This window comes from Perissodus microlepis, chromosome 14 (assembly GCF_051167445.1).
Source record: "Perissodus microlepis isolate ML-2025 ecotype Zambia chromosome 14, ASM5116744v1, whole genome shotgun sequence".
Taxonomy (NCBI): domain Eukaryota; kingdom Metazoa; phylum Chordata; class Actinopteri; order Cichliformes; family Cichlidae; genus Perissodus; species Perissodus microlepis.
The window spans coordinates 33,927,730-33,999,818 of record NC_140474.1 but is presented as its reverse complement, the minus strand read 5'-3'; the positions used below and the strand labels follow the sequence as shown (position 1 = coordinate 33,999,818).

Genomic DNA, 72,089 nt, shown 5'->3' with positions numbered 1-72,089 from the left:
TCATATGACAATGACAAAACTGCATGTCCTTTACCTCTCTCTTTCTTGTGCTTGCTAATACAAGGAAATTCATTTCAATTATTAATGTGAAATAAATCAAAAATGTGCTCTTTAAAAGCAACTTTAAATGACAAACTATTCAACTGAAAATTCACAATCCAATCACATGTGGAGCACCTCACACATTAAAGCCATACAGTTTGATTGTGTTTGGGTCTTTTAAATGGTTATGAATAGTGCAGTGTAGTTTTTACTGTAGAATCAAGAGCAAAATCTCTTCTACAGTGATGAAACTATATCTCCTAGACCAGAGGTGTCAAAACTATTTTACATCAAGGGTCACATACAGCCCACTTTGATCTTAAGTAGCCGGACCAGTGAAACTGTCTTTCTGTCAGTGTAAAGAAGTTAAATCTTTAACTGTTTTTCTACATAATCAAGAAAAAACAGCTGTGACATAGAAAGAAATCTGTCAGCATGAGTCTTTGGACTTTAACGGTACAAAATAAATGAAACCCACACAGATATTTCTATAGTAGAAAGTGAAAATCAGAAACTATTTTGTCATTTAATTGTTTATTGCTTAATTACTTTGCATAGTATGAATGGCCTCCCTATCTTCTTTTTTCAACCTGGACAACTTTTATTACTTTCCCTCATCCCCTAGACCTTTAAGGGGAATGTAACACGTGATTGTTCGCATGGTGTACCTATCAAAATAAAGCCCAACCCCTGTCTGCATGAATTCTCAGCAGGGCTGAAGATTCAGCTCCCACATACAGACCACATCAATAACTGACATATGAAATTAATTTGCTAGCCAGAAAGAATTGTATTGTGGGCCTGATATAGTCCGCTGGCCTGTTTTAAAACCCCTGTCCTAGACTATTAGTCGTTGCTGTTTGAAGATTATCCTGTCTGGATTCATCCTATTCAAACTTGAACACTCATTTCCTGATCACCTCCTGGGTTACTTCTTGGAGGGAGGTAAATTGTTCTCAAACATCTTTAGAATTTTCCGGACTCCCTTCTCAACTCTGCGGAAATGTAGCCTCTTCCAGAGGCTCTGCTGCTGTTGACGCCCCCACTCCAGATCCTCGAGAAAGACCTGCAAAAAAGAACAAAGGGCCACTGGTTTTACTGACACACACCTGACAATCAATCTTTTTTGTGCATTTCACCTCATCAATTTTAAGTTGGGTGTTTGTACATGTAAAATGACTCAAATTTAATTCTGCAAATCTAATTCATATCTTAAGGTCACTAATCCAATGATCCCTGTTCTCTGACAACATGAGTGAGGTGTCTCACTAGGAAAAAATGCTGTCTCAATGCCATCTTCAGAAGCATATATGTCATAACACTAACAAAAACTTTCTGGCAGTCAGGATGGTTTCCTATAAAAACACAAACAAACAAACAAAACATCTAAACCTGGATCTCTAATATTTCAAATTCCTACATTCCTACATTATAAATGCAACAGGAGTGCCAGATTAACAGTACTGGTAAGTGAGTTAAAGACAGACCTTGGTCATCATATCACAGCTCATGTCTGCCAGACACATATTCAGGTGCTAATGCTCAGGAGGGAAAACAGAGGGGAATAAAATGCCCTTAAAGCCAAGGGGTAGAAATGTGTGTCACCAACTGGATGTCATGATCCTGGGTCTTTGACCCACTGTCTTGTGTTTTCAAGGTTGTTTTTTTAATGAAATATTTTCTGTTTGAATCTTGGCTTGCTTGCTGTTTCTTCCCCAGAACGGTGATTCTGTTTATTTAGACATTGCGTTTTCTTGAGTCTTGAGACTAAAGAAGTCACTTGGGTGAGTGGGAAAATGTTTCTTCCTTTGAAAAGACAATATCTACATGAATTAACTTGGGGTTTATGGATGGCAAGTATCATAACACTTGTTTATTAACTTCTGTCTATCACAGCTAAACTGAGGTGAGTTGAGGATATCCTGAACTGTTGTTTTTGATACTGTTAGCTGGTGTAAGCAAAACTGGAATCTAACAGACTTGTTCAGACTTAAACACTATCCAAATAAACCCTTGTATGATGTGAATAAGTAAGCATGTTTACGTGGGTTTTCATGTTTCAGAGACTCCAGTTTAGAAGGTAGGCTTGAGGTAATAATGAAAATATATGCATACAAATGTGGAATTGCTACATATAAACTTAAAACATAAAGCAAAGAATTTGTATTTGGTTACTTGTTTGTTATAATAATGCTTATTGGCAATATATCATATACCGTTGGTGTCAAACTCATTTTAGTTGTGGGTAACATACAGCCCACTTTGATCTTAAGCAGCCGGACCAGTAAATTCTCCATTCTGTCAGTGTAAAGAAGTTACATATTTAACTGTTATTCTACATGATAAAGAAAAAGCTGCTGTAAAAAACAAAGAAAGCTGTCAGCACGACTCGTTGGACTTAAATTGTAAGAAATAAATGTGTAGAATGACAGAAAAACTTGTGGTAGCTCATTTCCCAGACTCTCCAGTTTTTGTGTTTGTTTGTTTTGGGTTTTTTTGTTTTTTTTTCATAAACTGTAGCTGTAACCCTTCCCCAGAAATGTCTGTAATAGAAAATTTTTTATTAGAAATATAGCATTTTGTATATTTATTATAAGTGTTTGCATTTTGGCATAATTTGTGAAAGGTTACATTTCTTCATTATTAAATAGCATAAATAACCCTGTAAACACCTTTAGTAAATTCAACAGTAAATATATATAAGAGAAAATATATATTACTGTAATTATTCCTACAGTAAATTCGTTTTACAGTAGTAAACTGACCTAGGTGAAACTGACCAATGGCTATAGAGATTTCTTTCAAATCTCTATAGCCATTGTGTAGTTGACAGCTGTTGGGATTTATTTTTATCTTAACGCTAATATCTCATAAAGTGCTCAAAAGTAAATTGCAGTAATACTGTAAATGGATAATACAGGAAAAGTGCAGTACAAGAAATTACAGTAAAAATACAGTAGTACTGTAAAGGAAATTACGGTACTACTATAAATGCACAATACAGTAAGGTTACTGTGATTTGTATTTACAGTAAGTTACTGCCAGCTAGTTGTTGTAGATTTTACAGCAACCTTTGTACAGTTTAGGCTTTCTTATCAGATGATGGGAAACTGGTCTCGAAGCATGCTAAGAGGTACAGCTCTGCAGAAAGTGCAATTTCATTGTGGTGGAACCAAGACAGTAAAAGTAAAAGGGAATTACAATGTTTTTTCAAATGTGCAGTATAGTTTTCATCTTCTTTTGCTGCTTATTCAGTGAATTTTGGTCGGCGAGTGATAAATCTTGCAGTTTTAGAATCTGTCAGCACTCAACCACATGTCCTTGGCCGTCAGGTGAACACAGACAAACGCGAGTACATCCTTTTGCAGAATCTGTTTGCCTGCTTTTTAATTGTTCGCTGTTTTACCCGTTTTGTGGTTTTTGAAATGGTTTTGTGAGCTTTTAGCTGAGATTCTGACATTTCTGTGGATATCACACGTCTTTATTTAAACAATAAATCTGGCGGTACATCCCATTAAACCTGATGTTCTCCCTCTCCCCTCTGGTACCAGGACCATTGGGGTTCAACAGGTTAACTGTTTAATGCTAAATTACTGTTGCACAGCGGTATTTATTGCTTAATTAAAAGCAGTAAAACTTATGAAAATACAATAAAAGTCCAAATGTAAACAATTTAAAAAATATAAATGGGCATACATTTAGGTCTGTGACACTCAGACACTGAGCCATGGCTCTGCAGACATTTCTGCATCTCTGCCATTCAAAGATACTTTGTAAAATTTATTTTATGCAAAATTTAATAATCAACTATAAATTGAGTCTTTCTCAAGAAAGCAATTTTGTATTCAGTGTTTTCATAAAAGCCTTATTTTTATGGATGTGCTACTACTAGGAAGAATGCACATGAGGTTTAAGGCCTGGACAAGTTTGAAACCTTTTGTCCTCCTCTACGGTGTCCCCGAGAGGCTTAAGAAAACACCAGCAATAAGAAAAATGCTGCAAAAGCACACAAAACACAACAGAAATGGGAAAAAAGAAAACAGAAATAGGAAAAACGACAACGGAAATGGGGGAAAAAAAACCGATTTCCACAAGCACGAAGGAAGTGTTTCTGGGGAGACAATAACCCAATGTTTTTGTGTTGTTTTTGGATTGGATAGTTGAGTTGAGTGCCAAGGGGGTACACGCTGGGCTATGGTGGACTCAGGTTGTATGCAGACCCTGGTCCACCAAAACGTGGTTCAGCCTGGAGCATTGTTGGAAGCAGAACTACATGTGTAGTTGGTGCCTTTAAAAATATTATGTGGTGCTAGTAGAAATTTAAATAAAAAGCAAAACATCGGCTGCTGTTAGCTTCTGCCTTACACAACCCATAAATGTGGAATGGATTGGCCTAGATTTAATAAAGTGGTGGGACGATGTTTGCGGGTATGCTCAAAACACATTCAGACATGTGGTTTCGGTTATGCTTAGTGGTGATGTGAGGTTGTCCAGCAATGCTGCCGGAGAGGGGGAACCTGCGAGGCCTTTTCAGGAAGCCCACCAGTTCCCGTGATTAATTCCATCGGTCTCTTCTTCCCCTGGAGGCTGAAGTCCACTGACAAAGAAGCACTGACACTGTGGCGTTCAGTGCTTCTTTGTATGCTCCTGTGTGTTGGGGGTGCGTTCTGACATACAAAAACAACAAACAACTGGACAAGCAGGTGAAAAACACCAGCTGGCTGGTTTCTCATGTCTTGTTTATAAACACTTAAACACAAGTATCTTAAAAATGCTGAGCTTAACCTATTATTTAAAAAAAAAAAACAGGCTTTTAAAAACCCACACAGTACGAATCATTTTTTTAAATGACATGTTTTATGTACATTTTTACATTTACGTTGTACTGTATGTACATACCTTTAGTTGCTGTATGACACGCTGCTGATCCCAGGATGAGGCGTTCTCTCGTATAACACTGAGAATGGGGCACCAGTTCTCAGAGAGGTCTGTCCCTTCAGTGACAGAAGCCAGGACCTTGACCCGTTGGCCACTGTGGCTACGGGGAACACCTCGGGCATACAGGGACTGCTTCGCCACTTTACTGAGAGGGTTCAAATATAAACTGCACAAAGACATGGACAAAAAAAATTCTGTAGGGCTTGCATGAAAGACTGCATGTTTTTAGTGTGTCTCTGAGGCCTTTTGCATTTCACCATATGTAGTCCATTTTAAAATGTTCTTGGTCTCACTCACAGGAGTAATAAATTGATAAATTCTATCAATTATCTGATGACACAATATCAGGATTCCCAAAAGGTTGATTCTGTTCATCTGGACGTAGCATTTTCAGTGGGAGAAATGTTTTGTCACTCATCCAAATGACTCCTTCTGTCTGAAGAACACAAAATGTTTCTCCCACTGAAAACGCTACGTCCAGATGAACAGAATCAACCTATTGGGATTTACTTACCTGGACTTACAACTTACATTACGCAAGCATCAAAACAATATCAGGGTTTATAATTCAATATATGCCAAACTGTAAGTAAGGTGCTTTTTTCATGTTACGAAAATTGTCAGTGTTCTATGAAAAAAAAATAATAATAATAAATAAATATTTATAATGCAAAAAGGACAGTGGAATCAGAATTTATTTATAATGTAGTCTATGCAATATAACATTATAGCACAACTAAACCTCAAAGAAATGTTGAGCTTTGGATATAGTGAGAAGTTTCTTACTGTACAGTCTGAATGCTGGGATGTTCTCTACAGGCATCTACCAGAAGTAGAGCTGCGTCGTCTCCAATATTGTTATAGGCCACGTTGAGCTCCTCGAGTCTTCCGTGTTGTTGGAGCCTCTTAGCCAGATCCAGGACACCCTCATCCCCCAGTCCAGTGTGCATCAGGGACAAGTTTGTCAGGGACTGATTCTCTGGCAGGGCTTCCACCAGGATTTGGACTCCAGACTCCAGAAGAGGGTTGTCACACAATCTGAAGAACACAATGGAATAATATGGCATTTCTGGTTTGGTCTAGGACTAAGAATAAACTCCATGTGCAAATGAAGGTGTTAACCAGGGCTTCGTAGCAAAAATATAGGCTAAGGACTGTAACTCTGGTCAGTATCTAATTGATGATCAGAAAAAAGTAATAATAAATAAACCACAATCCAATGGCCAGGTCATTAGGATTTAAAACTGAAAGTAACAATAAATGAATGTGAATAAAATAGCACAATCAATTCTCTAGAAGCAATCGTACAGGTAGAACAGTATGTGACTTTCCTCTGATTTAGATGACTTTGCTTAATGTTGAGTCAAACACTGTTGTTAAAAGAAGAGGGGATGCTACACAGTGATAAACCTTTCCCATATATAATTAATGTGGAAGAAAGACATTTAGCAAACTGAAAATTATGTCAATTGAGATGTTAGTTTGCTCTTTTAAACCATTATGTCATAAAAAAGAGAAAAAAAGAACAACATGTTCAGAGTAAATTTGATTAATAACCATTGACATGTCAAACATAAGTCCAAAGATATAATATCCAAAGATATAAAATTTCATAGACTGACAAATTTGACTCTTTTTGGAAGGTGAAGTTCAACTTTAGTATTACACTGTAGAGCACCCTTAAACTGTGGATCAAGGTCCAGCTTGTATGCCATTATATTGTTTTGAAGAAGAAAAAAAGAAGAAATCAAAACAAAAAGAAAATGAACACGGTGCTTGTCATTATCAAAACATTTCCCAGCAAATGGCCATTAACACATCAAACAACTCAGAAAGATTACACTTAAACCCGTGGTGAGTCACAGGTTTAAGTGTAATCTTACAGGTGAGTCTCTTTACGGTCTTCAGACTTCCCTTAGACAACAAGGGAAAACATGGATTCACTAAATTTATGACTCTGTTATTTAGCTTAGCTGAGCTGAATTCTTAATTCTGTCTGTTATTTTGACTGTCTCCCAGTTTCAGGCTGGTAGCTTTTAGTTCGTCTACGAGACTCCATGTCTGTTTGGGTTTTCCCAACATTTTCTTCATGTTCCTGGTAGCTTTTAGTTTTATGTGTGCCAAATAAGAAGCATCATTTGATATAACTCTCCCCCCCCCCCCCCAAAAAAAAACCCAAAAGAACAAAACAAAACATAATGAACAGCTGTCAAACAAAGCATAAGACACCTTAACAAAGGTTGACCTATTCAGTCCTGATCAAAAGTTTAAAACCACCATATTTTGCATGGTTGGATCTTAACAAGGTTCCAAGTAGGGCTGCAACATGCTACAAGAAGAAATGGGAGAGAGACAAAACATTTTTTTCAGCATGCAAATTTATTAAAGAACCAGACGAAAGCGCGTTGCTAGGACTGATCTGAGGCAAATTTCATTTCAAAAAACTACCCAACAGATGCCTTGATAAAAGCGTGGTTTTGTGCAAAGTGTGCAAAAAAGAATTTGCATACCACCAAAGTACTTCAACCTTATGGTACCATCTAAATGCAAAACACGTTGCCGCGAGCTGTTAGTGCTAGCAGTCCCAGTTTGAGTACCAACAAAAGGTGTCGGCAGCCCAAACGTGATGAAATGACTCGTTTCATGAACAAAATTAGTAAGTCAACATCAGACAAACTTACAAATTCTCTTCCAAAATGGATTACTCTGGACTGTAGACCACTATCAGTGGTAGAACATAGGAGGTTAGAAAATGTGCTACTGTTAGCATCATGAGATCCAACTTTCCAACTAACTATTTCAAGTAAAAATCAGCAGCTTTATGACACTGAAAAGCAAGCAAAATGCATTACAGACAGCCCTGCTCATATGGAGGAACTACACCAGGAGCAAACAAGACTGGGGCAACAGAAAGAGCCACACATACAGGATTTTTCCACACGGTGGAATTCAATGCTGGATACGGTTTCTGGTCTACTAAAGAATCAAGAGGCTGTTTTTGCTGCTCTAGACAAACAAAGCACAAGCTAGTCATTTTAACTCCATCAAAGCTGGTAAAACTCCAAAAGCTGGTAACTGTTCTTGAGCCATGCAGGTAAATAAAACTAGTTTTTAACTTATTGTTACCATTTCTTCAAAAAGCTCTATAGTTGACAGTTATTGTGTAGATTAATAATTACTTTCTTGTACTGTCTGACTGAGCTTCTTGGAGGTGAGACATATGTCTCATGTTCAGTGGTTTTATCTTCTGCCACCTGCATCACACCATGGAGGTCTCCAATGATGACTCAAACACATGGTGAAATTTATTCTGCCTTTGTAAAAGACCTATCTCAACCTGTAGCTACACGCAACCATCAGTGGCTCAAGATAGGATTTATATTTTTTATATATATTATATTTTAAGGATTTATATTGTTTTGCACGGGGAGAGCAAGAAGAGGTTTGGACCAGCCTTGAGGCCCTGCTGCCTCAGTGTAAAGATGCCACCACAAAGGAGCCAGCAAAGACAAAGAGCCTCCTCTCTTCATTGTCTTCAGACTGATGCAGATGAGGAAGCCCTGTGTAACGGGCCCTGAATTTGTACAGAGCAGGATCCACCATCAGCGAGAAAGACTGCTTGCTGAAGTGGTGGTCCAGGCGAGAAGGGACCCACCCACAGCTGTCTGTCATAGCCCGCAAGTATTTGATTAGTCCTGCCACTTCTGTCCCATGTAAGAGAGACTGTTCTAACTTGCAGGTCACATAGTAACAAAAAAGAGAGTTGCCTTGAGCTCTGAAAATCTGAACAGGTTAGATTGTCAAAGTAACTGGCTGAAAGAGACAGACGGTAAATAAGCATGGAGCTATTGTGAATCTAATGGGTTTGGGTTTTTTTTGCACTAAAATGTTCAATGATCACATTGTTTTAACCTAATGTACAAAATAATTTTGGCTAAGGTTACTCAGAGTTTAAAGCTGTTCAACCTTTTATGTTTCTGCCTTATTTGTTTAAGAAGAAAAATTGCACCTTATGTTGAAATTTTTATTATTATTTAAATACAATACTATTTTAAAAATGTACTTAAAGTACTTAAAATAACACTATTTTTAAGTGTGCCCTATTTTGGCTAGTGATATTATTTTTGTTTCTCTGTTTTTTCAATTGAAATGCAGTTTAAAGAGCTTGAGTTTATAATATTCATGACCATGTCCATGATTCTGTCACCCACTAAAACCCTTTTTAATTAAAAAAAAAACATATGCGCTTTGGGGCATATTTTCTTGTCCAATTAATTTATTACTATGCCCATAATTATTTGGCTTAATTTTTTTTTAATAAAGTCCCACCCCTAAACTCCTTGGAATTCAAGTTTCAATTGATGTTCTGACATTCTGGTAGTGTCTTACTTGTACCGTGTTTGCAGTTGCAATGTAAAACCAAGTTGTGCAACTTTTTCCTAATTTTTCCAATACTTATGCATTTTCAAATTATGCAATCAAATTCTGAAATCTATTACATTAAATTATAAAATTAAAAGACAGTGCCAAAGTAAAGACATGACTCATTTGGTTACATACATTTGGGCTAAAAACATCAAAACTGGAATAAAAGTAGAGTCTTACTTCAGAGATCTAATAACACTCCTGGGATCTAGCAGTAGGTCTCTCAGCAGACTGCAGGACTCAGGACCAAGGGTATTAAACTGCAGACTGAAGACAACAGAGACAATTACATGCGCACACACATATATATATATATATATATATATATATATATATATATATATATATATATATAGATATAAATTCTAATTAAAATTAGAATTTATATATTAAATTAGAATTTAGAAATAAATGTTGTATTCCAATGTACTAGTATAATTTATTACAATATTATAAAAATGTTTCAATTTATTCATTTATTTAATTTTATTTATTTATTTTAATTATTTATTTATTTATTTATTTTACAAAAAAGCTTGAAGTCAAACCACTACTTCAGTATAGTATCTATTATTCTACTTAAGTACAGAGAGTCTGTACTTTTGCCACCCCTGCTCATTGATGGCATGTATAATGTTGGTATGTGTTTGGTATGTGTATGGGTCAGTGTAATGCTGGACCCATTCATAACCCATTTTCGTCTTCTAGCTGACGGAACAAGGTCAAGATTTTAACGTTAATAACGCCATCTATTGTGCCCTCAATGCAGTCAACTCATCCTGTACCCTTAGAAGAGAAACAGTACCACCCAGGCAGGGCACCCTGAGGGGAGCTGGGTTGTAGGGGATCAAATATTTCAAACTTTTTTGCAGCATGTTTTTCTGAATCTGACGCTTGATTATAATGAAACTACCATAACTACCATTGGGTAAGTGCATCATGCCATTGTAACATCCAACACAAAATAAAAGCAGTTCTAGTAGCTATAATAGTACCACCTTTAACATTCACCATCATGCAATATGCATCATGCATCATGAACTCAGGTTGCTTTTTATTTTGCAAGCAACAAGATCATATATTAAGTTTCAAGTCTCACTTGAGGTTGTATGTGTGTCTGAAGGCAGGGCACAGCATCTGAAGCATGTCATTAGTCAGGAGACAGGAGGATAGGTCCAGTTCTTCAAGGTAGTAACTGTAACAAAGCACCACAAGATGGTTAAAAAAAATCAATAACGAAAAACAAATAGACAGCTCCTTTGTATCCACATACACAGTCTCATATCAGCAGTATATATACAATATACACTATTAAAACTGAAGTAATAACTATGACCCCAATGGCAAACATTTTGGGATGCTGTGTAGTGACTCTATTGTCGAATAATTGCACTCTTCACCCTTTCCTTATGGCAGATAGGGCCAAGAGCTTTATAGAAACCTTATTTCTGCTGCTTATATTAGAAATCTCATTCTTTTGCCGTCTACCCAAAATGTCTCTGCATAAGTGAGTGTTGAGTCAGACTCAGGAATTCCAGAAATCACTGTCTGTGATAACAGTTTGCAATGTCATCAACAGATGTAGGTTAGAGGCCAAAAAATACAAAACCAATTTTTAGGTCCACAGTTTTGGGAAATGGTTGTTTCTCTGCCATTACTTGCCAGAATTTGTAGACTGTAGACTCCCTAGGCCGAATCTTCAGATGAAGTCTGCTATTCATTGCAAGAACTACAGGAAGTAACTTTCAGTGAGAGGCCTATTCTAGGCCTATATTCTCTTATTTGTTATATTAGTTAAAGTTATACCCGATTATTATTCAACCGTAATTAACTATCAGCAAAATTACATATGAATTATGTTTCTGTGGTCACAAATTACAACACTTAATACCATTTCTCTTATTCGGAATTATGCATAATGATGGGTTGGTGACACATTTTTTGTCTTTCACATTCCTGCAACCACAGAGACACTAATCTGCCAAGGTTGAAGTTGGATCATGTCTATGCACATAAAATCCAAATATGATAATAATTTCCATTACACAACTCTTGTTTCATTTAATATATTAATGAGACTTTTACATTGGTTGATATCTTTGATTAACAACACAAATTATTTACTGTTAGCAAAAGCACAAATAGAGACCTTTTGCCTGCATTTCACCTGTATTTATGTATACATCTATCTGCCTAGCACTTTTACTTTGAATTTTTATGTTCATTTAAGTGTTTGTTTTACAGTATGTTTCGCACTAAGTACCAAAGCAATTTCCTAATGTTGTATACCTTCTCAACATTTGGCAATAAAACCCTTTCTGATTCTGATTCTTTTAACATCTCTCGGATGTAAAAGATGTATTTCCACCTCTTTTGACATAACATACACATACACAGTCAATCAATCTCTAATCCAGTTCCTTCAAATAATAATTTACCTTGCAGGGGTGCAGGAAAGCACAGAACTCAGTATGAAACATTTAAGTGAAGTCATACGAATGTTGGTGAGGCGGATAGCTCTGATTGAAGTTACAACCTCTGCAGTCAGTCTGGGGTTCTGGAACTCATATAGAAGGACCAACAGATCCATCAGCTCTTCTGGTGGTTGTGGCTTGTTAAGCTCTAGTATCAAAAGAACACATACTACATGAAAATATGCAATATGGGTTGCCATACACCAATTACAGACACAATTTCTATCTTTAGAGTTCATTTATCCCATATCACATAAATATTTACAAGTAAATCTGAGTTTTATGTTCAGTTTCTTGTTTTCTAATACTTTTGTAAAGTTCTAACGATAAATATTAGTTTTGTAACAGTTAAAGCTTTAGCAATTACAGAACATTACTCTGTAGGCAGATTAAGTACTTTGTTTCACAAAAGAAAGTTTTTTTTTGTTGTTTGTTTGGTTTTTTTTGGTTTTTTTACCTCTAACAAGGTATTTCCTAATGGCACGGGTGATCTGGGCCACAGTGGTGCTTTGAATGCTGCAGCCAAGTTGTTGGAGAAGCACACGGTTACCATAGTGCAATAGCCCACCCATGAAGATAGGGTACAGCTCAAAAGGTTGACGTTCACTGTACTGCTGTTGCTGTGGGCCATGGACTCCTACAAGGTTTTGCTCTACCTGGTCAAGGACATCCTCGTTGTAGCTATCCTCAGTGTGGAACAGCTCAGCTGCCATGGTTCTGGCTATACTGCCTTTGTTGAGACTGCTGATTTTCTCATAGAGCTTTGGAAAAAGCTTAAGAAGATTGAATACTGCAAAAAGTCGGAGGGGAATTAACTTAGAAAAGATGTTAACAAGGGCATTGACATCCTCACTTGCCTGACCAATGGCCACAGACACTTTCTTGGTGAGCTTCTCAAGAGCGGATTTGTTCTCTCCTAGAACTACATAGAGTGCTGCCAGGTATTCTTGCATGGCTGGGACAGCAAACACATACTGCCTCTCATTGTTTTCCCTTAGGTCTTGTGATATAGATTTACCACTTTCTATGGAAGGAGCCAAAAAGAAGTCTAGTACATCGGTGCGGAACATGGCCAGCTGATGAAGCTCCTCATCTGTCTTTGTCTTCCCTCCTATCCACTGCTCTAGTTCTGCTTCTGAGAAGGATGTGCGTTTGTATGTCACACCTTCAAATGCAAGCTTACCTACTGTACGGACAACATATAACATCAGAGAACTTTGGTGTTCCTGAATGGGCATGTTCGTCCCTGCTCCTGTACCGAGCACTTCACCCCCAAAATTGAGCCTGAGGAAACTTGTGTATATGCCAGTTAGAGTGCGGATGGGGGCTTTGGTATTGGTAAAACGCAGAAAGTGTAAGGTTGCACAAGTGAGCCAGCAGTACGATGGAAGGAAACATGCAGCAGCAAGTTGGCTTTCTCTCTGGAGGTTGAGGTAAAGCAGTTCTACAAGATCCTGGGCCTCTTGGTTATGTGCAGTGTCACTCTGCTTTAGAAGGCGACTGGTGAAGTACGCCCACTGGCGTGATAGGTCATTAAAACCACGTATCTGTGCGTAACGAGTAACATACTTCTGAGGGATACAGCCCAAAGCAGACAGTCTTGTCGTAATCAAGATGCTGGCCTGTGAAACATATAAAGTAGACAATAAGTGCCATTTACAAACAGTGGGACTTACAATCTAACAAACAAGGCTGAAAATTCACACCACACTTCCGTTCAATTAAATTTTATTTATACAGCGCCAAATCACAATAGTTGCCTCAAGGCATTTGGAACGACAAAGCTATCTGGATCTAAATTACTCATTATACTTTCTTAAGAACATGATGTATTTGAAGTGTTTTTAGTTTTTATTTTCAACGGGTTTGAAATCATAATCCTCTGCCCAATAATCCTGCGCTTCTATATTCCAGTACTAGACAGAAGTGATTAACTTTTTAAGTCAAAGTTGGACTTAAGGCCACGACTGGTCAAATTTTCCAATCCTAACTGTTTGATTAATCCAAACAGACACATGCCCCCAGTAACATAACATCTCAAGCATAGGTCATAAAGGTACCAAACGGATGAACAGTCAGGGTGCAGCCTCCGTGTCTACCTGTTCATGTTTCTAAAGTAGAATTACTCTGGTAATCGGTTTAAAGTCGCTTTGCGCTTGTTTTCATCTTTATTTTGTGTTCACACCTAAATACTAAGAGAATGATCATAGGATGTAAAACGTAGTAGAACAAATCTCTCCTGGGATTAACTAACGTACTGCATTAAAAACTGCATGTGTTCAGTGTAATATGTGTAATATTAAAAAAAATATGATTTTTTTTAAATTATTAGCATACTTTTCTAAACTCACTCTTTTGCTAAATGTTACTTTTATTCATTTTGCTTGTAGTTTTAAATAAAAGACAAGAACCTGGTCAGATTTGAAATGAAACAAAAACCTGGAGTGGGGGTACATATTAGCTTTAGCCATTTTTTGTTTAATCACTACCTTTAGTTAACCCCTTTTGGTTTTTTCTTACCTCAGGCAACAGATACTTTCTTAGCAGGTTTACCACAACTACACTTGGAGGCAGTCCCTCATTTGGATCACTGCAAAGCTCTGAGGCTCCAATCCGGAAATCCAGTTGCATCTTTTCCATTCCGTTGAAAAGAAAGAGCACATCCTTGGCCTGTTTTCCCTCCCCACTTAGAAGGGGGTGTTTTTTCAGGTGTAGGTACTTCCTGCTCACCAGGTCTCTTAGAGACGTAACCCTGTGTAAAAGAGAATCTGAGTCTTTAGAATCATAAAATAACAATGTGACACTTTGGGTTGCCAAATTTATCAATCAAATGAAATTATAGAAGAATACAAAAAAAAATGATTGATTTTGCAATATTTTTTCAGATTATTTTGGAACTAGCACACTCCCAGTAACGCTGTTGGAAAATTTAAAAAAAGCATTCTTTTAATTCAAGGTTAGAGATGGTAAAGGCCAACATTTTGCTTCTTTTGCAGAAATGACTGCCTTCTCATAAAAGTTGACACTTGAAATCATGCAGTAAAACTGCTTTAACATGCAAGCACAATCATTCAGCTGATTTTGAAGTTGAATTTGTTGTTGAAGTTTATCTCAACATAGCGTTTACAGGCAGAAGAAACATTTTGCCACACATTATTTAGATGATGTCCACCCACAAAGGCCTATCCAGCAGGCCTGGATGAAAAGGCATTTAGGCCAGGTCATCCACTAATTAGAAGGTTGTTGGACAATTGTTTCTGTTGAGCATTTGTGCAAAAATCACTAAGAATAGTTTAGTGTATTGTCTGTGATCATCTAGCCTGCTTCTGCTTGTAGTGCTCTGAGGTTTACTTTTTGTGGTTTTAAAAACCTGAATTCAACATAAGATGTTTAATGAGTTGTGCTGGCTTATTTCTATCCACGACTACACTGACATTATACTGTGAATGAATCTGAGCATTATCAGCTTAAATTCAAATTACTCTCTACCACAGTTGATTTAACTTAAGTCTTAACATAAACACTGCACTGTGCACCAGTCCAACACAGTGCTTCACTGTAAATCTGTTAGAGTACAGTAAGCCAACGTGTTTGTCCTGCACTAAACTGAAGAATATTTTCATTTAGCATATGAAAAACACAAAGTTAGTATAATTCAGTTCGTTTTGCAGGACGTTTCTCAATATCAAAAAGCAAAACTTCAAATTATATTCAGATCCAATATCTAATTTAACAAATGAGAACTTACAGTTTATCTGGCAAACTGTAGATAAATGACCTTAACAGATACTTGTTAAGCTCATAGAAATTTTGCTTTTGGAATTTTTCTGCCACTTAAAAGTAAATGATACTTGTATATAGTTGTTCCTCTTCAGTAGGACCGACTTTCATGTGTTACTGTTGATTGGGGCAAATTACTTTAACGTTTGAACGCTCAGTGACATGAAATAATAGTCTAAACCCAGGGAAGAATTAAATTCAACTAAATTCGCGTTTTGGACCTGAGTGCAAAGCTACGCACATTGTGGAGGTTATCATGAGAAAACATGCTCCAGGCCCAGTAACATCAGCAGCTCCTGTACAACAGAGTAGGGCTGTTCGATATAACGATATATATCGGATGACGATATAAAAACGTCTATCGTTTCATTTTACGCTATCGTTTGTTTCGTGGTGTCGCAAAATAAACTGTTTACGGCAATATTTTTTCATCGTTTTGATGGTCACTGTAGTGGCTATATTAATTTCTCTTTCTCTTATATTTAATATAGCCACGCTACAGACGGACAAGCGCCTGTTTTTATGCGTTGTCATTAGCAACAACGACGGTAAAACCATCGCGTGTCCGCTTGTTTATTTTCCATATAAACCTTTCACAATACAGCTCAAGATCCTGTTAAGACTTTTCAAAATAAACTGAATCACCTGAAAGAGCAGATTATTTATGGATGAGAAGTAAAAAAGAGCCGCCAGGGGCAAAAAAATAAACCTTAGACTCAAACATTAGAACAGGCTTTCCCCGCAGCACGCCGTGTAATAAATACAAAGAAAACGGCGGCCGTTACAACTTATGTCTAAAAATGTATAGTTTCATGCATCGGTTAAAACACTCGACTCCGGGTAAAGGACGCACAGCTGGAAACACTTCACGCAAGTCGAGCTGCCCGAGATTCACAGAATCTACAGAAAATTTCTAAATTTTTGTGATTTATATCGTTATCGGGATGATAGAATTCTTATATGAGATTTTGGTCATATCACACAGCCCTATGTGGGATTGTGTGTGTGTGTGTGTGTGGGGGGGGGTGTGTGTGTGTGTGTGTGGGGGGGGGGGGGGGGGGGTCAGAAACAGTGTTGGTCAAGTTACTTGAAAAAAGTAATCAGTAACTAATTACTGATTATTTCCCCAAAAAAGTAATCCCGTTACTTTACTGATTACTTATTTTCAAAAGTAATTAATTACTTAGTTACTTAGTTACTTTTTAAAAACACGATTTACAACCTGAATAGGTGAGAAAGCGATAGATCTTTCAGCCCAATTCTACTTTTTCTGCATAATCCATCATACAAAATGTAATCAAATGGAAAAGTCTCTTTTTAAAACTTGTTTTATCAGTTTTAATCTTTTAACTTTATGCATCAAGCAAAAATTAAATTATATGCAACATTCTCTGACTGGAAGAAATTGGTTTAACATTTAAACCTATTTTCTGCACATTCCAGCACATAAAATAAAATATTTTTTTTGTGTTTACACTCAGTCTTTCAAATAGATGCAAGTAAAACACAGCAGAAAATAAATAAAATCAAAGACTCAGCGGTCCTGTTGCTCTACTTTCACCTGTAAAGCAGGAGTAGGGTAGACGGAGGTGTGCTCTGGTGCAGGTGTGCCGCAGCGGTCAGTGGAAGGATACGGCAGCTTCTCTGTGAATTTCCCATTACGTGGTAGCGCACTCGGTGCTTGTTTAGGGGTTTTTTTCGCTGTAAAAAGAAGTTTTCTTCCCACGCACAACGGACGTTAATGTTTTTGTCACTTTTTATGGAATCAAACTCAAAATAAGGTCAGTACTTCCACGCTTTAAACGCTGCACGCACACACCCTCTCTCCCGCACTCGATATATGATCCATCGTTGATCTGCACACAGCTGTTGTCACGAACGTTGCACTCGCTTACGTCACTGTCATGAGACATTCTCGCAAAAAAAATCACGGTTTTAGTAACGCAGTAACGCAGTGTTCCTACAGGAAAGTAACGGTAATCTAATTACCGTTTTTGCAATAGTAATCCCTTACTTTACTCGTTACTTGAAAAAAGTAATCAGATTACAGTAACGCGTTACTGCCCATCTCTGGTCAGAAATGACTGAAAGATTAATAGGCTCTGTTTTGAGTTTTGTTCAAAAAGGAATGACTTCATATAGGGAAAAATATATATCACATATGCAGGACACCTTAAACTAGTTTTTTAAATAAGCAGCAAGGCAGAACAAAGTCGGGGCTGTATCAAGACACGAGGACTAAACCCCAATTCAACCAGACCCAGAACAGGATTTAACCAAGACAGAACCAGAATCAAAACTAGATGATAGTAGCACTAAAAATCATCATAGACCTGCACTACACTTATTTTTTAATTCTACCAAAGTCCACTATTTAGATTCAGAAAAGTTTATATAATTATTTAGCCTTGTTGTGCAAACAAGCCTGCATAACTTAATAAATATAGAATTTGAAAAAATAACAAACCTAAAAAGAAACACTAGGTATGAGATACATGAGTACCTATGATACAGTGATACTTTTGGTAAACAACCATTTGACTAACATGTTCGGTGCGAACTGTGAGGAGGCGCTATCTAACCTCTGAAGTGGCTGCAAATTATACCAGGGTTTTAGACGAATGCCCCCCCTGTGATTTTACCTGCACCCTGCGATTTTATTTTTAATCATTTTAACAGCAAACTGAAGAAAAGCCTTGACTCCGTTGCTCCACTCACCACCAAAAAGATTAACGTAAAACATGCATCACCATGGAGAAACGAAGAAGTCAAAAAACTCAAGGGCAGCAGAAAGGAGATGGAGGAAAAATAAAAATGCAATCAACCATCAAATACTTTGCGAGCAACTTAAAATGTACAATAATACACTAAGGAATTCAAGAAATTCATACTTTGCCAAAATAATTAGTAATAACAAAAATAATCCCAAGGTCCTCTTTTCTACCATAGATTATTTACTTAACCCAGATTTTAACAGCTCCCAAAGAACCCCCACAGACTCACTCTGCGAACAGTTTGCAGACCACTTCAGGGGAAAAATCAGCACCATCAGATCTGATATTTTATCTTCTCGCAATATGATTTTAAACATATCTGAGGGCTCTATTGTATCTGAGGAGACACTGGACAGGTTTGTCGTGGTTAATGCTGAGAACCTTAAGAAAGTTTTCTCCACAGTGAGACCCACCACATGTCTTTTAGATCCAATCCCCTCTTTACTTTTTAAAACACTTTATGGATTTTTTGAAGTTGAGCTTGATGAATTGCTCTCTTCAGTTGGGTGTCTTCCCTGCTGCCTTTAAAACGGCGGTGGTGAGGCCCCTTCTGAAGAAGAGCAATTTGGATTGTAATGATTTTAATAACTACAGACCTGTATCCAACTTACCACTTTTAAGTAAAATTTTAGAAAAACTTGTTTTTATTCAGATTAATGATTTTTTGAATGATAAACAGATCCCGGAGATATTCCAGTCTGGATTTAGGGTGAACCACAGCACAGAGACTGCTCTCCTAAAGGTTTTAAATTATCTTAGATGTAACTGGGACTCCCAAAAGCTCTCAGTCCTGGTGCTACTGGATCTAAGCGCAGCCTTTGATACAGTAGACCACGCTATTCTTTTAAACAGACTGAAACACATGGTGGGCCTCTCTGGTGCTGTACACAACTGGTTCACTTCCTATCTCTCAGACAGAACTTTTATGGTGAGTATGGATATATGCTCCTCTAAGATCCATAAAATGACTTGTGGTGTGCCCCGAGGGTCGGTTTTAGGCCCTGTACTTTTTAATTTGTATAAGCTCCCTCTTGGCGGTGTCATCAGGAGGCATAGAGTCAACTTCCACAGTTACGCCGATGATACTCAGCTGTACATCTCTGTGTCTCCTGATGACACCGGACCAATGGATGCCCTTTTTAACTGTATTCTAGATATAAAATCTTGGATGGCAGAAAACTTTTTACAGCTTAACCAGAACAAAACTGAAGTTTTAATCATCGGTCCTGAGGCTCAGAGAGAGAAACTCTTGTCTAAATTACAGGCATTTTCACTATGTCCTTCGCTACAAGTGAAAAACCTGGGTGTTATTTTCGACTCTGAGCTTGGTTTTATCCCATATATTAAACATGTAACCAAAATTGGATTTTATCATCTAAAAAATATAGCCAGAGTCCGCCCTATTCTCTCTCAGGCCAACATGGAGATGTTGATGCATGCTTTTATTACCAGTCGCATTGATTACTGTAATGCCCTGCTCTCTGGTCTCCCCAAAAAGAATATTTCACCTTTACAACTTTTACAAAACTGCAGCTCGTGTGCTGACGAAGACCAGAGGGCGGGCCCACATTACACCGGTTTTAGAATCGCTGCACTGGCTCCCCGTGTGTTTCAGGATCGATTTTAAAGTTCTTTTATTGGTTTTTAAATGTCTTAATGGTCTTGGGCCTTCTTATCTTTCAGATCTGCTTCTACCATATGAGCCCTCGCGGACCCTGAGGTCCTCTGGTACTGGCCTTTTGATCGTTCCTAAAGTCAGGACACATACTCACGGAGAGGCAGCTTTTCAGTGGTATGGTCCTCGTCTGTGGAACAGCCTGCCGGAGGAGCTCAGGGCCGCAGAGAACGTACATGTTTTTAAGAACAGGTTCAAGACCCACCTTTTTAATTTAGCTTTTACTTAATGTTTATTTATTCTATGTTATCCTGTTATTCTATTTATATTATTAAATTAGGTCCTACATAATATTTATTGTATTTTATCTTTTTATTCTGTATATACTCTTATTAGGTCATATCTCCAGTGTTTCCTCGGAGGGGGCTCTCTGCACCGGGGTTGTGATCGACCGTGGCTGCTGCGGCTCTGTGGGTCTTCTCAGCCTGGCTGGGGGGCTTCTTTGCCTCCCTCCAGCTGTGTGCCCGGCCTGGAGGCTGCGGTCTGTGACCAGCTCCCGGTGCAGACGGCTCCGTGTGATAGTGTTCCCTCACCTGGTTCATGTGTGCCCAGCCCAATTTTACTTTTCAAGTGTGTGTGTGTGTGGGGGGGGTTATGTATCCATGACCGCTTATGTTAATGAGAGTGTGGGGAGTGAATTGGAGGGCGGGATGGGGTGGGGTAGGCTGCTTTTAACCATGTAAAGCACTTTGTGCTACATTTCTGTATGAAAAGTGCTTTATAAATAAAGATTGATTGATTGATTGATGTCTGTCTCACCTGCTCTTGTTCCCTCTCTGTTCTGTCCTCATTCTCCTCTCTCTCTCCCTCTCTGCTCCTCTCTCTCCCTCTCTGCTCCTCTCTCTCCCTCTCTGTTCCTCTCTCTCCCTCTTTGTGCTGACAATCAAACCAAACACCAACATCATCAAATATACAGTTGAAACCAGATATCTACATACTCTTCAGATAAAAACAAACACTTTTTTAATTGTAACATCAAATCAGACTAAATGTTTATTTTTTTTAGATTGATAAATATAAAAAACATATTTGTTAACTTTAAGAGTAAAGAGAGAAATTATCTGTATTTCTTTATTGTAAATGGCACCAAATATGTATTCCAAATTGAGCCACACTTGGAGCTCCACAATTCTTTTCCTGGAGTTTTGGTTGACATCTCTTGATTTTCCCATGTCGAAGAAACAGGCTCTGTGTTTTGCCTTATATGCATCTGCAGGTGTGCCACCAATTTACTCACATGGACTCTACTAACCTATCAGAAGCTTCTTCAGCTCAGAATGGAATCGTCTGCAGTTTTCTTATTAATTAACAATAAACTTAGTGTATATGTACTCCTAAATTTGATGAAAGTGATAAAAAATAGACAGCTCTGTCTCTCTTTATTCTGACATTTAACTAATTCAAAAGATATTTCAATATTTATTTACCCAAAACAAAACAAGTTTACTCTAAATTGATGTTGTACAGTAAAAAAAATGTTCTTGTGTTTTCTCCATAAAGTGTATGTAAATATCTGGTTTCAGCTGTGAATATACTGCTGTGTATTGAAATTCCTCTTGTTTTGCACAGAAATATACTGAACAACATACAAAGCATAATATATAAAATAACATCTACCAGAGTTTTTTCTTTGAAAGAAGCTCCTTATGTCCATTGTTGTATATCAGTACATTACTGAAACCGATTTATTTAGCCGTGGAGGGAAACAACTGAAAATATGAAATAAACACACATGTAAGCTAAGACTCTCTAAAGAAACAGCATTGTTGTTGTTCGGCTTTTCATTTCGCCATTTGTTGATTCACTTGAAGAGAAGTAACGTAATATGAGTCAAGTGATCAGTTTGACATCAATCTTTTGTGATACACCGTCATATTTACATTATTTGTACAGTACGAATGATTTGCTTTGGTACCTGGTCGAACTTCAGTTCTCCTCTGTCTGCCTGGCTCCGCTTCTCCGACAGGCAGCAGCTGCCCCGCCCCCTCGCTCAGTCGCTTAGTGTCTGAGCTCGGATCATACCAATATTAGGGGGGATTTACGCACAGTCGTAAATTCCCACAGTGTGCGCTATGTGCTTCGAATATTGTGTGTAGTTTTTGTTTTATACAGTTGTCAGCCAGGCGTCTAACTATGAAAAATTACACTCCAAAAGACCCCGGGCTTCTGAAAAAACAACCCGGGCTTAAGCCCAGTAAGCCACCCCCCCGCTCCGCCACTGATGACAACCCGTTTAATATTATCTTAGGTAATACAAGAAAAAAATAAAAACAAAAAGGATTTATGAGGTCGTGCTATGCTTGCAGTGACTTGGTATTTACTGATTAAATAGTAGCAGAAGGTAGGCTAACACTTATATATCTTGGAAAACCAAAATGCATTTGGCACAGTTTATTCAGATCATAATTCTGATTGCAAAAGCTGCCAGACAGGACAGAATGAAAATATAATATATAAATGAAAATGTACTTACATCTCCACATTCCTTATAAAGTGTTCAGTGTTGTGAACTACTTCGTCTGCTAGCAAGGGTATGGGCTATGTGGCTGCATCTCTCATACAGACGGTCTGTATTTAATCCCATAGTAATTTGTAATATGCATCAGTATACAGGTATCAATTTTACTGACAACCCTAGTAATTGTACTATGTTTGTTGTAATTTTGATCTCCTGAAGTCAATGTGTATGTCTGCGTGTGTACAGGAGTGTGGAGGATAATTCAGAATAATGCATGAGGGTTAACAAAGAAACAATTTGGTGGTCATTTGCTAGCCTGCTATGAATGCAATAAAATCTTTGCAACAAGTTTAAATGAGTCTAAAACCGTAAATTTGCTGATGCTGGCTTGTCCCAAATATGATTACATGGAAAGCTAATAGTGGATAGAGAACTACCTTTTTCCTGCTGAGTTCTCCTGCACTTTAACTGAAAGGTGATTAAGGCAGAGTTAAAAGCATTCATAATGTTAAACTAAATAAAAGAAAATAGATGTAATGTGCAAACTAAAACACTGTTTGTCAGAGATTTGAAATGCATATTAGGACCTAAGAAAATAAAAATGATAAGTATAACAACCAGTACATTAAATCCCAATCAATAAAGTTGTGCCTCTATAAATTTTCTACATGTGATAAAAAGTAAGAGAAACATCTTACTTTGACAGTTGACTGAGGTCCTCACAAGAGAAAGGAATCAGCAGCTGAAAGTGGCTCAGAGTGGTGCCAGCACACCAATCTAGCACCAGCTTTCGGACCACTGTACTTTTCCCTGTTCCCACAGCACCATAGATGAGGACATTGAGCCCCCGGCCCTCACTCCAGGTATCAGTGTGCTGAAACAGCTGTTCCACAGTTACAGAGCGATTACAGTGTGTTTGGGTTTGGAATGGAGAGCAGAGTAGTCCTGCCCTCTCCTCAGCATCAGTTTCAAGGATCAGTGGGTCGACATGCATGGTCTCAGGGCTGAAGAAACCTCCAAACTGTTTTTCCTCCTGAGGAAGGTGGCTAAACCATAGGAGGAGCTTTCTCTTGTGGATCTCTATTGGGTCTATAGAGAGAAAGAAAAAGAAGGTGTTTTTATTCTTTAAGTGGTGGATTTTCTCAGATGTGATGAAACCTTATTAAAGTGGAAATGTAATGCAATAAGTAATTTAATACAATGATCACACATGTATTATGTACAGTGCTGTGAAAAAGTCTTTTCCTCCTTCCTTTTTGGACTCTGACCTTGAGTTTGAGATCACTGAGATCCACACTACTCAAATGTTTTAGTATACACAGTACTGTGCAAAAGTTTAAAGCAGGCGTGAAAAAATGCTGTAAACAAAGAATGCTTTCAGAAATATAAATGATTGTTTATTGGCCCCAAATGTATTCTTGTAGCAGGACAATGACCCCAAACACACAGCCAAAGTCATTAAGAGCTATCTTCAGTGTGAAGAAGAACAAAAAGTACTGGAAGTGATGGTATGGCCCCCACAGAGCCCTGATCTCAACATCATCGAGTGTGTCTGGGATTACATGAAGAGACAGAAGGGTGCGAGGAAACCTACATCCACAGAAGATCTGTGCTTAGTTCTCCAAGATGTTTGGAACAACCTACCAGCCGAGTTCCTTCAAAAACTGTTTGCAAGTGTACCTAGAAGAATTGATGCTGTTTTGAAGGCAAAGGGTGGTCACACCAAATCTTGATTTGATTTCAATTTCGCTTTTGTACATTCACTGCATTTTGTTGATTAGTCAAAGTCAAATTAAACTTTATTGTCATCTCCGCTATATACAGTACAGTATATAGAGAGACGAGATGACAAGGCTCCAGGTGCATCAGTGTAAAAACAAACAAATATAACAAGAGTAGAAAATAAATATACAATTCAGGACTAGGGGCAAAGGGATCAGTAACAATTTATTTGAAATTTACAATTTACAGTTTGATGCTTAAGGTCACCTTGAAGTGATTTAAAGTGACCAGTGTAGCAACTTGTAAACATGAGCAGAATTCTTGAGAGTAATGACTGTCCATAAGCAGCATCTGCATTACAAAGGCAGTGTACGGGGAGTGCAATAGAGTCAGTTAACAGTTTGTTTGTTTGTTTGTGTGTGTGTGTGTGTGTGGTGGGAGAGCCGGTAGTGAGATTGATGGCTTGCGGGAAAAAGCTATTTCGCAGTCTGGAGGATTGGGACCCGATGCTGTGATAGCGTCTGCTGGATGGAAGCATCGGCAGCATTAACGAAAATGAATGATTAACACTTTCATTTTTGAAAGCATTCTTTGTTTACAGCATTTTTTCTCACCAGCCTAAAACTTTTGCACAGTGCTGTATACCTAGGGTATCCATTTGAAACTCCACCCGAGTTATTGTATTCATAAACTTGGGTGTTCATGTCGCCCTCCCACCCAGTAGGGTAACGAGAACACCCCAGTCTTTTACGGCTAAGTGATGTACAACAACAATGTACAATGTAAAACAACTTTGTAAAAAATGAAAGGGAAAAGGCCCATATTGCAGGCCTTATTTTGTAACAAGGAAATACCATCATTGTACTGTTCTACAAAGTACTGTGACATTACTACCAAACAATTGACTGATATTGCATTTAAGAGACAATAACTGAGAAAATGAACTGAAGTGTGGACCTGGTTCTAAAGAGTTTGAGGTAGTAAACTTCCTGCAGTAAAAACCAGAGACTGGCCAGGGTGCAGCCTCCATTCCCATCTGCCACATCCTCCATGTTTTGAGTAGATGACTCATCTGTCTGGAAAAAATAATGCATCATGCCGATTAGTTCAGCTGTTGCTTACAATCTTAATAAAATACAAATGCACAGAGAACATTTCTCTTATCTCAAAGGGCACAACTTGCTTTCATTACTTTGCTGCTTACTTAATCTGATAATCACGCTAAGGAATAACATGTAGGAACAAGCTGTTGTTTGCATATTGCAGCAGATATAAGTTATTACACCTCCAAAGCACTGACTTTTACGCAACTGCACACAATTAATATAAACACAAATGAAACCTGTCTACTTTTGCTCTGAGAAACTTCCTGCAAGGTTCCTAAGAATTCTGTTGGGTCTTTATTACAAACAAAGAAAACAATGGAAATATGAACCAGTTTAAATGAATGACACCAGTCGTCGTTTACAAAAAAGTGAAATTCATAAAACGATTAACAGCATATTAATATTATTCTGCATAATACTTTGCATTTGCATTAACATTTGCCACAAGTAGATGGTGGTTCTTTACTACATCCCATTGTGGAAAATAGTAACATCAACCATTGTATGGACAATGTCTCTACACAGCCTAATATACCTCAACTTCTTGCACATTTTTCACACACTTAACAGAAACATTTAGCAAAGCCTGTTTCTATGAGTGCTGACATAAAGATGAAACTAACTTTCCAGTGACTACATAAACATGTAGTCACTGGTCCTAAGTTATGACATGTCCTAGCAGTTTACACACCTTCCACTACTTATTTAACAAGCCGAAATGCAGAAGCAGTGTGTAAATCAGTAAGTACATAAGTACACTCCATGATTCAGTAGCTTGTTGATCCTCTTTTGGCAACACGCACGCGTCGCGCATGCACGCACACGCACACGCACACACACACACACACACACACACACACACACACACACAGAGTGAGGTGCCGTTTGATCAGTGATATTGCACACTGACTAAGGGGGGTGCTGTTGCTACTATGATAAATACAGTTATAATAAATACAGTTTATAGAAGTAGGAATGTTGGTTGCATTGCAGTATAAATAAAAATACAGTTTATAAATAAAGTGTAATGTCCATGAATGTTGGCAGTGCAGTTACCCCCAATCGGGGTGGATGTAGGGCATGTTTGACAGCCTATGGGTAGAGGTTTCTATCGAGTCCGTTTGCCTTTGACCTGATGGACCTGTAGCGTTTACCATAGGGAAGGGGGGAAAAAGTGAGTGCCCAGGGTGTGAAGGGTCCTTGATGATGATACTGCTTTTCCGCTGAAGCCTGCCACTATAAATGTCTCTAAGGGTGATTAGTGAAGTGCCAATTGCCCGCTCTGCTGCCCTCACCACCCACTGCAGTTTCCTCTTGTCCTCTATAGTGCAGCAGTTGAACCAGAGTGTGCAGCAGTAGGTCAGAAGGCTCTTGATGGTGGAGCAGTAGAAGTTTCCTAGCAGTCTCTGGGGTAACTGGGCCTGACACAGCTTCCTGAGAAAGTACAGCCTTTGCTGTGCGTTCCCTACCTGGTTGGGAAATGTTTGTGGACCAGGTAAGGTCGGCCAAGATGTGGATTCCGAGAAACTTAAAGCTTTCTACCTCCTCCCCATCAATGTAGAGGGTAGAGTGCTCAGATCGCCTTGTTCTCCTGAAGTCGATTACCATCTGCTTGGTCTTGGCTGTGTTCAGAAGCAGGTTGTTGTTGTCACACCATTGCTTCAGATGCTGAACCTCCTGTCTGTAGGTTGAGTCATTGTTGTTGTCGATCACTCCTATGACAGTGGTGTCATCAGGAAATTTTATAATGGTGTTAGTGGTGTGGATTGGAGAACAGTCATGGGTTGTATGAAGAGCTGTTATTATAGTGTCCTCTGTCGACCTGTTTGCCCTGTATGCAAACTGGTATGGATCGAGGTTTGCAGGGATGGCAGCTTTAATGTGCAACATGATGAGTTTCTCAAAGCATTTGGTAATTATGTGTGTTAAAGCAACTGGACAGTAATCATTCAATCAGCTCACTGTGTTCTACACCGACGGCTTCACCGTCAGCACCAGCTGCTTTCCTCGCGTTGAGCGCAGTTTGGTTCAGGGTCACCTGATCCAACCCTAAACATATGTTAGGCAAAAAAGTTTTAAGCCTAATCTTAAAAGCAGAGATAGTATCTGTCTCCCAAATCCAAACTGGAAGCTGGTTCCAAAGAAGAGGGGCCTGAAAATTGAAGGCTCTGCCTCCCATTCTACTTTTAAATACTCTAGGAACAACAAGCAAGCCTGCAGTGCGAGAGCCAATTTCTCTAATGGGGTGATATGGTACTATAAGGTCATTAAGATAAGATAGCCCTGATTAGGGTGGCACGGTGGTTAGCCCAGTCTGCATGTCAAATAGCAAGGATATTTGACATGCAGACTGGGCAGACTGGGATTGGACGACCAACCTTCCGGTTAGTAAGTGACCTGCTCTAAATTCACAGTACTGTTACACTTAGCAGTGAATCCAAACGACAGTGAGTCTCATTCCCTCGCTCTGAAACTCCCGCTATCGCCATATTTTTCCCTATATGGTAGTATATAAAAAGGCATAGTATATAAACAGTGTGCTGGGTAGAAAAATTTTCCAGTTGGGAGGGCGGAATTAATGATGCATTTGCGGTGTGTGGGAGAAAAATAACTCACAGTGAATTATCTGCAGGACAGCTTAAGATATGCCATTTTAACCATCGTACATAGAAATATATCGAGTATATTCGATATATCGTACATCCCCACTACTATGCCAGGGCCTTTAAGTCACTAGGCATCAAGGTTCAGTTAATCACCAACCTGTGGGGGAGGAGATTCATCCTTTTCTGCTGCTTCTTTGTCTCGGGAAGTTTTCTGTTAACAGTTAAAGCATAAAGTCACACAACTGATGCAAAAACAATCTTACATCTGCATACATCTACATGCATTTGTTTTCTTAAGACTCAAGACGTTTATTGTCATTTCGTATGGTGTTACCCAGCCTGAAACGAAATACTGTTTCTCACCAAATTCCACAAGATGTCTTTATTTAACACGTCACCAGCCCCCTTTGTGATAGCCTTCATATTTATTTAGACATATTTTGGTATTTCTAAGAATATAATAACTCTACTTAGACTACATATAGCGTCTGCGTCTCTTCTGCAAATGCCACTGTCTCATAGCTACAATCATGCAAACTACACATAAAATAGAATAAGACATACCACCGTCTTATCGTTCGTCTCCCGACCACACGTTGTCCAGGAAAGTAGCTTAACGCATGCAGTATGCCGTTTCCTTTAAGGTTTTCAAATTTTCAAATTTGTCCAGTATCATTAAGGACTTGACACACAGAAACATATGTATCACACCGACTGTCATTCTTCCGCTTCACTGTCGATGAGTTTCATGTTTCAACTTCCGGTAGTGCTGACGACAAGCAGTCCAAAACGTAACTCTTATCCACCTTTCCATAACCTCGATCGAAAACATCAAGGAAGATCAAGGTCGAGGAAATGTGTGTCGGAAAAATCACAAGGGCTAAGAAGTGCAACGTAATAAAAATCTGACCAACTAAAGTACGCAATTTCCCTATTTGCTAGTTTGTACTTGGTAAGTTCACTCGGGAGTCTAGACTTCCATGGGAGGACGCGGGCGTGATGACATCACAGCTCAGCTCCAGCGATTTATTGCAGTGGCTGTAGTTACAATGGAAACACGGGTAACTACTAGAAGTATTTAAAAACATCCATAGATAGATAGCTATTTCTCTATATATCTATATATCTTGTCTTTAGAAAACCTCCTTGCCATTATTCATATTCATGACCATTATTAGTTGTCTTCTAACATTAAAAAAAATCTTTCACTATGTCAACAGGCTTCATACAGTTGAGCAAATCACTAAGTGATTAAAGCACTAACTTTATTTCTCTTAATGAAAACATGCATGTTCAATCATCCAGGTAAGCAAAACCCAAAAAATTAAGTCTAAATTTTAATTCTAATGAAGTCATTCAGCTTCAATCAATTATATAGAACAGGAGTAGCGAAAAATAAGGAGAAAAAAGGGTTCTGTTTTCTGTTGCCTATATTGTAGATGCTGACTTTGCCTCCTAATTGAAACAGCAAATGAGTACGGTCAGGGGTTACAATGGGATTCAGGAGGTAGAAAAACCCTAAAATTGGTTGTATTGGTTGGCTAAGCATGGGGAAAAGAACGCCAGCTGACAAGAATTTCTATTTTGAGCTCCAGTAGGTTTCCTTTCTGTACAGGCTGTGATCAACTGATTTGTGCTGCTGCTGTTCATTGTGGACTTGGATGTCTGAATTTAAAGAGGTGTAAGAAGATGTTTCATGAGCTGTCTTGGCTGATTTCCCTCCCCTACACTGACACTACACTGTTGCTGTCTTTATACTAGATCATATAAAGTTGGTATGAAGGTGGAATTGAGTGAATGGATCTAAGCATCATCAAATCAATCTTTGATACCCTTTTTGCAACAGGAACAACAGGAACACTACAGCTGCTGCTGTACACCAACCCAGCACACTATTCTTTACTTTAAATCCATCACAACAACCTAACCTGTTTATCCCAAATCATGTTCAAACTGAACATGATTTTCAAAATATGAAAAAACATAACTAAACTTCAGTCAGATCCAATATCTGATTTAAAAATGAGAACTTACAAACTTTAAATTCCCAGTTTCTTAACTACCACTGAACAGTCCTTCCTTTAAATATTACCTCCCCTCTCCTCTTCCATCTTTCTCCATCTCTGAGTGAAGTTAGCTTGTACTCTTTTTCTCTCTCTAGGAAGCAGCTCTACCTGAGCTAGCAAACGCAGAGTGCGACAAACTGCGCAAAAACAGTTTGTGTGTTTGCTGATATTTGCTAAACTGATAGAACCATTGCATTTGAAATTATTTGTCATTTAAAAAAAGGTTACTCCGCTTATGCTCCTTCTGTGGGGCTAGGTAGAAGCTGAAATACTGCAACTGCAGATTATGAGCATCTAATTAACACTCATAACATGGGTAGTAATTAGGCCGACACTGAACATGGATTATTTTAGGGGCTTGTTCATACCCATATGAACAAGTATGCCTGCCTCTGAGGAGAAAACAAAAAAAAAAAAACTGACCACAATAATTAGTGGTGACCCAGGAGAAGAAAAAGGTCCCAAATTTGTATTTATTTATTTATTTATTGTCAACTGGTAAAGTATGTGAAACATTGGGACAAACCATCTATACTCAGGTTGCCTAGCAAACATGACACTAATGGCGAGGAACATTTACATCAGTGTGCTTCACTGTTTGACAGAACTGAAGGTGAAAATATTAAAATAAATAATTTTTCTTATTTTTACTAAGATATTTTTCAGTTATTATTTTATTTTCAGTTGTTACATACAGGACAGACATGACTGGGTGTAAATACTATGTGTAAATACTAAATATTGACTATTATTGTGCAACATGTAAGATCGACAGCGCACAGTGTGCTTTGAGGTTGCAGCCCAAAAGGGTGTAGCTTGTATCTGTGAGCACCCGTGTGTACACCTGTGCTTGTATTCAAAAGGTTCCTTCATGTAATGATCTGCTAGGGGGTGTGGGGAGCCATAGCCCCGTCCCCCAGGGCATGAAGCAGGTATGGAGGAGATCCAGGCTCCAGACATCCAGAGACCCCCAGAGCGCAAGAGTCCAATATATATATATATATATATATATATATATATATATATATACATACATACAGGGAGTGCAGAATTATTAGGCAAGTTGTATTTTTGAGGAATAATTTTATTATTGAACAACAACCATGTTCTCAATGAACCCAAAAAACTCATTAATAGCAAAGCTGAATGTTTTTGGAAGTAGTTTTTAGTTTGTTTTTAGTTTTAGCTATTTTAGGGGGATATCTGTGTGTGCAGGTGACTATTACTGTGCATAATTATTAGGCAACTTAACAAAAAACAAATATATACCCATTTCAATTATTTATTTTTACCAGTGAAACCAATATAACATCTCCACATTCACAAATATACATTTCTGACATTCAAAAACAAAACAAAAACAAATCAGCGACCAATATAGCCACCTTTCTTTGCAAGGACACTCAAAAGCCTGCCATCCATGGATTCTGTCAGTGTTGTGATCTGTTCACCATCAACATTGCGTGCAGCAGCAACCACAGCCTCCCAGACACTGTTCAGAGAGGTGTACTGTTTTCCCTCCTTGTAAATCTCACATTTGATGATGGACCACAGGTTCTCAATGGGGTTCAGATCAGGTGAACAAGGAGGCCATGTCATTAGTTTTTCTTCTTTTATACCCTTTCTTGCCAGCCACGCTGTGGAGTACTTGGACGCGTGTGATGGAGCATTGTCCTGCATGAAAATCATGTTTTTCTTGAAGGATGCAGACTTCTTCCTGTACCACTGCTTGAAGAAGGTGTCTTCCAGAAACTGGCAGTAGGACTGGGAGTTGAGCTTGACTCCATCCTCAACCCGAAAAGGCCCCACAAGCTCATCTTTGACGATACCAGCCCAAACCAGTACTCCACCTCCACCTTGCTGGCGTCTGAGTCGGACTGGAGCTCTCTGCCCTTTACCAATCCAGCCACGGGCCCATCCATCTGGCCCATCAAGACTCACTCTCATTTCATCAGTCCATAAAACCTTAGAAAAACCAGTCTTGAAATATTTCTTGGTCCAGTCTTGACGTTTCAGCTTGTGTGTCTTGTTCAGTGGTGGTCGTCTTTCAGCCTTTCTTACCTTGGCCATGTCTCTGAGTATTGCACACCTTGTGCTTTTGGGCACTCCAGTGATGTTGCAGCTCTGAAATATGGCCAAACTGGTGGCAAGTGGCATCTTGGCAGCTGCACGCTTGACTTTTCTCAGTTCGTGGGCAGTGTAAGAGCCAATTAAAGGTTAATTTTATTGGTACTGATAAAACGATTAGAGGAGAAATATACATGTTTGATGTTAAGAATATAATTTCTAGTTGATTTCAAAATACTGTTTGTTAAATGTATAGAATGTAGAGGTGCGACATTCTAGTGCGCTTTTTAGTATTTTGGGCTTCCGGCGCACTGTAATTACGTAGTTGGGGAGTCGGATAAGCTGGAAGCAACACAGTTTTTTGACCGAGTCTTGCCATGTAACTTAAAAGTTTCAATAAACATATTTTTTTGCAAGAAAAGTACCTGGACTTGTTCGCGTTCAAATGCATGTTGCTGGACTGACTCCTAAAGGTGGTACAGAAGAGTGAAATAGAGACGGAGTGCCGCCGCTACAGGCAGTTATTTTGCGCCTTGGTTTTTCCACACGCTTCTTGCGACCCTGTTGACTATTTTGAATGAAACGCTTGATTGTTCGATGATCACGCTTCAGAAGCTTTGCAATTTTGAGACTGCTGCATCCCTCTGCAAGATATCTCACTATTTTTGACTTTTCTGAGCCCGTCAAGTCCTTCTTTTGACCCATTTTACCAAAGGAAAGGAAGTTGCCTAATAATTATGCACACCTGATATAGGGTGTTGATGTCATTAGACCACACCCCTTCTCATTACAGCGATGCACATCACCTAATATGCTTAATTGGTAGTAGGCTTTCGAGCCTATACAGCTTGGAGTAAGACAACATGCATGAAGAGGATGAAGTGGACAAAATACTCATTTGCCTAATAATTCTGCACTCCCTGTATATATATATATATATATATATATATATATATATATATATATATAAATACAGGGTCCAGTAACCATCACAGTGGCAGATATCCAAGAAAGGGTCTCCAGTATGAAGAGTTGGACAGCACCAGGCCCTGACATGGTTCACGCCTACTGGCTGTAGAAGCTGACTGCACTCCACGAGCGCCTGGCAGCACAAATGAACCAGCTGCTAGTTGACGAGAGACACCCGGAATGGCTAACCGAAGGCCGGACAGTCCTGATCCTCAAGGACCCCCAGAAGGGACCGGTCCCCTCCAACTACCGACCAATAACCTGCCTCAGCACCACGTGGGAGCTCCTGTCAGGCATCATAGCAGCTAAGATGAACAGGCACATGGGTCAATACATGAGCGGGGCACAGAAAGGGATGGGCAAGAATACCAGAGGCGCAAAACACCAGCTACTGACAGACCAAGCAGTCAGCCGAGACTGCAGGACCAGACTGACCAACCTGTGCACTGCCTGGATTGATTACAAGAAGGCCTATGACTCAATGCCCCACACCTGGATACTGGAATGCCTAGAACTGTATAAGATCAACAGGACCCTGAGAGCCTTCATCAGGAACTCAATGGGGATGTGGCGGACAACACTGGAGGCCAACCTCAAGCCCATAGCACAAGCACACATGCTACAAACTTTACCCGAGTCATTTAGACAGCCGTTAGCACATGATTCTCCTTTTGGGGACCTGATATGTTTAATATGCTGCTGAGAATATAGCCCAGAAGAAGCGTATAGTATAGCTTTTATTTTGGAAAGAGACATTTCTTTGTAATAAACTCTCTTTTCCAAAGATGAGTGATTTCTCGATCAGAAAGATTTATTTTTTTTATTACTTTGTTGTTTCAGCAACATTAAATTTAAAAACTGTACTTTTGAGTTAAAATATATATATATAATTTTAATAAATGACAAATTAAAAAGGCATGAACATTTTTTTTTGTATCGAAAAAATATCGAACCGAACCGAACCGTGAATTTTGTGTATCGTTGCACCCCTAATATATATATATATATATATATATATATATATATATATATATATATATATATATATATATATGTAGTTTTAAGCACAGACTACTATTGTAAACTTAATTTTTCTACTGAATTGGTTAACACTCTGTGTTGATACAAATTAATAAATGTAGTTTCTCCTTAAACAATTTAATGCAATGGTTTTCAAAACATTTTTTTCTCAGTAAAGTCAATGTATTTGGGCTAAGAGTCTCTAACCAAAAATATAAGTGTAGCAAACTCAATGTTTACAAGGCAATAAATGAAAAGGAAATTTTCCATATAGTGACATCATTAAATTCTAAGAAACTAAATCACTGTGATGGCATTGACATGAATTTCATCAAAAACATAATCAAATGTACTGTGAAACGATTTACCTACTTTTGAAATCTGTCATTACGTAATGACTTATTTCCTTGTGAGATGTAGATTGCAAGGGTTGAGTCACATGAAGCTGGAGATAAACATCTCACAAACTAAAGGTCCATCTCTCTACTTCCACAGTCTAAGATACTGAAAAAAATATTTGATAATAGATTGTATCACTAAACTAAAGCCCTGGTTTGACTACAATAAATTAACACTGAATTTCAGTAAAACAAAATTCATAATATTCAGGAATCTCACAAATTCTATTGCTAGGAAACTGATGACAAATAACATAGAGTTAGAAAAAGTAGCTGAAATAAAATTGTTGGGGGGTGATAATACATCACAACCTGGATACCCCACATTGTCACAGTCCCTCTGTCCTTACCAGTTGACTAGCCGCTCTGTCTTTGCTCTGTTTTGTGGGTGTATTCTGGTTTTAGTGCAGAAGCAGGACTCTCTGGTTTCTCCACACACCTGATTTAGTCATGTACCTGTTCCTGATGTCCTCATTGTGACCTCTTTTTTAAAGGAGTGGCAGCTCTTCAGTCCTCCCTGGGTTGTTTTTTTTTCCAACAATTAGTGCAATCCAGTTCCAAGCCTTGAGTTAATGTTTCCACCTACCTGTGAGAGAGATATCTGAGTTTTCCCTGTGCTCAGGTTTGCCTGGAGAATCCCCTGTCACAGAGTGGTGAGCAGTCTTTATTTGGATTTGAGACAGAGTCTGGGAATTTAACTACTACTCTGATCATTTTAAAATTGTTATTATTCATCGTAAACAAAAGCACTCTGACATGGAACCCTGCATGTGAGTCCCACCTGTGCCCAGTTCTTGACATACATTACTTAACAAATGAAATACTGTCTGGAAATGTGTCAAAACACCTATAATACACACACCCATCCAATATATTGTCATGGTCCTGGATCGTTGACCCAGTGTTTTGAGTTTATTGTTATTATTGTTATTATTATTTGTGTTTTGGGGTTTTGAATGCTGGGTTTCTGGGTTGGTGCTCCCTCTGTTGGTCCCTGGTGTTAGTGTTCCCCTGTCTCGTCAGGCTAATCAGGTCCAGCTGTGTCTCCCACCTGTGTGTGCCTGTGTTCCTTGTCGCGTCATCTGTATTCATCCTCTGTGTTTCTCCGTGAATCTTCTGTGTACTCAGCATTATTTTGTGTTTCAACGTGTCTCTCTGCTCCTCGCCCCGTGTCCTCTTGTGTTAGTTTTCCCAGTTTAGGTTTATGTTCAGTTCTGCACGCACCTTGGTTATTATTCACCGTAAATAAAACTGACTTGCACCTCCGCCACTGTCATCCCAGAGTTTGGCACTTCAGCGCGCCCGGCTGTGGTGAGTATACAGGACACTGATCGTGTTATTTCTGACTTTGTACTCTGGGGCTGAGTGTTTCGTGACAGGGGATGGCACTCCCAGTGAATTCCCCACTTTACCTGCTCCACGTCTGTCAGTACAACCTGTTCAGCCATCAATTCAGTTAGCTGCTCAGCAGCCATTAGCTCAGTCAGCCTCTCAGCCACCATCACAACTAGCATCATTACAACCTCTATGGCAGTCCATAGAGCAGTCAGTAGCACAGTTAATTGCTCAGTCACAGTCTTCGCTTGCCCCTCTTCAGGAGGCTGTGCCTACCCCACCCATTTTGGACTGTTTTTCTAGTGCTCACCTCGCGCAGAGAGACAAACATATCAATACTGACATATTTCCTCATGAACTGGCTAGTTTTCAGACTGTTACTTGCTCCAGGGCCTCCCCAGAGGCTGAATTGCAGCCCTCACCTGACTCTGGACCCCTGGAGGCTAAGAAGCCAGTTGAGGACTGCACCCGGCTGTCGCTGCCTGAGCAGGGTCAGTGCTCCGTGCAACTGCAGTCTTCCTTATGTGTGCCAGGGGCCCACGTGCCTACTGGTTTTGCTCTGTGTGTACCAGAGACCCACAAGCCTGCTGGTTTTGTTTCGTGTGTACCAGAGGCCCACGTGCCTGCTGGTTCTGTGACTGTTTTCTCTGAGGGGTCCGAGGAACTGCCTCAGCCTGCTGCTTTTGCTGGGGGGGCCGAGGAGCCCATCCAGCCACCTGCGGCTCCCACGCCGTCGCCTGCAGCGCCACCACCTGCGGCTCCCACGCCTGGTCCAGCCTCCGCGCCTTCATCCTCGTCTGGTCCAGCCTCCGCGCCTTCATCCTCGTCTGGTCCAGCCTCCGCGCCTTCATCCTCGTCTGGTCCAGCCTCCGCGCCTTCATCCTCATCCACGCCTGCAGCATCATTATCGGCCTCATCCACGCCTGCAGCGTCAGCCTCATCCCCGCCTGCAGCGCATGTGGTGGCTGGACGGGCTCCTCAGTCCCCCCAGCCTGCAGCGTCAGCCTCATCCACGCCTGCAGCGCATGTGGTGGCTGGACGGGCTCCTCAGTCCCCCCAGCCTGTAGCGTCAGCCTCATCCACGCCTGTAGCGTCAGCCTCATCCACGCCTGTAGCGTCAGCCTCATCCACGCCTGTAGCGTCAGCCTCATCCACGCCTGTAGCGTCAGCCTCATCCACGCCTGTAGCGTCAGCCTCATCCACGCCTGTAGCGTCAGCCTCATCCACGCCTGTAGCCTCAGCCTCATCCACGCCTGCAGCCTCAGGCTCATCCACGCCTGCAGCCTCATCCACTCATCCAGTCAGCATCAGCCTCATCCCTCACAGGTGTACACATGGGTGCTCACACACACAAACTACACCCTTTTTGGCTCCTACCTTAAAGCACACTGTGCGCTGTCGATCTTACGTGCTGCACAATAATGTTTAACACTTAGTATTTACTGTTATATTCCCATAGATCATCATGATGTTGTTTATCCCTTGTTAAATGCTTGTTTTCTTTTTTCTTTCTCAACAGGTGATCCAGGTGATTGATATATGTATTTTTGTCTGCTTATTTTGTTGGTTTTTGTTTTTTGCCCTTTATCCCCGTCCCTCTTCTCCGCTGTTTTTTTCCCCTCTTTCTTTCTCCCTTTTCTTTTCCTCATTCAAGTCTGTCCCGTATCTAGCAAGTGAAAATAAAAAATAAAATAAACAAAAAAGGTGAATCAAATAGACCATTACGGCAAGGCTGGGATGGTCCATTTGGTAAAGTAAATCCGTTGGGCATCTTTCTTCGCCTTTAGACAATAATTCTGATGGCAAAAGAGCCAAACGGGACAGGCAAAAAAAAAAAAGAAAAGAAAAGAAAGAAAAAGCATCACCCTCATCCATATCATCCTCGCCTGCAGCATCATCATCATCAGCATCATCCTCACCGGCAGCATCATCATCATCAGCATCCTCCTCGCCGGAAGCAGCATCATCATCAGCATCATCCTCGCCGGAAGCAGCATCATCATCAGCATCATCCTCGCCGGAAGCAGCATCATCATCAGCATCTTCCTCGCCGGAAGCAGCATCATCATCAGCATCATCCCCGCCTGCAGCTTCAGCGTCGGCTTCGGCCTCGTCTGCAGCTTCAGCGTCAACTTCAGCGTCGGCTTCAGCTTCACCTGGTCCGGCTTCAGCCTCCTCCTCATCCTCGCCTGGTACTGCCGCTGGCACGCCGCCATCTGGTCCGCGCCTTCCGCGTGGCCGGCCTCCGGGCTTGTGTTGCCACCACCGCCTCCCGCGTGGCTGGCCTCCTGAACTGTTTGTGCGCCACCACTGCCTTCTTCATGGCTGGCCCCCTGGACTGTCTCATCCTGGCCTTCTGTGCTATCGGCCCCCGGGCCGGCCACCTGAATGTATGTTGTGGACGTTTTGTTTGGGACTCTGGGGCCTCCATTTTGGTCCTGGTCTTGAACCTGTCTGCTATTTGGATCCTCCTTCTCACCTCCGCACAACTGCTGCCCCAGTCGTGACATATATATTCTGGAAAAAAGAGCAATAGGAATCAGAAATCCCCTTCAAGCAAACCATTAAATCACCTTTTTATTAAACTAAACATTCTTATATTTAAATACTCATTTTACCTCAGAACTGTACAAATAATTTTTTTTTAAAAAGCAAACAAATGCCCCACAATATTCATAACTTGTTCAAACAAGACCAAATCATCAGGACCTGTGAGGTATCCTTATGTTTAGCAAGCTGATAGTAAGGACTAATAAAATATATCATAGCATTACAGCCACTGGAACTAGTGTAACAATTGTGCAGATGAAGTTAAGAAAAAGTACATCAACACATAACTTTGCAAATTTGTGAAACAATAAATTGCATGACTAGAGGAAAGGTTTCTCTCAGTGATTGGTGCAGTCTCTGTATTCTAATGATGCATTGTCTTTAGTGTTGTTAATCAAGGTGAGAGTTCAAAGTATTATGTAGTATTATGTATTTGTCACATAGGTATGATTCCATATAAAACAATAACCAAACATAACTAAGTTTAATAACAAATATAAACAGATTATTTTCACAAGTCACAGTTGGCAATGAGCCCCCGTCGAGAGGGCGCATTAGCCCAGGGCACCAAACAGGCTAGGACCGCCTCTGGTGGGCAGCGACGTAGAGAAGACTGTACAAAGGCTCCCCCAGAAGTCTAGATCAGACATAACGGGAAACTGTTCACCTAACTTTGCCCACGCACTTAAACAATAAAGCGGCTTTCCCGGATATTAGCGTCTTCTGAATTACTTCAGTTTAAACCAGCATAATTTTGAGTTGTCTCCTTGTGTTTGCTAAAGCAAGACACCAAGGCAATAAAAGGTGACGCCAGACATAGCAGCCAGCCAAGACATTTGCTAGCATTCATTTAGGGAGAGAGTAATCGGCTCATTTTGCAAACATGTACAACGCAGAAAAATTTATTCTGAAGTTCAACCGGAAGCACTTTTGTGTATCTCGTTAACGGGTGCACGCACTTTAACGGTGGTAGCACTCGCGCTCCATCCTCTCTGACAGCCTCACAAAGTAGGGTTCCATCCTTGTCATGGCATCTGAAGAGCTCGCACGAAAGCTGCAATCGCGGCTTTCTGCTACACAGGAGGTCGTACCGAGGCCCGAGCCCGAACAGAGCCCTGTCCGACCCAAACCGCAGGGGTCAGATGCTGCCTGTGGAGATTCATCATCCGAGCTATCCGCCAAACTGACGCGTAGGCTGGACATTAACGAGGGTAACGCTGCACCACGAGCGACCCGGGTCTTCAACCCTTACACCGAGTTCAAAGAGTTCTCCCGCAAGCAGATTAAGGATATGGAGGGAATGTTCAAGCGGTAAGACTGCACCAATTGTTTGTTTTGTCTCTTTAAACATGGCAGTCACGGCTGTTGTTCTCAGTCGCGGAGAATGGGGGCGAACGAGCGTGCACGGCTGGATCATGAGATTAGCCAAGGTGCAGGCTGGCTGTCATCGTGTCGACTGATTTAGCGCCTCTGTGCAAACACTCTGCACGTTAAACCGGTGTCTTTGTAGTGATGTATCGTGCTCAGATGGAGGACTTCTTAAGGTCAGTGCCGCTCCCTCGGGAGACGACACACTGACGCCGAACATCTCCAAAGATGACATAAATAAACAATGCGCTTTAGGCACAAACACAGTATGCCAGAAAAATTAACGCAATGGAGCTAAAAGCCCGAATTAGACAAAATGACAGGGGATCATTAAGTGTGTGGACCCTTCGGATTTTGTTGACATCTTAAAATGACACAGATGGATCGCTGTGTGTTATCATCCTGTATATTTTAACTCCTATTAAAAAACGTATTTTACCTGTTTTTATGAATCTAGCCTGGCCTACCCCTAGCCTTCTGGGGGTGGATTCGGTTGTCCCCCCCCCCCGCTTTCTTTGGGTTACTTTATTAATTTGTGCCCTGATAATCATATAGGGCAGCACCTAAAATTGGTGTAACTGTCTCATTCTTCTTCAATAACAAATTATCAAAGTATATTAATTAAACTAAAGGTCGGTGCAGTATTGTCAGTAGAGTCTTGTTTATTTTATATTAAAAATGCGATTCATTCTGCTCATGCTACTTTTCTCCTTTGTTCCCCATAGATGGCAAATGACAATAATTGTCACCTATTAGTTTGTAAACTGTTGTTCTAAAGTTTAGAACGTGGTATTTCTGCAGTGTCATTATGTTTTGAAAACAATAAAGGAGTGGATCTGTCTATGAAGCCTCACACTTACATTACAAATGACCCATGACTGACAAGGCAGTTAGCATTTAGTGGTTGTGACTATAGTCATTTAGTGGTTTATCCATATATTTTCTCCCAGTTCTGGGTCATGAGCCAACTGCTATAGGGCAAGAGGCAGGAATTGTCCTAGACAGGTTGTCAGTCTGTCTTATTCTTAACACAAAGAGGCAGAACCACCAATTAATATAACCCCACTACATGTACAGTCCCGATCAAAGGTTTAAGACCATTTGAAAAATGGCAAAAAATCATATTTTGTATGGTCAGTGTTGGGGAGTAATAGAATACATGTACTGGCGTTACGTATTTAAAATACAAAATATGAGTAACTGTATTCCGTTACATTTACCGCTTAAATATTTAAACAGTATTTAAGCGGTAACTGTAACGGAATACAGTTACTATGTTGAAATAAACGGAATACACGGGGGTCATTTCCTGTTTCATATGTTAGGTTATCGCCTCTTTATCCCCTCTCTAATTTTGGTAATTCCATGCATTGCTGAAAACCCAAACAAAACACGCAATAAGAGGCTCTAATGTAAGCGTTCTGTTAATGTTGGTGGTATCAGTTACACAATGGACCCAGAGCCAGCACAACAGAGCCATCAGTGCACGGGCAGGAATGCATTTCTTACTTTAAAATTCCGACACCACTTCACATTTAAAGAAGAAAGGAATGGGCAAAATCTGACCGTGATAACTATACAGTACTTACTGTACAATAAACAAAGACAATACAAAGTGGATTGTACAGTAGGTATTGAATACCAGGTTGAGTTATTGTGCAATAAGTATTGAATACCAGGTTCAAGTTATTTTCAGGATATTGTAGACAATGCATAGGCAATGCAAAATGTGCAAATATAGTATAATTTAGATGTGTGTTCAGTAACTATGTGACTGAGTGTGCAAATAAGCATATTGTTCCCAGGTCCAGTTTATAGTGGATTTGTGAGTCTTTTGGTGAGTATTTTAAGGTTTTTGTAAAGGTGTATGTGTATATCAGTCCTTTGGTGGTAGTGAGTTGAGGGCTCTGACTGCTTGGGGGAAGATGCTCTTGCAGTGTCTGGTCGTTACGGTTTAAATGCTGCGAAACTGTCTGTCAGATGGAAGGAGGGAGAACATGTGAGGGGGTGGAAAAGTGTCCCTTTCTATGCTGTTCGCACGTCGGATGATGTGTTTGTCGTAGAGTTGGGAGATGGGTGGGAGAGGGCCTCCAGTGATCCTCTCTGCTGTCCTCACTATCCGCTGCAGAGACTGCTTTTCAGTGAGGGTGCAGTTCCCGTACCAGATAGTGATGTAGCAGCAGATGGTTTCTCAATGGTTTCCTGGTAAAATGATGTGAGATCAGGGAGACTGGCCTTCTTCAGTGGCCTGTCAGTTAGGAAGTCAAAGATCCAATTGCAGAGAATGGTGTTTATTCCTAGTAGGTCCAACTTCTTTACCAGCTTCTGGGCAATGTTGGGGAGTAATGGAATACATGTACCGGTGTTACGTATTTAAAATACAAAATATGAGTAACTGTATTCTGGTACAGTTACAGTTTAAAAAGGTAGTATTCAGAATACAGTTACTTTGTTGAAATAAATGGATTACACGGCGGTCTTTCCTGTTTCATATGTTAGGCTATGCCCTCTCTATTTTTGGTAATTCACCGCCGATGGAAACCCAAACAAAACACGCATTAAGAGGCTCTAATGCCTGTGTCTCAATCTCGCGGCCCACGTCACCTCTACTGCGGCCCACATAAATGACGTGAAGAAATATTTTTAAAAATTATTATTTGAAAAATTATTTAATATGAAGGCAATAGGCAGAGTGTTACAGGCATAGCCCTAAAAAATGTAGCCTCGTGGGCAGTGTAGTCCGTGCTGCAGAGAGAATGGACTGCCATACCTGTTATGTGTCTGTGAGCGCGAGGGAGGGAGAAAAAGGAGAGTCGAAATGAGTACAAGTTGTCACTGACCAGAAACAGGAGAGGGAAGCATGTAAATATAATAACAGCCACTGCAGCCAAAAAGAGTGCCTGACGAGCCCAGTTGCAAGTAAGCTATTAAGACTCGACTGTACACTGTGTTTGTGTTTTCCTCTGAAACAATAAGTTCCATTGGAGCAGCCTTTCAACGCCTCTCTCTGTCTCTCGCTAGCAAAGTTGAGCCAGACAACAAAGTAAAGCTAGTTTTCAGCTATGAGCCCGACACGGAACCCGACATATTAGCCAGAGGTCCCTTTACTACGGTTTGGAGCTGCGGACCTGTTTTATATATACGTGTGGAATAGTTTTCTGTACGAGATCACTGCAAAAAGTGCAGCCTTACCTAATGTCCACCCTACTGTTACTCATTTTATATTAAGATTTAATCTAGCTGGTATTGGTACGGCGAGTATCCTTCAGTAGTAATAATAAATCACAAAGCAATAGTACATTTATGTAGTTGTAAAAAGCATGATAATATATTATGTAATCCAAAGTATTCAGAATACATTACGTAACAGAATACGTTACAAAATACATTTTGCGGCATGTATTCTGTAATCTGTAGTGGAATACATTTTAAAAGTAACCTTCCCAACGCTGCTTCTGGGGAATGACTGTGTTGAATGCTGAGCTGAAGTCAATAAACAGCATTCTGACATAAGTGTCCTTTTTGTCGAGATGGGAGAGAGAAAGGTGAAGAGCAGACGAGATGGCATCATCTATGGAGCGGTTTGGGCGGTAAGCAAACTGTAGCGGGTACAGATTTGGTGGAAGCTGAGTTTTCATGTGCCTCAATACCAGCCTCTCAAAGCACTTTGTGATGATAGGCGTAAGTGCCATCGGCCGGTAGTCATTGAGGCAGGACACAGTGGACTTCTTTGGCACTGGGATGATTTTCGTGGTTTTAAGGCATGCAGGTACCACAGCTGAGCCCAGTGATGTATTTAGGATGTCCATGAAGATGCCTGCAAGCTGGTCAGCACACTCCCGAAGCACCCGACCAGATATGTTTTCTCTAATGGGGAAAAAATTTAACATTGATAAACCTGGTGGTTTCCAACATTACTGGCATGACAAGCAGATCCCACCTGAGATGTTTTCTGCGCGCCACAGTAGAGCGGTGTATGGCTCTTCCTCCATACAAGTGTAAGGGATACTCCAAGTTTTGAACTGCCAGCATCATTGCTATGGTGAGAGCAAGAACCTACAGTATCTCACAAAAGTGAGTACACCCCTCACATTTTTGTAAATATTTTACTATATCTTTTCATGGGACAACATTGTATCAAAGTGTCATATATTCAATGTAAAGTAGTCAGCGTACAGCTTGTATAACAGGGTAAATTTGATATCACCTTAAAATAACTCAACATACAGCTATTAATGTCTAAACCGCTGGCAACAAAAGTGAGTACACCCCTAAATGAAAATGTCCAAACTGTGCCCAAAGTATCAATATTTTGTGTGTTCACCAATATTGTCTAACACTGCCTTAACTCTGTTGGGCATGGAGTTCACTAGAGCTTCACAGGTTGCCACTGGAATCCTCTTTCACTCCTCCATGTTGACATGATGGAGCTGGTGGATGGTTAGAGACCTTGCACTTCTCTACTTTCCGTTTGAGGATACCGCACAGATGCTCAGTAGGGTTTAAGTCTGGAGACATGCTTGGCCAGTCAAGTACCTTTACCCTAAGTTTATTTAGTAAGGAACTGGTCTTTTTGAAGGTGTGTTTGGGGTTGTTATCATATTGGAATACTGCCCTGTGGCTCAGTTTCATCTATTTTCAAAAGACTACCTCTGGATATGACGTTGAGCACGTGCACTCAACTTCTTTGGTTAACCATGGCGAGTTCTTGGCCACTGTGCTGCAGCTCAGTTTCAGGGTGTTGGCAATATTCTTATAGCCTAGGCCAGTGGTTCTCAAACTCTGGTAGGCGTACCACTCGTTGTACTTGGGCTACCTGTAGTGGTACGCGGGAAATGTTAATTTGTTTTATTTTTAAAATTAAATAACATACAAAAAGATATGCAAAGACGCCACGAGAATTCCCGAGGCTCTTCTGGGAGCCGGAGTTGACCAGAAAACATCTCCCGAGTGTGAGTCGGGCAGCCTTTCCTTATTCCTTTGTTTCCCTGGGCATTAAAACTGCAAGGTGGCAGACAGCGCTGTGCTGCAGCACCAAAACGCTGGTAAAAATACAGCCCTTTTCCGTGGTGCCGCCATGCCTCGATCCCAGCCACCATCGATGAGTCGGGGGCCCGCAGGAGAATCAGTGGGGGCACGGAGATGCCGTCGGTGAGTTGGGGACTATCGCCTGGATGCCAAAGCTCCTATTAGCCTGGAGATCCCCTTCTTCTGCGAGTGAGCGGTAATCCTTCGTGGCCAGCAGCGGGGAGTTGGCGAGGCCAGCTCGCACTGGAGCTGGCAACTGTCAGAGGAAGAGGTGAGTGAAGAGGAATCCGCCGTCATCCGTTTCTAGCAAGGACAGAATGCTCTCCATGAGCTCGTGAGAAGTACCATCACCCAGGCCAGAGAGAGAGAGGAGTTTCTCAGCCCTCTGCATCGGAGAGGAAGTAGCACTGCAGTAGCAGTGCCTTGAAAGTGGTGTAATTTCCTTGGGTGGGGGGATCCCGGAGGAGGGTCATCACACGGCGGGTGGACAGCGGATCCAGCGAGGCCACCACCCCTCAAATAATTTGGGGGTCCTTAGGGGCTAAGTAAAGCGCTATACAAATACAGGCCATTTACCATTTAGTTTACCAAATTATTATGCAAATAGGATTTTAGTGTTATAAACTTTACATTTTTTGTTTTCAGTTAAACTCATATTGTGTATACACACAGGGCTCCTTGAATCACTGATATCAATCTCAGACACCTGCCATAATTAGTTTGTCATGTGAGCCCAATTAAAGGAAAAAATCACATTATTAAGCTGTTAAGATATTTCACGTTATTAAGCATGCCACAGGTTAAAAAAAATATGGGAAAGAAAAAGAACCTGTCTGTTCCAGAAAAGTGTCAAATAGTGCAATGCCTTGGAGAAGGTATGAAAACATGAGATATTTCACAAAAATGTAAGCATGATCATCTTACTGTGAAGAAATTTGTGGCTGATTCAGAGCACAGATGAGTTTGCATAGATAAAGGCATAATGAGGAAGGTTTTTGCCAGACAAATTCATCAGATTAAGAGAGCAGCTGTTAAAATGTCATTACAAAGCAGCAAACAGATATTTGAAGCTGCTAGTGCCTTTTGGAGTCCCATGAACCTCAAGGTGTAGGATCCTCCAGAGGCTTGCAATTGTGCAACCAATGCTCACAAGCAGAAACGGTTGCAGTGTCCCAAAAATACATGAAGATTAATTTTCAATTTTCAACAACAGCTTGTATAAGCTAGCAGCTTATGCAGCTGATGTTAAGGTAAAGTGTCCTAAAAGTCACACTTTTTCTCTGACAAACAGTTTGATTACATTGTCATACTGTGTGAGTGTGAATCTATCAATGTTCGATGCACTTCAAAGAAAGTTCCATTAATGCTGGCCAACAGCAGCAAAAATAGCAGCACTTACAGACAGAAAAATTCAAGATATCCTCAGCAACCCACCGTCACTATCCCTTTCATCAGACAGAAGTAATCTTCACTGATTCATCGATTCTTATGGGACTCCTGTCATAAAGTTTTACAGCCTCTTCCAGAGTTAAAAAACAAAAACCCTGGATACCTGGCATATTGATAGCTAAAGTAAACAGGCTACACTCACTACAGATGAACAGCAGCCAGAGTTTTTGAGGTGACTCAAAAAACCTAAAATAACGCAAACATATTTAACTGGCACATATTAGTTTTATCTGGATTTATTGCTGAGCATTGATATTAATTCAAATAATTTAATATTACTGGTCTCTCTTGACTAAAACACATTTGTCCTATAGCAGCCACTGCAGCTTAGTTTCTACACTTGAATTAGGAAGGGTAAGATAACAGAACTCAGTTAACTGTAATCTACTGATGTCTAACAGTGAGATTTTACACACTGTCATTCAAGAAAGGTGATAACAGTAGAAACCTGAAATTTTATATAATTCATATTAAGAAGTTTGTCTCATACATTTTACAGATGCAGATTTTTCTACAGATTTACACAGATGCCAATGTAAGGATACGCTTTTGAGAAGGTGTAAGAACATTGCTCCTTTTTATCCTTCAAGCTTGCACTTTAGCTTGCAGCACCAGTGGTAGAATGGATACGGCATTTTTAGAATAATTAACTGTTGATATTGTCTTGGATCAGATGGCTTCAATCCCAAACAGAGCTACTGCTGATGATGCACTGCATGAGTAGAGCAGCATCTGGAGAAGCTCTTGGTGCTAGGCAGCATGGTGATGCAGATGTTAGAACTGCCATCCTGGTTCGAACTAAAGCTGAGGCCCCTGTACCTGCATGGGTTTGCTTCAGGTACACCGGCTACCTCTCAAACTCTGAAGACATGCACTTGTGATTCTAAACTGCCTGTGGTAAAAATGTGACTTGTGGTCAATAAGGCTGGAAAAGTGCTATTTAGAGGTAAGTATATTATAGGTAGGCCCCAAAAAGTTGATTTTGTTCATCTGGATGTAGCGTAGAATCAACGGAATCAACTTTTTGGGATTTCCTTACCTGGAGGATTGAGCATAGATGAAGAAATTATAGGCAGGTGTTTTTCAAGTACCATTACAGTAGCTTGTTAAATGTTTATTTTTAAACAATTTTTAAGCTGTATTCTTTACAATGAGAATGAGACTGCTGTCACATAACAAAGTAAACACTGGATTAAAGAGATCAAACAATATATTCACAGCTTTATAAAATCTGTGGTTGGTGCATCCCTAATATACTGCTGCTTTTATTCACCAGTGCTGTTACTAGTTGACTGACTTTGAGGATTTTCTTTTTAATTTTCCTTTTCAAAAATTGTTAAACGTTAGGTGCAGATATGTTTTAAGCTGATTGCATTGAACATTTTTACATATGGAAACATAATGACTGTGTGAATTAAATGTGGTGTCTTCATACTCCCAGCTGACTGAATCTGACATTGTGTGGGTTTCATGGTTTGTAGGTACGACACTGGGAAAGACGGCTTCATCGACCTGATGGAGCTAAAGCTGATGATGGAGAAGCTGGGAGCTCCACAGACTCACCTGGGCCTGAAAAACATGATCAAAGAAGTGGATGAAGACTTTGATGGCAAACTAAGCTTCAGGGAGGTGAGGAAGTAGTGCAAACACTTTGGGAATTGCTCCAAACAGCCACATTTCAGATAGAAAAGCTGACCCATCACAGAGAGATGTAGCAACTAGGAATTTCTTTTTTATTCTACTAATTTCTTAGTAGAATAAACAAGGGGGGAAAAAGTTTAAAAGTAGTTTAAAACTAAGAAACACTCAGATTTTAATGGACAATGCCAAAAACTAATAGCAAAGGCATTTAAAATCGTTAATCACATTCTTAAGTGTGTGATACCTCGTATCGTGCATTATGAACATTGCACCTTATACTCATTTCAATTCAATTTTATTTATATAGCGCCAAATCACAACAACAGTCGCCTCAAGGCGCTTTATATTGTAAGGTAGACCCTACGATAATACATACAGAGGAAACCAAACAATCAAATGACCCACTATGAGCAAGCACTTTGGCGACAGTGGGATTGAAAAACTCCCTTTTAACAGGAAGAAACCTCCGGCAGAACCAGGCTCAGGGAAGGGCGGCCATCTGCTGCGACCGGTAGGGGTGAGAGAAGGAAGACAGGATAAAAGACATGCTGTGGAAGAGAAACAGAGATTAATAACAAGTTTCATTCAATGCAGAGGTCTATTAACACATAGTGAGTGAGAAAGGAGACTGGAAAGGAAAAACTCAATGCATCATGGGGAGTCCCCCAGCAGCCTACGCCTATTGCAGCATAACTAAGGGAGGATTCAAGGTCACCTAGTCCAGTCCTTTTGCTTTAGCAAAAAGGAAAGTTTTAAGCTTAATCTTAAAAGTAGAGATAGTGTCTGTCTCCTGAATCCAAACTGGAAGCTGGTTCCACAGAAGAGGGGCCTGAAAACTGAAGGCTCTGCCTCCCATTCTACTTTTAAATACTCTAGGAACAACAAGTAGGCCTGCAGAGCGAGAGCGAAGTGCTCTAATAGGGTGATATGGTACTACAAGGTCATTAAGATAAGATGGGGCCTGATTATTTAAGACCTTGTATGTGAGGAGCAGGATTCGGAATTCAATTCTGGATTTAATAGGAAGCCAATGAAGGGAAGCCAAAACAGGAGAAATATGCTCTCTCTTTCTAGTCCCTGTCAGTACTCTTGCTGCAGCATTTTGGATTAACTGAAGGCTTTAAGGGAGTTTTTAGGACTCCCTGATGATAATGAATTACAGTAGTCCAGCCTAGAAGTACTAATTGCATTACCTAGTTCGTCAGCGTCATTCTGAGACAGGATATTTCTACTTATAGATGTTGCGCAAATGGAAGAAAGCAGTCCTACATATTTGTTTAATATGTGCATTGAAGGACATATCAAAATGGTCAAAAATGACTCCAAGGTTCCTCACAGTGTTACTGGAAGCCAAGGTAATGCCATCCAGAGTATGAATCTGGTTAGAGACCATATTTCTAAGATTTTCAGGGCCGAGTACAATAACCTCAGTTTTATCTGAATTAAGAAGCAGAAAGTTAGCGGCCATCCAGGTCTTTATGTCTTTAAGACATTCCTGCAGTTTAACTAATTGGTGTGTGTTATCTGGCTTCATGGATAGATAGAGCTGGGTGTCATCTGCATAGCAGTGAAAATGTATGCTATGTCTTCTAATGATACAGCCTAAGGGAAGCATGTATAATGTGAACAGAATTGGTCCTAGCACTGAACCCTGTGGAACTCCATAATTAACCTCAGTGTGTGAAGAGGACTCTCCATTTACATGCACAAATTGGAGTCTATTAGATAGATATGATACAAACCACTGCAGTGCAGTACCTGTAATACCTACAGCATGTTCTAATCGCTCTAATAGGATATTATGGTCGACAGTATCGAACGCTGCACTGAGGTCTAGCAGGACAAGCACAGAGATGAGTCCACTGTCAGAGGCCATAAGAAGATCATTTGTAACCTTCACTAAAGCTGTTTCTGTGCTGTGATGAGCTCTGAAACCTGACTGAAACTCTTCGAATAAGCCATTCCTCTGCAGATGATCTGTTAGCTGTTTGACAACTACTCTTTCAAGGATTTTTGATATGAAAGGAAGGTTGGAGATTGGCCTATAATTAGCTAAGACTGCTGGGTCTAGAGATGGCTTTTTAAGTAAAGGTTTAACTACAGCCAGCTTGAAGGCCTGTGGTACATAGCTGATTATTAGAGATTGAAGCATTAATTAATGGCAGGACTTCTTTGAGCAGTTTTGTTCCTACAAAACTGTCTATAAGACACGTTGATGGTTTGGAGGAAGTAATTATTGAAGTTAACTCAGAAAGATCGATTGGAGAAAAAGAGTCTAAATTAATATCAATGGTACTAAAGGTAGCTGTAGATACATCTGTGAGATGATTATAGGTAATTTTTTCTCTAATGATTAAAATTTTAACAACAACAATGAAGAAAAACACTTAAACAGATTTTTAATTTATGAAAACATGTTATTACAAAAGATGTTCACATATTACTCAAATATGACAAATGAGCATCTAAATAAATAAAGCACAACTGAAAGGTGTGGCACATTGTGCTGTGCATTACTAAAATTGCACTTATCTATAAAACTAAGCAGTTTCCAGGCCATCCAGGTAATCTTACCTGCATGTTCTGGGTCTACCCCAGGTTCTCCTACCAGTAGGACATGCCCTGCCGGAACACCTTACCCAGGAAGCGACAGCCTCACTGGCGCCTTTCTAGATTAAACGACTGGTTTGTCTGGAAATGACTAGTGACACCAGTACGATTAGCTGTATAGTCGATTGTGTGGGTAATTCTTCAAAAAATATTCAAAAAACAATCATTTTTAGGCATGTAAATAAAGTTAAATAATTTTTGCTGTTCAATACCTCAGAAAGTTCAACTTACGATCGTGGCTCACGAGTTGGCAGTTCGTCTTGTAATCGGAAGGTTGCCTGTTCGAGCCCCGGCTCCGACAGTCTTGGTTGTTGTGTCCTTGGGCAAGACACTTCACCCATTGCCTACTGGTGGTGGTCAGAGGGCCCGGTGGCGCCAGTGTCCGGCAGCCTCGCCTCTGTCAGTGCGCCCCAGGGCAGCTGTGGCTACAATGTAGCTTGCCATCACCAGTGTGTGAATGGGTGGATGACTGAATGTAGTGTGAAGCGCTTTGAGGTCCATAGGGACTAAGTAAAGCGCTATACAAACACAGGCCATTTACCAAAATGTGCCAAAATATGCCAAATGGCAAAACACCTGATTATGAGTTTATTAAACCCACTGTAACATTTCTGTGTTTCACTTTAGAAGCACCAGTCTTTGCACAGATAATGTTGATTACTGGTGTTGTGGAGTTTAATGTCTAATGAAGCATATAAGTGGTTATAGGCAATAAAATCCCAAAATAAATTAGGCGAGGAAAAAAAAATATTCTTAAATATAAGAATCCATGTGACATTTTATTTACACAGCACCAATTCACAACAACAGTCGCCTAAAGGAACTTTACATTATAAGGTCAAGACCCAGGCTAAGGTAGCAGCATCCAGCTGTTACAGCTGGTCGAGGGGTAGGAGAATCAGGGGTAAGGGTGAGTTTTATATCTGCCAGGTGCCTTGTGAATGACACTGGATGACAAAGTTGATTTTAAATTGACATCAAATTGCTGTCATGCCCACTGTTGTTAGTTGCAGTTTACACCTCGATTTTTGTAATATCAATATTACAAATATCAATAGAGAGGCTCAGAGATTCATAGATTATTCAGAGGGAGATGCAGTTGCAGCAGTTTGAAAAGGTGAGACTTGGTGGAAAAACACTTAGGCTTCTAGTTTTGACTACTGCTATATTATCGCTAATGTGGCGGTGTTGTTTGAATGGCTCTACTTATTGTTTGGGGGAATACTGCATTGACCATCTGTGCCTTAAAGACGAGTGTAAATAGAAGTAGTGTGATCATATTACCAGTAGCAAGTTAAGCGCAACCAATGTGGTGAAAAAAGTAGAAAAGAAAAAGTCAAGTTTTAAGCTTAAAATACTTTGTATTAGAGTAGAAGGATTTTAAATTCAATTCTGGTGAGACAAATATGGTTGTTTCCCTTTCTAGCTCCTGTCAGTACTCACACTGCTTTGGATAAACTGGCTTTTCAGGGAGCTTTTAGAATAGCTGTAATAATGAATTACAAAAATCTAGCCTAAAAGTAATAAATGCATGAACTTTTTCAACATCTGAGAATAGGATGTTTCTAATTTAAGAGATATTGCCCAAATGTAAGCAAGCAGTCACACGTATTTGTTTAATATGCACATTGTAAAACACATCCTGGTCAAATACGACTCCAAGATTTCTTACAGTATTACTCAAGGTAATGCCATCCAGAGCAAGAATATGATGTTTTAAAACGTGTGTTATAAAATTTTTAGGGCAAAGTACCATAACAATTAATTTAAATTGGAGGTCATCCAGCATTTTGTCTTTAAGACATACTTTTTGTAGTGTTGCTGTAAATCTCAATGGACATCCTGGTGAAAACTGTAAAAACAAAAAAGAAATGTATACAAAATTAGGCTAAACTGGATACTAAGCTGAATACAAAAGCAATCAGCATCTGCACTCTTAACTCTCTCTCATGAATTAACCTAACATATCCATTGTGAAGTGAATTAACTTACAGCATTGATTCCATGATGCTTCGACACAGATGAAAAGAGACTTCAGCACATGGTCAACATGGCTGTAATGCTTTTCTCAAAAGAGGACGTTTGAGCAGGAAGCAATGTCATCACATGATACTAAGACAAATAAAGTTACTTTTAACTAAAACAAAAATAAACATTCCATGTTTATCCATTTCATAATGATCAAGTTCTTCATACAAAGAAAAAAATTCTCAAATGACCAAACAAATCTCAGAACTAAACTCAGCCTGAAAATTCCTGTGAGCCACTGCCCATTGCTGCCTCTGTTTTAGGAAAAGTAGGTATTCCTGGTTCCAATGGGACCAGAACAGATTTGTAAGAGCCTGAACACAGTTTTTTTTTGTGAAACTCCTTTTCTGGGAAGTCTTCAGGTGAAGGTTGAAAACCTGACTTCAGTGTAAGATAAAGGTTTTGCTGAAGAAACATTGTATCAAGAATTATTCTGGCAACAACTCCCGAGATCCTGCTTGGTGAGAGGCAGGTGGTGGGTAAAAAATAAATAATTTTTTTTTAAAAAAAGTGTGTGTGTGTGTGTACTTTAAACTGTCTACCTCTCTGCAGTTCCTGTTGATTTTCCGGAGAGCAGCAGCTGGAGAACTGCAGGAAGAAAGTGGTCTACTGGCATTAGCAAGACTGTCTGAGATCGATGTGTCCACTCAGGGTGTTATGGGGGCCAAAGACTTTTTTGAAGCCAAGGTATGTAATAACATTACACTGTGTACTTTAGCCGTACGCCTAGATTTTGACTTTGTCCTTAGCTCCTTCAATGCCTATCATGACCTGTGTTCAGAGTAAAAACATGAAAATATTAACTTTACTGGAACTAACCTGTGAACGTCTATCTGAAGCCTGTTTCAGTGTTCGGGGGGGCTTTAATATACTATACCCCAATATGTGTACTTTTTCTTTCTTTTTGCACAGAATGTTAATGAGTCAAATGGCATATGACTTATCTCTGTGCCCGAGTATATGTTTGATAACTGGGGATACAGCCTTGTAACTACTGGTGAAAAAACAAGTACATCAAGTACATTAAGTACTGTACCCAAAGCTTAAATTTGTGAAAAGCTGCAGTCAGCTGTGCATGGCTACTTGGGTTTAAGAAATTTGTTTTTGTGTTGTACCAGATGCAGGCTCTGTCTGCCGGTAGCAAGTTTGAGGCTGAAATTCGAGAGGAAAAAGAAGAACGCAAGAGACAAGAAGAGGAGAAAAAACAACGACATGCTGCCTTCAAGCAGCTGCAGTCCACCTTCTGCTCATAACCCACCACAGAAAGCAGATGATGCAGATTGCAAAGTTCAGTGTTACTGAAGTTTTAGAAACACACTCCTTACTTAGACTCAAACCCGTTTCAAATTGTGGCACTTAAATAAAAAACAGATTAATTAGATTAAAATTAAATCTTGACTAAAATAAAAAACATGTCATAACTAGGCACAGGGTGAAGTCCAGGATATGGTTAGCCTTGCACAAAACTGATACCTTGTATATTGTATGTTCGACCTCTAGACCATCTGAAATCCGTCTTTGGGGGTTTTTTTTCTGTTTGTTTGTTCTGAGTTTTGTGCTACAACCTTGTTGATGAACAGTAGTTTGCAATCCCACAACTAAACAACCATAAATATGTTTCTGTTTACCTACAGAGTAAATAAAGATGCGTTGTAGACCTAGGCTAAGGACAACAACTGTACACTGAAGTTTAGCCGTATTGCTAAAAGCACACAGAAGACGGCTTCCATTTAATCATGCTTGCATGTTACAGTACTATTTCTCAACTTTGCCTTTGCTAAGACTTCATTTCTAATGACCCTAGGGAAAAAAAAGATGTTCTCAAGTGGAGGTCTGATGATAATCCTAATAGTGGCAGGAGACAGTTTTCTAAGTGGCATCTCTTTAGTTATCCTCTTTCGTAAGGAACCATCTGTATAAAACACCAATGAGCCATTGTTTGAATAATTCCTTTGTGATGATTTGTGCACAGTAATATGGTGTAAAAGCAGTAGCGAGCACCTTTACTGTGACCAAACAGTATGTTTGTGAGCAGCATCTCAAGTACATGCAAGTTACAAGGTCCCAGGAGAAATGTGCCCGTCTAATTTGATTTTACAGGTTCCTTCCTGTAAAAAGAGTGACATATCTCAAATTAAGATGTGAAAGGTCTGGTGTCTGTAGACTACGGGATAACAAAAAAAGTACAAGCTGTCACTTCAGTGCCCGATTGCACCGAAAAGATGACCCAGAACAAGATAGAAAACATTCAGTTCTTTTTTTTTTTGTAGCTCCAGAAAAGTAAAATCTTCATGTGTTATTTTCAAATGCACTGTGGTGTTTTTGTGTAAGAAACAAAATGTTAGGGGGAGTTCAGTCAATATACACTGGTAACCTCACTACTGTTTTTTTTTTTTTTTTTTTGCAAATGAGCCATTACCTATAGGTTTTTAACTGACTTCAGAGACCGCTGAAATTCAGCTTCATTTCCAAATAGGACAAATGCTGATTTTTATGTTGTGACTGAATTACAGTACTATTCAGTATGACTAACTCTTGGGCCATCGTTCATTTCTTTAAACTTAGGTAAAATGTGTAGTATTTGAGGTGAAAAATGAATCTATTTTGGAAAAAAGATGTAAGCTGACAAAATGTGGAACAAGTGAGTACCTTTAGAGGCACTGTAACAGAAAACTTGGCAAACAACCTATTTTCTGTGACATTTCATGCTCCCATCAGGTGTCTGACCTGGTCTTGTTTTTCCCATTTCAGAAGTAGGGGTAACCTCAGGACTGTTGTCTCAAAATGTGAACTGGAGATTCTCATCCATGCTTTGATCTCTACTAGTTCAAATTATTGTAATACACTGTTTTCTTGTCTAAAGCATCTAGTAATTGCTTCTAGTCCATCTAAAATGCTGCTGGAAGGCGTTTAACTGATGTTAAATCTTCTCGAAACATCTTTACACTGGCTTCCTGTCAGGTTCAGATTTTAGTTAAAAATGTATGCCCCATCTGTAATGTCCATTTTATTTATGTAACACCAAATCAAAACAACAGTTTCTTTATATTGTAAGGTAAAAACCCTAAAATAGTAATAAAGACCTGCAGTAATTCCCTGATTCTCCAAGCTGGGTTCTTAAGCCCAGGTAGGGGTCTTCTTGCTATCTCACGTGTTAGTCTGAAAACAAAGAACAATTGGGTGTTTCAATCCTTTGCTCCAAAATACTGGAACAGCTTAATCCTCTCTTTTTACACTCTTAACCCTGTGACATTCTTTAAAACAGCTTAAAGACAGGCATTTAGCTAATGTTTTTGCATACTGTGGTGTTTTACTGGTTCATGTAAAAACCATTTTGACTTTGCACAAGCTGTACTTGAATGTCTGTCACTTACTTGTTAAGAACCAATTCAAGTTATTCCTTTAGATACAGTATTTTATTATTAGCGGCCTGTCACAAAAATGCATAATTTACTCTGATTTAATTCCAACAGAGCGATTTTCAAATTGATGGAGTTTGATTAGAGTTAGAGAGACAGGACAAAAGACATGCTGTGGAAGAGAGCTACGTTACCTGATCCATCCCTAACTATAAGCTTTGTCAAAAAGGAAAGTTATAAGCCTAATCTTAAAAGTAGAAAGTGTGTTTGCCTCCTGAATCCAAGCTGGGAGCTGGTTCCACAGAAGAGGTGTCTGAAAGCTGAAAGCTCTGCCTCCCATACTACTCAAATACCCATCAACCACAAGTTAATCCACAGTCTGTGTACTTAATCAGATGGGGCCTGATTATTCAAGACCTTGTATGTGAGAAGCAGGATTTTGCATTCCATTCTGGATTTAACAGGGAGGCAATGAATTAAAAGCCAATATAGGAAAACTATAAATTTTCTTTCTAGTCCCTGTCAGTACTGACAGGGATGTTATAATGTTTTTGTATTATATACTATATTTCCATGTTTGTTTGCGTGTGTTTCAGTAAATCACTGTACCTTTTTCCTACCAAAATATAAAGACCTGAGGGTGGCTCAAGACTCTCAGCACTGTATACATGTCCAATGGGAAAAGTCTCACGGCAGTACTTTGAGATCAGAGACAGGCTGTACAGAATAGTCCTGCAGTTCCTTCATTCAGCACATCTGCATAGAAAAGAGATGTATGTGTTACTTCATCATGTAGTCTTAGCTTTATCATTAGCTTTGCTATGCAGCTATGTTGGTAGCATTGGTCTAGAAAAGAGACTGATACTTGAAGAAATAGCTGAATACTTTGGGAAATACTAGGATTTTCACTTCGGTAATCTCGGGGTTGCACTTTCACTTTGCTTAGCGTAAAGACTGGAAGCATGGTTAGCAACTAGCCTAGTTCTGTCCAAACTGATTACATAGATCTAGCGATAGCCTTAAGGCTCCCAATTATGTTTTATGTGGGTTCAGGTCATTTCTAGTATTTGGTACCATTTGAGTCCCCATATCAGAACTAAGTGTATTTTGTATAATAATGGGCCAGTATCTATTTTTCCAAATCTTGTCTTAGCCTAAAATGCCGCATCCCCATGTCACCTTTGTTTAAGTTAAGTTACCAATATGAGTTCAAAATTTTAAAATTATTTCCAGTATAAACTGATATTATTTGTAATTTTGATCATAGGTTTGATAAACATGAGTAATAGTTACTCACTTAAGGATAAAACATCTTTCCTGTTATAGTACTAGGCAGAATGGTTATTGACATGAAATGCATATCATTGTGTGTTTTTAATTTATTCACAGCATGACATTCAAAGTTTAATCTATACAATGTTTTTAGTAATTTTTAACCTAATTTATCTAATTCTTTTTTCATAGTTTGGTATCTAAACCCCAAATATGTCGTGCAGTCAGACTGTATATGGAAAAGGAGGCTACAAAGAATATTAAAAATTGTGTTTAAGTGATAATAATAGCAGAGTACACTGGCAGGATTTTATTTTATTAATGATTATAAATGTTTTAGCAATATGCTTTATGCAGAACATATCATTTATATAAAAATAAAAATGTAGAACTATCAGGCATTTTAAAGCTGTTGAGATGAAATAAATAAGCATTTTGTCAAGAAATTAGTGTTGACATGACACTTATTATTGTAGGCTCTTTATCTTACTATGTAAGGCCTTGAGGTGACTGTTGTTGTGATTTGGCATTTTATAAATAAAATTGGATTGAACTGATTTGAATTATAAAATAAAACGGTCATAGTGAAAAGGATATTTCACCATCCAAAGGACACAGTGGGGTTTTTATAGCTAGTTGGAAAGTTGTACAGCTCTCACTCTAACATGGATAAGAATAGCTTAATTCAAATGGTTTAATGTTAGGTGGAACAACCAACATAAAACTAGCAAAATATTAATTTATTAAAAAAATGGACTTAATTTAAAAGCTATATGTATGCTCTCAGTACCAAACCTAGAAATTATAAGGTGCTCATTTAAGTCTTTTAAAATATTTTTTTTAAAGTCATTTAAAATGTTGAATTTGAAAAATGCAACTTCATCAAGTTAATGTTATTATCGGATTATACATTTCATTTACAAAATGGTTATTAGTGATTATTACTGTGGTTATTTTTTTTTTTTTATCTGATAGATGTTAGAAACTTTTAAACCTTTACAGGATTAAATTTTCATTGAACAGGAAGAATTACAAATAATTGGGCCATTTCATTCAATGAACAAAATCACGTTCTCTCACTGGTTAAGCAAACGGTGAGGCAAGTATTCACTGGTGTGATGTCACCTTGTGGACAAAATTAATAACATAAAATAAAACAACGTTATGCATATATTTATGGTTAAATTGAGTACATTTAAAATAAATAATAAATGGAATACTTAAAAAAAAAAAAACTGGACCAAATTTCATTAAAATGTATTCTTAATCTAAAAGACATGAATTGAAGTTTCAGAACACAGAATACAGATCATGGCTTTTCTTCAGTGGTACTTTATTAATACCTTGTAAAGTACATTTAGGGGGCATTTAGCATGTCACACATGGAGAATTTGGACAAAATTGTTCAAGCATTATATCTTCAGCTTGACTAGTATACTATTCTAATAGTTTATGAAGCCGCCTCTCACGAAATCATAAATTATACTACTTTGAAATGGCATTAAATAGTAGAAATGACCAAAATGTTAGCACCAAAGTGTTACGTAGATTGATAAATAGATTCAGATCTTCCAGGACCTGAAACTAAAAAGTGTTTTTGAAAAAAAAGTAATGTATTAGCCAGTATACTTCACAGTGCTAATGCATCTATTTCCTCTTGTAGTCTCACTTTTGGAAAGAAAGTACTTTTTTCCCAATGATGTTGATCTATATCTAAAACATAATTTAAGAAATCCTTTACAGAAACACTGACACATGGGCAGCAGTTTGGCTGTTGTGGAAGATGCAGTCCTCTCATCTTTTTTTAAACAATATGCAGTGTCACTACCTGTGGAATGACTGTAATGTCATCTGTTAGCACCATACCTGCAACACACTGAAATCACACTAGTAAAAATTAGTTTTTAAAAATTAGTAAATATTGCATATGTGCAGAACCTGCTCTGTTCTGAATGAGGTCATTGCCTTTAATTTGTCAGCTTTGAAGGGCAGAAGTAAATTTTGGGTTGCTATACAGATGTAGAAAACAGTAAAAGAAAATTGAAGTAATTATTATTTTCTGATACATAGATAATAAAAGAAATTCTAGAAGATCAAATAGATCCACAAGCCCAATGAAGCAGAGAGGCTCTAACCTAAACAGTGTAAGGCGCATTTTATGTTCCTGATCATTTTATTTAGTCTCTATTAATGTATTAAGTTGTAGCATGTTATTGTCGACATATAACCAACCAGTGTATGGATTGCATACTTTATCTGTGATTTGTTGTAGAAATGGACAGAGTATTTTTTGATGAATAAATTGTCTTTTGTTTTATTAGAAAAGTTGCCAAATATTAAAGTCAGCAAAATATATTTTTCAGCACTGTATAGATATTGTATTTCTGCTGTCTCTGTCAGAATGGTAATGTTAAACTTAACTGCAATAAATGATAAATAGAATGGTAAACATTGTGAATCATTTTGCTTGTAGCATTGGCTTACTTTCTTTGGGGACTTGTTCCTACCCTCTCTACATATATTTCTCTCTGTCTCAGAATGAAATTGCTTTTCTAGTTTGAGTTCCAGACTGATTAGCAGCTGTTGACTAACTATTACACAAAATTGTAGTTAACAAGGAACAGAAAACAGGTGTGACTATGAAAGAGGTCATTATGGCCTACAACTCCCAAAGTCCCACATGATCCTGTTCATTCACAGTGTTCCAGCTGCTCAGTGTACGCTGTCCCAGCATCTTACATCTTGCTGCTGTGTGCTGTGGGGAGTGTAGGAATTTGGTACCATGTCTTGACAGTGTTCTTTTTTTTTTTTTTTTTTATCTTTGAACAAGGGAAATAACACCAAACAAACATTTAGGTTTCTGTTGCAATGTTTGGTTCTTCAACACTTTTTTTTTTTTTTGTCACAAAAAGACCTTACTACGATCTTCCAGGGAGTAGCATTGCCAAAACAATCTGCAGTTGTCATGGGCATGTTAATCTAGAAGCTAAATTTAAGAAGTCTGAACTTCACAGTTTGTTTAGAAAATATTTATTTCCTGTAATGTACACTGTACAAAGGCACATACACATTTGAAGGAACATTTCTTCACTTTAGTCTGAAGTCACTACATGATTTCTTTTATAATATACCATATAGATAACACATAGATTCTCATTCAATGAACAGCCTTAAAAGAGAAAACTATTCTAAATGCAAAATTTTGCTATTCTACCTACTAGCTTTCTTTGCTTAATATAAAAACATTTAATATTGGAAAAAATGAAAATTATTCATTTTTGTATTTGCATAATGATTGAGACAATTATCTTTCAAAATAAAAGGTTTAATCCATAGACCAATCAGCAGTCAGTATCATTCTATCAATTACTACTGAGCCATATGCCAAGCAGGTAAGTCTAATGTTACACAGTTAACTTTACATCATGAGTGTCTTTGTTCTAATGGGATTCCAGAGATTATCCATAGCAGCTTACCATAACAACCATCTGATGTTATGTTGTGATTGTCAGCTCATGCTGCTAGTCTACAGTACCGTCAGTTCTGTTGCTAGACCATAAGAATTAACAACATGAATGCCAGAGAAGAGTTTCTTAATTTTGTCCCTAGCTTTACTGTCTGCACTTCCAGTACTGCTGCTGCACCTGTGAATTTTATATTGCTAGTCATCTCCTTTTTTTTTTTTTTTTTTTTTTTTTTTTTGCTCCTTTTGCTCCTTTTTTTCTGTCATATATAAATTAAAGTTAACAGTCACCAAAGTTGAATCTGAACTTTGAATACTCACATAGGTTAAGGATAGGAAAAGTTGTCAAACATTACCCTCTTTTTCTCATCATTTTTCTTCAGTCACTGTTACACCATCTACCCTGTTTCACAGCCCATGGCTTTACAAGATCACACAGACTTAGCCTGTTGGCAGGATAACTCTATGGAAGAAAGAGAGATGAGTCTAAATTTGTCATTGTCACTGTGAGCATGCTTGCAAATGTTAATGCAGATCACTGTACTTATTGTTATCCTGACCTTTTCACTTTTTAATAACATGTACATTTTGTGAGTGCTGCTTTTATAGCTTTGCTCTCAAATGTATTTTTGCTAGAAAACTAATTCTATTTAATTTGATAATAAGGGTAAATAAGGAATTCTATAACCTCTATAAATAGGTAATGTAGTGTTGCCACTGGGCACTCACAGGCAAGGATGACAACATGCAAACTCTTGATTCAAACCCAGAATATTCCTACTGGCCACTCCACCACTGTGTCACGTTCTGGATCATTCAGTTGTCATGTACTGTATTGCTTGTTGTAGCTGGGAACTGTAAGTTTATTCTGGCCTGCAACTGTTTATGTCTGGTCCCAGTCAAGTAATATTCATACGTTATTCCTGTTAAGTCTATCGGAACCTACCCTTTAGCTAGCTTAAGTCAGTAATTTCTCAAAGCAGGTATTACATTTGAACATGGTACATCTGAATTTCTACACAGTAAATTGCTTACTTGGAATATCTTATCCTTGTATGAGAAGCGTGAAAATTTAGTTGATACAAAATGCAATCAAACTGCTCCATGGCTCCCCAAAAGAAAAAGGAAAAACCTAGAATAGATTTAAATTTTGGCTCCTGTGTACTTCTAACCATGGATTTTTCACAATCATTCTTTAAACACAGCAATTCTGCAATTTTTATTTGATTTTGGAGAAAAGAATTAACCAAATCTGGCAAGATGTGCAGGTGGTGAGTAGCAACTGTCTGTTAGTGTGGTTAAAAATACAGTAATGGGGCAAGCATGACAGTGAAACTGCAGTAGCACTCAAGTGCTGTCGATAAGGTGATGCCTAAATATAAATTGTGTATTTTCATGAGCTGAGTGACCAAACTTTTTGATCGTACCTTGTAAGTTTGAAGTGTGATAACAGAACAGTTTAGACTGTTCTTATTCAGTCATGTAAATTCTTCTATGATCCTTGCATTTTCATCATCTTGAATTACTTTTCCTTAAGTATTAAATGTTCAAACACACACATCTCCCTATACCCCACTCCGCGCACATTCTTCCATCCTTGCTAGTCAGTCATTTTAACTAATACAACTGCCAGTAGTTACTGGTTCCCCTGCTTTGAGCACTGAGGACTTGAAGTGATTTGAGGGAGGAGGTGAGGGAGCCTGCAGCAGTACTTATATATATCTGGCATACATTTGAATTTTTATAATGTTGAATCATAAATTCAAATTTACCAAATTCAATCAAATACCTCCTGACAACAAATATATCTGCCTCCACTTGCATATTCTCTCGGTCTCTTTGAGAATCTTCCCTTCAGCATTCTTACTCCATCCTCTCATTGCCATCACCGTTGATCTGCACCACACAGTCCTTGTTCATAGGCTCTTTTGAATGGGCTGTATCAAAGTGCTGGTTGCTCACTGTGTACCTTCCACAGGCATCCAAACCCAAAGCAGGGACAAAGCGGCGGTCAAACTGGATTTCTTGGCGCAGATAAGAGGTCCTCTTCTGGCAAGTGTCACCAGTTCCCTCCTGCAAGGCTGATAGGAAGACAACTAACTCAAAGTGGGTTGATGAACCCTCACACAGGACAGGATAGAGGGGGCTCCGACGGTCCAGGGGGTGGTAAAAGGTGAGTGGGAAAATGAAGAAGGGGCATGGCTGCTGGCCCAAATGGTCCAAATAGAAGTCCAATGAAGTCTGGTGCAGAGCTTGGCCTTCATGCTCCTCATATAGCACAGCACTCACCTTTACATCCACCAGAGGCCGCTGCAGCAGATTGGTGACTCGAAGCATGAGGCACGTCTGACCCAGGTGTTGGCCCACCACTGCCTGGTGGCTGAATTGTATGGCTCCTGCTCGCTTCTGGGGGCGGGCAATCTTGGCTACAAATGCACCTGAAAGTTAAGACGAAGTCTTGTTCATGTTGTTTTTTTAGCAAGTTAATCACATTTTTTAGTAATGTTTCTTTGTACTAAACCATAGCACAGGAAATATTTTTCTCAAGCATCATGGAAAACCCCCCACAAAATGAGTAGTTAATAGTAATGGTTGCAGCATATGACCAAAGAACATGAAAACATGAAGTGCCATTAAGCTGAAAACTTTTTCTCAAATTATTATGAAATTATTTTAAACCTCTGCATATAAAAAGGATTATAATTCCTAAACACCTAATGTAATACTTTTGCTAAATGCTTTAAACCTCTCCACAAATCGCTACCTTATTATGGTGGAGGGGGTTTTGTGTTCCAGGGATACCAGGGGCTATGTTGTCTGAGGCTTTTTGTCCCCTGGTAGGGTCTCCCAATGCAAATTGGTCCTGGGTGATGGACCAGACAAAGACCAATAAAAAAAAAACCCTATGAACAGAAGATTGAGGGAACCATTTACCCTGTGCAGGATAGGGTTAACCAAGACCCTGCCCTGGAGCCAGCCCCGGGGAGGGTGTCCGAGGGCAAACGTCTGATGGCCGGGCCTTAGTCCATGGAGCTCATTTGGGCACAGCCCAAAAAATGAACATGGGCCCACCTTCCTGTAGGCATACCATCCCCACATTGCGCTGCAGGGCTCGGGTGCAATGTGTGCTAGGTAGAGGCCAAGGTCAGAGACCAATCCCAGGCTACCAAGACTAGCAACTGGGACACGGAATGTCACCTCTCTGGTGGGGAACGAGCCTGAGTTAATGTGTATCGTCTGTTCTTATAAGAATGACGGCCTTCTTGGAGTCCCTGGACAGGGTGCTTGAGGGTGTGCTCTATCTGGGGGCTCTGTCATCCTACTGGGAGACTCCAACGCTCATGTGGGCAATGACAGTGAGATCTGGAGGGGCGTGAGTGGCAGGAATGACCTGCCGTATCTGAAACAAAGTGGTGTTGTGTTACTGGACTTCTGTACAAACCACAGTTTGTCCATAACAAACACCATGTTCGAACATACAGGTGTCCATAAGTGCACTTGGCACCAGGACCCTCTAAGCAACATGTTGATGATTAATTTTGTAATCATATCATCAGATGTGTGGCCTTATGTTCTGGACACTCGATAAAGAGAGGTGCTGAAGTGTCAACTGATCACCACCTGGTGGTGAGTTGGATCAGGTGGCGGGGCAGGATGCTGGACAGATCTGGCGTGCCTAAACCTATAGTGAGGGTTCACAGGGAACACCTGACACAGTTCCCAGTCCTTCAACTCCCACCTCCAGCAGAGCTTCGACAGTGAGTCCAAATGCACTCAGCACCTCAATTGCTGAAACTGCTGCACTGAGCTGTGGCCACAAGGTGGTTGGTGCCTGCCGTGGTGGTAACCCCCGAACCAGATGGTGAAGGGAACCGTTAGGCTGAAGAAGCAAAAATGTAAAAATATGTAATGTCCAAAATGTTATGGTCCTAACTGTATGGAGAGGCAGACAACTACAGCAAGTTCATATAGAAATTGGGGAATTGTATGTCTGATAGAAAAGGTTTAGACTTTTGAAAAACATATAATATTTCTGCTTTTTTTTCAGTAGTAAAACAGAAACAAAAGGTAATAGACAATGGAAAGACTAAAAGTAAAATACAAGCACTTGGATAAACATCATTACTTTCCTCACTTGTTCTGAGGGTGTGCATTGTCATCAGATAAATGCACATTTCTGATTTCTATATAGCAAAGGCAGTGATCATGATAGTGGAAACAATTTTAGACCAAAGAATGATGTTTAAACTTCAAAATATCTTTTAAAATTTTAGAAGCACAACTGTATTCTTAAAGTGCCCTATTTTTACATTACTGTACTAAATGTGTCTCAAATCACAGGAGAATAACTTAAAATATATGACTATTTCTTAAGCCTCTTACACTGTGCACTGCTTTTGGTTCATCTATTAATGGTAAACTGGTCATTTTTCAATGAAAAGTTGGAGCAGTGTTACTGGGTTGGACCTGGTAACACTCACACATCAGTAAAGTAAAGTGTGGTTTGATCTGTGAATTTTTGTGAGGAGCAGCGTAATGTTTGAATAAAGCTTGAAAAAGGTTCAGACAAAAGATGCCAGTGTCCAAGATAGAATAGCATTTCTATGGGATGAAGTCAACAATATTACATATCTAATTTTCTGGCTACCTAGAAATATATTCATGGGATTTATCTCTGGAAGTGCAATACCTGGAGTATTCCAGCAGGTGTCACATTTTTTTTAGCCTCAGAAGCTTTAAAACTGCAATCTCTGTTCTGCCTCATGAGGTTGGAATCCTATAGCTTTTTTTCTTATCTCAGGATTAATGAAACAGATCTTATAACATGTTGTATTATAAGATATTTGTTTAATTAATCTTTAGATCTTTTGTTGTGCCATAAGATCTAGTTTTCCACTTCAAATGTTTATGATTAGGATGTGGATAGGTGTTTTGGAGATTACTGGTTTGATTTAAGCACTGACTGAGACTGGCAACCTGTCTGGGGTGTATTTTGTCTCTTGCCCAGATTCACAAAGTCTGCTGTGAAAGGTTCCAGCCTATGAAAAAATGTCAACATGAGCAATTTCACAAAGAAATGATAGTATGATTCATTTAGTATGATTTACACGTTTTCCTTTAGACTTTGGGCTACCACTAAAACACCTTCTATTGTGAACATGTAAATGTCAACTCAGTGTGGTAGTTATTTTCTGTTATGTTTCCCAAATAGTAAATTAAACTTAAGACTGAGAATTGTCTTAGAATAATTGATGTTTTGATGGAGAGATGTACCTGTGATAAATGCTTCCAGCATGAGCCCAAGCAGCATCTGTACAGCCAACAGTGCTATAGCACTGGGGCAGTCTCCACTGGGGAACATAGTGCCATAGCCGATGGTTAGCTGAGTCTCCAGGGAGAAGGAAAATGCAGCAGTGAAGCTTGTAATGTGCTTTACACAGAGCACATGCCCCTGTGGGGGCGCATCATGATCCTGCACAGCAAGGTCCCCATTTAGGTGTGCCAGCAAGTACCACAGACAGGCAAACAACAGCCAGTGGGCCAGGAAGGAGGTGCAGAAGGCCAGGAGGACCCATCTCCAGCGCAGACTCACCAACAATCCCCACACATCCTGCAGGGCCAACAGCCAGGCTCTGCGTAAAGTCTCATGCCATGAGCCCGAAGAACACACAGTGGGGCGAAGTGCACAGTGTCCATCTTTGGTGATCAGACGCTGGTGAGGTGGAGCGGACAGGAGAGGTGATGAGGAAGCCTTGCCACCCAGAACACTGCTGTTCGATTTGGTTGTCATGCTTATGGGCAAAGTGAAGGTGATGATGATCCTGAAATGAAATAACAGGGGAGCTGACTAACATAAATGATCAGTAATTATCCATACAACTTTTATCAGCATTTTTCCCATACAAAAATAGATGTAAAGAAAAAAAGAGCTAGAAGTTAGTCACACTGTGGTATGAAATTTGCCCATGTATGGAAAAGAGGTGGGGGTGGGGGCTTTGTGATCTGTGGGTAAATTATTAGATAGCTCGCAATAGCTTCTCAAGTTCCTGTTTTCTCTCTACATACTTCTTGTGACTGCTGTTTTGAATCGCATCATTTTGCTGAATAATTTCAGCTTGGTTAAAAGGACAATAAGTTCAGGTTATTCACTCCTGTCTCTTTTCTCCAGTAAATGAGCACAGAGAGCAGTTCCTACAATCTAAAGATTATAACTGTAATTAGAATTTAGTTGAAAAAAGGTCTTGATGCACTGCTGCCTGTAAGTTGGTGGATTCTTTTAGCTATGCTAAGCTAACCGATCGATCGATCGATCTATCGATCTATCGATCTATCTATCTGACAAATACATTTTCACTGGAACTCTCACTTGATGCAAGTGTGGCAAGCTATCATTAAACTGAAAAAACAAAATAAACCTATCAGTGAGATCCCAGGAAGTATATTCTGTTCATCTCAACATAACCCTTTCAGTGGGAGAACTTCTTCAGTCTCAGCTGAGTTCAGGTTTCGCCTGCCTTATAAATAGTACCGAAACTAGAACCAGGTGTAAATAAACTTCAGGACAGTTGTGCCGTCCACTTAGGTGGAGTTTGTTTGTTTTCCCCCATGTATAATTCACAACAATCCTCCTGGTACTTAAACCTATACACTATTACTCTGTTTTTACCGGAGACCCAGTTCTTAAGGTGGACCAATTTTGGTGTAGTGTGTTTAGGCAGACAGAGAAAATACGTCTGAGATGTTCTGTTACTCCTGACACATAAGGAATCACAAAAGACTGCTTAGGAGGCAATTGTCCTTCTCTCCTGGATTGCTTGAAGCATTCTTAAGGTGTCTTCCCAGCTTTGACAAATCTCCAGCTTGGATAACTACATTTACTCAGGGCCTTTTTGATATGTTGTTGTTCTGCTTCCTTGGCAGCTGTGTCTGTTTGGATGGTGTTCACTATCTGTTGTGGCATCCTTATGACACGTAGTGTGTTCTCCAGTGGATAAGTGATAAGAGTCAAATCTTAAATATTGATTATCTACTAATCGGAAGGTTGGTGGTTTGATTCCAGGCTGCTCCAATCTGCAAGTCAAATATCCTTGGGCAAGATACTAACCCCAACTTATCCTCTGCTTTCTGCATGCACTGGAGTATAAATGTGTGTGAATGCTAGATAGAAAGAACTTCAGCATAGCAGAAGTGCTTGTATGAATGGGTGAATGAGCCAAGTTGTATAAACTGCTCTGAGTACTCAGGTAGAGTAGAAAAGTGCTACTAGGATCTGGGTACACTGGTTTAAAAAAAAGTCAGTGTCTACTGTACACTTTCAAATGTTTACCCATTAACGATGGAATTTTCACAGTCTAACTCCTTTCATATCCTCTCTGGTGTTTGTCTATTAAGTTAATGTGATTATTGAATTGTGGCACGTCCTGATTTTCTCCCAGGTGTCATTCACATACCTGAACCAAAGGGTTTAGGAAAGGACTGCCTAAAGTTGGTACATGAGTATGAACAAACATAAGATGGCAGACTACAGGAACCACCTGAGATGCAGCTTCAGATGCAGAGAGTCAGCTGCTAAACGAACTGGTAAGGCATTTTTACAATGTTACAACTCAGGGACAATATCAACTCTGTTTCACAACTTCAGGAATGGAAATAAAGAGGGTTTATAACAATTTAAACCACTGGTTTGCCAGAGTAGGCATAAGGCTTTTCTGTCTGGAAACAAGAAGACTCTTTTAGATGTTTTCTGGCAAATGATTTACTTGTACCAGAATGGTGGGAAGAAAGAACATCTAACTTTCTGTCTGTCTGTCTGTCTGTCTGTCTTTAATGCAATAATGCACAACTTTGTGATTAATATTAACTATAGCAGATATATTTGCAGGCAATCCTCACAGGCAGAGAGCTAGTCCTGTCCTCTCCAGAGTTTCTATTTCTATGTCAATATTGTTGCCAGGAGATTAGAGCAGGTCCCAGCTGGGAATCTGTCTGAGGAACACAGCAACATGCAGAGTAGGAATGCATCTTTCATCTGCAGGGAGCTTTAAACTTACTGCACTACATGGCTCTCCACTTGTCTTGTTCACCAGTTACAATATACATTTACCACCCTTTTACGCATTTATTAAGCAACTCCCTTTTACATATAAACACATCAAAAAGATAATGCAAAAATATTTAAATACTTAATTCTCTCATACATTTCATAACTATTTAAAACACAAAGAGGAAAATAAATATGTGGTGTGGGTTGTCAGTTACTGACAAATTGAGGTAATAAGTGGAGTGGTGAATCGACTGCTGATCATTTTGTAGTTTGTCTTCGGCTGCTGGGGAAACATCAGTCTGATTAAATGAAGCCAAGCATTTACATGAGAGCCATGTGCTTGTTTCCTTGTATTTTCCTTGTAATTTCAGTCTGTAAGCTGTCACTGGATCTGCTTGTGATCACGTGAGCCATTGGAAAAAGCAGAACTGAGGCAAAACATAAGTATCAGTCACATTTCTGTGTGTTCAGTACAGATCTGGAGTCAGCATGTAGTTAACCTAGCTTAGTATAAAGACTAAGAGCAGTTCCAAACGAGTATGCTGGCTCTATCCTGTCTAGCAAATAAGTAGCTAAGTAGTAGTGTTCTATATTGTTTGTTTAATCAGAGATGTTATAAATTATAGATGAACCACCTAAAAATCCCTAACCACAAATCTATGGAAAGTTCTATATTGCCAAAATGGTAGATCTATGCCATATACAACTGTATCCCCAAAAGCCAGAACTAAATCAAGGCGTGGAATGGTAGAAGCAATGTAGAAGTAAACATGATAAATGATTTACATATGAAAGTGTCTCTTTTCACATTTTTCTGGTGTTAAAAAAATGTGAATACTTGATACACACATTACAATTCATTGTAATAATGTTAAAGGAGTACATAGATATAGAAGTCTTTTTTTTTCTTTTTTTCTTTTCTTTTCTTTTTTTACATAAAATGCACTTTTTAAATTTCTTTTCCACATGGGGTGATTCTATACATGCATGTTTTATGTGACAGTGACCAATGATGAGTTAGGACATAATGTTAGTAGCACAAAATTAACTGCCCAAGGTGTTATGTTAAAATAGGGTTGAGTCATATGAATTAACAATAGGTACTTTGTTTTGATTATTAAGCAAACAAAAACAGAAATTAGCAAACAAAAACAAAACAAAAAAACGGGTTGTGATCACATGGACAGATAGATTCTTAGCAAATTCTAAATACATTCTTGTTTCTGCGAAAACATATGTCATTTTCAATCTCTACCATCTCTCTCTGTGGTGCTTTTGAGTACGTCTGTGAGGAGATACAATGGCGAAGGTAGGATCACTGTGGTAGCCGATGTCATGGAAAAAATGTAGATATTAAAAAACTACAAAGACTGGAGGTCAGTCTTTTGAGAAAAGACTGAGCTCCAGGAAAAAAACACTCAAGCACAGGGACAACATACCAACAGTGTGCCATTATGCTTCAGTTTAATCTAAATTCTAGCCAAAAATCAAACATAAGGTAGTTTTGTTGTAAAAAGTTGTTTGTTAGTTCTTGAATATTTTGAAAAAGAAAAATATTAATATTAAGTATTAGAATCTTATAGTTATATGCCTCCATCAATTAGTCCAACAGCAAAATTAGAGTCAGAGTTCATGAAGTAAATTGAAAGAATTCAATAGGTAGGCACCGAAGCTTAGTGTCACTGCTCCGAGTGCAATACTGCCACAATGTCTCTTACTCATTTTATGCTATGATGTTGAATAATCAGTGATTTATGGTCATAATTCTGTTTGCGTTTTTTCTGTTTTCTAAGTTGGTAACTTAGACTTGAGAATGAATTCAATGTTAGAATTTATGGTCAGTTGTCAAAGTTAATGTTTCTGTCAAAAAGAGAATTCCTCTAGACATTTAGGAGACGAAATATAAGGCCCACAGCTGAAGTCAGTTTTGTACTTATATATATTGTATGTATTTATATGCAAAATATTTTAAATAACTTAATTTAGGTGATTATGGTGTTGCTCCATTTCTCCACACTGGTATTCATAGGGCATTGTGTTCACTTAAAAACAAATTTGTAAGAACTACAGACACAGACTGGCAGATGCAGTTTGCCTGTGAACCACCAAACTTTCAAAACAGACACTACCTTGAATATTTTATACATAGCAGTTGTGGTGTCATGTTTGTAAAAACACTAGATGAAGCTATCTCTGTAAAGTTCATTAATGTACTATGTAAATACTGCTGTTTAATGCAGTATGCAGTCTGTATGAGTTCAGTTTTTCTGACCTCATAGAGATTTCTGTTATTTATACTACAGCCTCGTTTTTGTACGATGATGTATGATGAACACTTTGTGTAACTGCTTTACTTACTTTACTCTAACTAATGGAAGTTATTTACTCTAAGTAACAGAAATTTTGCCTGATAGTGCCTCGAAAGTTTTTTGGTATCTTTGTTAATGTAAAAGGAAGTAGACTAGTTAGTGGAAATAAGTGCTTATTGCCAGCTCAGTGGGGTGCACCTAGGTTTATATAACAATCAGGCTGCAGCTGTTCACTTCTTGTATTTGAACAAGCAAGTCTAAATACAAATATGAGATGAGTGATCATCTACATCACTGTAGCAATCATTAGTCTACTACATCTATTACAATTATCAGAGCCCACAAATTTCACTGATGTTACCCGACCAATCCTGTTTTTTATTACAAAGTCAACAAGTTAGATTAAAATAAGGGCACTTCAAAGGTTCCGCAGGACTGATGAGGTTGATCAGCTGATAACTAATCGCTCACTATCCATGTAGCAGTGTTTCAAGTCTGTCAGCATCACACGCATAAGGTTTTACTTACCTATTACTGTAGTCAGGGCTACACCTGGGCCCTATGACCTTTTCACCTTAGAGCTGATCTGAGGTCTGACAAGTGGGAAAAGTGGCTGAAGCAAATAGAGAGACTGTGCTGTTAGATCCTCGGAAGATGAGGTTTACTATCCAAGAAATCCTTAGCAGAAAGTGTCACTCCAGAGAAGTTTTTCAGTGTGGGAGTGGGACTGAGCACAGCTCCTCTGATCTGCAGCTTCCAGCTCTGGGGTGAGGATGATTCAGTTGGTCACATTACTCTGCATGGAGCCTATTAGTGTTCCCGGAAGACAGAAGATGGGGGAAGGGGGAAAGAACAACACCTTGTCACAGTTCATTCAAAGAACTGCTTAGTGCTGGCTGATGTTCTGCAGCTGTGAAAAATTGAGTTTGCTGCTGGGGGGCATATATGTATGTGCATATATGTCCCAGTATTTCCTATCTGTTAATATCTGTTTGTGAATATACGTTTTACTTATTTGCTTATATATCTATTAATTTTATGGTAACTTAATTATGTATAAATATGTTTTGAATTGATTTTCTATATCTCAACTCTTAATGGAGGAATTAGCAC

The 72,089-nt window shown here is 39.3% G+C and overlaps 3 protein-coding genes across 4 annotated transcripts in view; 1 reads left to right on the top strand and 2 right to left on the bottom strand.

The window, feature by feature from the left end:
- The window catches only part of nlrx1 (NLR family member X1), a 31,015-nt gene extending 2,032 nt beyond the window's left edge, over positions 1-28,983 (bottom strand). Inside the window, exons 1-12 of one of the 2 annotated variants that reach the window (XM_084951759.1) lie at positions 28,565-28,983; positions 28,158-28,211; positions 25,246-25,364; positions 23,265-23,655; positions 14,400-14,631; positions 12,337-13,501; positions 11,844-12,027; positions 10,505-10,600; positions 9,586-9,672; positions 5,767-6,018; positions 4,942-5,146; positions 1-1,108 (exon numbers count right to left, since the gene is read on the bottom strand). The exon at positions 1-1,108 is cut by the window's left edge and continues 2,032 nt beyond it. In XM_084951759.1, the coding sequence (XP_084807885.1) occupies positions 971-1,108; positions 4,942-5,146; positions 5,767-6,018; positions 9,586-9,672; positions 10,505-10,600; positions 11,844-12,027; positions 12,337-13,501; positions 14,400-14,631; positions 23,265-23,655; positions 25,246-25,364; positions 28,158-28,177 (2,889 nt within the window). In that variant the 5' untranslated portion in view covers positions 28,178-28,211; positions 28,565-28,983 and the 3' untranslated portion in view covers positions 1-970. Of the gene's footprint in view, positions 1,109-4,941; positions 5,147-5,766; positions 6,019-9,585; positions 9,673-10,504; positions 10,601-11,843; positions 12,028-12,336; positions 13,502-14,399; positions 14,632-20,867; positions 21,718-23,264; positions 23,656-25,245; positions 25,365-28,157; positions 28,212-28,564 lie in introns of those variants that run through there. The other variant, XM_084951760.1, reaches the window with a different exon arrangement.
- Positions 28,984-39,327: 10,344 nt separating this feature from the next.
- Positions 39,328-59,609, top strand: efhd1 (EF-hand domain family, member D1). Its single transcript, XM_084950265.1, has 4 exons — positions 39,328-39,716; positions 47,732-47,879; positions 53,082-53,216; positions 53,648-59,609. The coding sequence occupies exons 1-4, from the start codon at positions 39,433-39,435 to the stop codon at positions 53,780-53,782; spliced, it is 702 nt and encodes a 233-aa protein (XP_084806391.1). The 5' UTR covers positions 39,328-39,432; the 3' UTR covers positions 53,783-59,609.
- Positions 59,610-59,956: 347 nt separating this feature from the next.
- On the bottom strand, positions 59,957-71,744 carry kcnj13 (potassium inwardly rectifying channel subfamily J member 13). The gene is made up of 3 exons (XM_084950264.1): positions 71,505-71,744; positions 65,898-66,445; positions 59,957-63,061 (listed from the first exon to the last, which is right to left on the bottom strand). Exons 2-3 carry the CDS (start codon positions 66,412-66,414, stop codon positions 62,487-62,489), a joined length of 1,092 nt encoding a protein of 363 aa, XP_084806390.1. The 5' UTR covers positions 66,415-66,445; positions 71,505-71,744; the 3' UTR covers positions 59,957-62,486.
- Positions 71,745-72,089: the final 345 nt, after the last annotated feature.

Excerpts from the sequence above, each read along its gene's own strand:
- efhd1 (XM_084950265.1), top strand. The coding sequence starts at position 39,433 with ATGGCATCTGAAGAGCTCGCACGAAAGCTGCAATCGCGGCTTTCTGCT. Across the intron at positions 39,717-47,731 it reads ATGGAGGGAATGTTCAAGCG|GTACGACACTGGGAAAGACG; the intron begins GTAAGACTGCAC and ends CATGGTTTGTAG. Across the intron at positions 53,217-53,647 it reads AAGACTTTTTTGAAGCCAAG|ATGCAGGCTCTGTCTGCCGG; the intron begins GTATGTAATAAC and ends GTGTTGTACCAG.
- kcnj13 (XM_084950264.1), bottom strand. The coding sequence starts at position 66,414 with ATGACAACCAAATCGAACAGCAGTGTTCTGGGTGGCAAGGCTTCCTCA. Across the intron at positions 63,062-65,897 it reads GCTGGAAGCATTTATCACAG|GTGCATTTGTAGCCAAGATT; the intron begins GTACATCTCTCC and ends CTTAACTTTCAG.